Source organism: Sphaeramia orbicularis, chromosome 21 (assembly GCF_902148855.1).
Source record: "Sphaeramia orbicularis chromosome 21, fSphaOr1.1, whole genome shotgun sequence".
NCBI classification, from domain to species: Eukaryota; Metazoa; Chordata; class Actinopteri; order Kurtiformes; family Apogonidae; genus Sphaeramia; species Sphaeramia orbicularis.
Genome location: NC_043977.1, coordinates 48,553,545 through 48,613,839, shown reverse-complemented (window position 1 = coordinate 48,613,839; position 60,295 = coordinate 48,553,545). Strand labels below are relative to the sequence as shown.

The following is a 60,295-nucleotide window of genomic DNA, read 5'->3' as shown; positions in this document are numbered from 1 at the left end:
CCGAAATGGTTCGGTATGTGTACCGTTACACGCCTACTATCTATCTATCTATCTATCTATCTATCTATCTATCTATCTATCTATCTATCTATCTATCTATCTATCTATCTCTCTAAGATGGTGCTGGTGATGCGGAAGCCTATTACGTGCAGCTCTGTCTTGTTAGTGTGTTTTTTAGGTGTGTTTTTTAGATGTGCTTTTGTTTTTCTTAACTCAGTGTGTATTTACATGTTTCACCGTTTAGTGCTAGGAATGGATATTGTTCCTCTCAGTATGTCTTGTACTGAGAAGACTTCTCCACATGGACTCACTCATGAGGAGCAGAATAGCCGGCCAGCTATTGTTTACTCTCAGTGGGAGTTACTGGATCTTGCTCCTTTCTCCAAACTTGTTGGGACAAGACACGATATCTTGGCTGAATTTTTGAGGGTGAGACGCCGGGGAATACAGGCTGGGGCAAAAAGGAATAGGAGGCAGAGGGTAAGAGCACAGAAGGAGGCTTTTAAACCTGCGCTCCCCTCTGTTGTCATGGGAAATGTCTGCTCTTTGGGCAGTAAGATGGAGGAGCTGGAGACTTTTGTCAGGAGCCAGAGGGTCTACCGGGAAAGCAGCCTTATATGTTTCACAGAAACCTGGCTCAGTGACTGCATTCCTGACCGCAACACCAGCATTAGTGGCTTCCTGACGATACGAGCGGACCGGGACACCAAAGCAAGCGGCAAGAAAAGAGGAGGGGGAGTCGCCCTGCTTATTAACAACCGATGGTGTAACCCGGGACACGCCACCATCAAGGAGCGGATACGCAACAAAGACATTGAACTCCTCGCAGTGAGTGTGAGACCCTATTACCTGCCGAGGGAGTTTACAGTGGTCATCGCCATTGTTGTTTACATTCCGCCGTCGGCGCATGCTGAAACTGCGTGTGACATCATACACGCAGTTATCGTGGGACTCCAAGCCAAATACCTGGACGCATTCATTCTCCTGTCTGAAGATTTCAACCACGTTTCTCTTTCCAGCACACTCCCCATCTTCAAGCAGTTTGTGGCCTGTCATACAAGAGGAGATAAAACTCTGGATCTATTGTATGCTAATGTGAAGGGTGCATACAAATCCACTGTGCTGCCTCCTCTTGGTGACTCAGACCACAACCTGGTCCAACTCTCCTCCACCTACACCCCCATTGTTAAAAGAATCCCTGTTACCACCAGGACTGTTAAGTGCTGGTCCCAGAAAGCAGAAGAATCTCTGCAGAGCTGCTTGGAACTCACAGACTGGGATGTTTTCTGTGAGTCACATGGGGAGGACATTGATGGGCTTACAGACTGCATCTCTGATTACATCAAGTTCTGTGTTGAGACCAATGTTCCCAGCAAAGAGATCCGATGCTTCGCAAATAACAAACCCTGGATTACCAGAGACCTGAAGCACCTTTTAAATCAGAAGAAAAGGGCTTTCAGGGAGGGTGACAGTGATAAAGCAAAGGCTTTACAAAAAGAACTCAGGTGAAGATTGTGGAGGGGAAACAAGCCTACAGGGACAGACTGGAACATCAGCTGCAGCAGGACGGTGTGAGACAGGTCTGGACTGGCATGAGGAAGATCACCGGCATGGATCAGAAGGGTGGGCCACTGATCGACGGGGACGAGGACCTGGCTGACAGCCTGAATCTACTTTTTAACAGATTTGATGGTGCCACCTCATCCTGTCCACTGCCTAGGGTGCAACCCCCCCCTTCAACAAGCTCCACAAGCTCATTCTCCACCACACCCATAACTTTTCAGTCATTTTAGGTTAAGAGACAACTGGACAGACTCAAATGTGGAAAGGCAGCTGGACCTGATGGTATCAGCCCCAGGCTGCTGAAGATCTGTTCCAGTCAGCTCTGTGGAACACTCAGATGAGTCTTCAGTCTGTTAAAAGCAGTAGCCTTCCCAATTCTGTACAAGCTGCTTGTGGTATCACAACCTGTGAGGGCATGGCATGCAGGTAGACATGCACAAAATGCTGCACCAAGCTTCTTTGCAATTGCACAGACTGGGACAAACCTCTCCCTTGGACCGTGCCCAGAGTGCATGAATACCGTTGAAGATCCAAACATTCCTTGGCTGGAATAATACACAAGCAAAACCAGCATGTCTGTATCATCACATCTGATGATGACCCGAGAATGAGACTCTGCTGCATGTATTGCATGGAACACCAATCTGGTGTCAGCCTCTTCCTGGTCACTATGCAGGTCTGTCAAGTTGTCAACACCTGAGTTGCTGACCACCTTGACCTCCTCACCATTTTCGAAGCCACCTGCCAAAATGACTTTTTTCTCTGAGGATATTCTCTCTGGCCCTGTATTGACTATGTAGTTGCTTACAAAGCTGCTTAGAGCAGCCTTGTTACCACTGACCTTGAGGTATTTTCTGTAGTTAGGAACATTGGCGTTGCCTGTGATGATATGCGTTGATCTGCTTGCTTGGATGGTGCCTCTTCTTTGTCTTTCCAGGTCTTTGAGTGTGGATGATCATATCTATCAAACACTACAGCAACACAGTGGATGTTTTCCTTTTCCATTCGCATCGTGATCTTCTTCCAGACATACTCGCCCAGGTCATTGAATGTCTGAAAGACAGAGTCAGGGAGACTCTGTAGAAGAGCCATGCCATCGATAAGGTATGCAGATGGGTCAGAAATATTAGGCAACTGCTGTGTTTCCTCAACTACAGACTCAATTTGTTTTGCAAGGTCCCAGTGTGATTGGAGTATGGATGCGACAGCACTGTGCGATGAGATCATGGCAGATTGCAGTGACACGCAAATTGTCCTTGAAAGCTGGTTCCTCGTCACAGGTCTTGTAATTTCTGTGGGCATTTGAATCAACACACCAGTTCACAAAGTCATAAACATTGTTTGGTACATAGTTGCTGCAGTGGAGACGAGATAGCCGATCACTGCTGACATATGATTTACTGTCATGATCGACCTGCTCCATGCTTTTTCTCAGTATGTCCACAGCTCTATGTAGTATTTGCTTGTCAGGGAGACCTTGACTTGGCTGTTGTGTCTCACAGTCTTCTGAAGGATTTGTTGTCTCTTCTGACTTGGAGACGTGCAGCTTCTCCTCATTGCATATCCCATGGGCGCACTTTCAGAGCATACCATATCGGACTTTCCGGCTCGTTCAACAAATACCAGCCTGAGCTTATAATGCTGTATTAGCTTTTCCTTCAATTTCCAGGAACTGTATTTAGTGGGTTGGGCTGTTTCATCTTCTTCCTCAGACCTCAGTGTCTTCCATATGTCATCATAACTCTCAGTCAAGGACTTTAGTGTCATCACTTTCATATCTTTGGAAAAAACTGTTTTGTCAATAACTTCAGTGAGCTTAATAAAAACTTTGTCATCAATACTGATCTGATGGTTTTGTTCTTTTTTCCATCTGGCAGCTGCTATATTTCGTTCCAAAATGTAGTGTGCAAGGCAGCTTTTATGATATTTGGCATCATATGCAAAGAGATCCGGGTATGCAATAAGCCGATGATGTATGACTTCATCTTTTCTCTCTGACACGGCATGGAGGACCTTGTCTCTGGTACTCTTACCTGTACCAGTCATAATGGCTGTCAGATGTTCTGGTCTTGTTCTGGCCTTCCCACAAATGAAACAATCTCTTCGTAGGTCAAATAATTGGGTATCAATCCTACTCAGTCTTCTTGAGGGTCCTGGTGCAGGTATGTTCTGACTATCAAATTTGCAGCTTGTTGCTCATTGATATTGGTCTTACTGGAGTAGTTTGCCCTACACGACACATGATATGATACCCTTATTTGAAGGAAAGTATATCATCTTTATAAGGAGAAACGGTTTTATTCACATCATCATCTCTCTGTTGGGCAACATGTAGTATGCGCTGAAGACCTTCTGCTGTGGGCTTTTTGACATATGGCTCTTGTTTCTTTCCTTTTTCTAAATGTTTACCACAGATTATGCAACGATTTGGATCCAATGTTTGCACATCACTCTCCATTCTGGTACAACTGAGAAAAAAGTAAAAAAGATACACTTCAGAAGTTGGACAGTATCTATGTATTGCACATACAATGTACAGCAACCATATTGTTACCAGTGAGAGTAATTATGGATGTGTTCCATTCTGATGAAACAGAGTCAACTACTGTATTATGGCTGCTCATGCAGTGCTCTGTGGGTTGATTAGCTAGCTAGACTCATATCTACTTCAGTTAGGTCTGGTCACTTTCTAGCTAGCTACTTCAATTAAGCTAGGTCTCTCTCCCGCTAGCAAATTTGACAATTGATTTGGCAAGGTCTTTCTCACCCTTTACACATCAAAAATATTTGCAATGATTTACCTGTCAGTTTATGAAGAAATCTGTGAAGGCAAAACAATGCAGATAGAGCAGGGAGCAAAATGTTGTATGACTTGACAGTAACCAGCTCTGAATCAACTGACTTGCCATTGAGCCTCAAATGTGTGGAGCTTGGTTTTCCTCAGCCAGCAGTTCTACTGCAGGCCTGCATTTTTCTCTGGACTGTTGTTGAAGTTGCTTGTTTTATGAATAATGTCTTCTCAAGTTTAGGATGTTTCATACATTTCCACTTCTATTCAAGTGAACTTGTATATGTCTATAAGTGAAGTAAAAAACAATAATAATACAAAATAAATAAAGAGGTATGATACTTTTTTTATTTTATTACTTTTTCAGATCGGGACACCTTGTTCCAAAAGTGAATTGTCTTAGCAGTAACAGTGAATTTGTGAACACCACATAATGATTTATGGAATGAAGATTTCATGAGGAATTTATTTATTCTTTTTGGGACACCTCACATCTTTGGTGAGATAACTCCATGAGTATACAAGCTACCAATACACAATTGGTATTGCTGGATTCAGTAGAACCACGGCTTTCAAACAAGCCCTCATATGTGTTGTTATGGCATTCCATTACAGAGTCACTAAAAAATAAAGAGAATATTCTACATAGATTTCCATTCTCGCCTATTGTAGGTATGTGTTAAAATGACTATATCTCCTATTTGAATTCAGATATTTACATTTTGTTTTTTCTAGAATGTGTAGGGATATCCTGGCTTCCACTACGCCAAGTTATAGACCTCCTGGTGCTTCCATAGTGAATCTACATGGGTTTATATGCTTCAATCACCAAACGAACAGACTTCATTTTTTGTCTGTGGGTATACAACAATATAGATCAATTTTACCACTTTTGCATTAAAATATTTTTTATACATGTATGGGGGGCCTTAGAGATGAGGAAAAACTATGTTGTGTTTGGTTCTACCTCCAGGAGGGGTATCTCAAAAACTAAAGCACTTTTTAGCTGTTAGTCACAGGCCTAACTGTGGTGGCTGGTGTCCTGTTTTTTGGTGTGGTGTGTTGGAGGGAGGAAGCTCGCATTTCTGACAGAAACAGACTGAACAAACTGATTAAGAAAGTGAGCTCCATCATCGGGACGGGACTGGACACAGTTCGGCAGGTGGCTGGGGTGAGAATGCTCAGGAAACTGGACTCAATTTTGAGGAACGCATCTCACCCACTTCACCATCTTTAGGTGTTCAGGGAGAGCACCTTCAGCCATAGACTGATTCCCCATCGGTCCAGGACTGAACGCAGTAGGAGGTCCTCCTGCCGGCTGCCATTAGACTTTACAATATCGCTGTGCGATAAATTATTGTATGCTGTGCATACTATAGGTGTTTGTTTTATTGTATTATTTACATTTACTTTATTGCACATATTATATATATATATATATAATATATATATATATATATATATATATATATATATATATATATATCTTTTATTCTGTTTCTAAACACTTCTTAGTGCCATTGTTGGTTGTATGTGGGTGTCTTTTGTGATGGGTCAGTGTGTTTTTTGCTTGTACTGTTTGTACTGCTGCTGTTGTAACAAACAATTTCCTGCAAAGGATCAATAAAGTATCTATCTATCTATCTATCTATCTATCTATCTATCTATCTATCTATCTATCTATCTATCTATCTATCTATCTATCTATCTATCTATCTATCTATCTATCTATCTATCTATCTATCTATCTATCTATCTATCTTCAAGGAGAAGCAGTCCATCCAGGATCCTAGCCGCTGCACCATCCAGATTGACTTCAGTGACAATGCCAGCATTCTGTCACAAAATGAGCTCCAAAGTGGTCACTGGTGCCATGGCCAGGCAGCCCTCTGCACTGCAGTTATCTGAACCTCAGAGGGGACAGAGTCCTATGGCATCATCTCTGACTACCTAGACCATGACCAGTCTGCTCCAGCTGTGTTTGTGGATCAACTTGTGGAGTCTGCCCAGTCCCAGTCATCAGTCCCCACTGAGGAGAGTGAGATCCTCAGTGATGGAGCTACCATGCACTTTAAGCAGAAGTACATGATGTTCTACATGACTTCTCTTCTACAGAGTAGGGGCATCAAAGTCACTTGGAACTTCTTTGTGACTTCACACGGGAAAGGAGTGGCTGACGGTGTCGGTGGTACTGTGAAGCGTCTGGTGTTCAATGCCATCAAGTCCCATACGCATCACATGACAACAACTGCTGAGTATACCAAGTGTGTCATAGAAGACAACAAGAAGATCAACATCCAGTTCATCTCAGCAGAGGTCATCCAACAGAGAATTCCAGCTCTCAACATCATCTGGGGATCTGTCCTGTCCATTCCTGGAATCCAGTCTGTTCACTGTGTGAGGATGCAGTCCTTTGGTCAGGTTTCTGTATCCCGCTATTCTGAGCAACCTGGATGCACCCACAACCTTCTTCCACAGCCTGAGCCCCAGCCTGTACCTGTAGCAGCTTATAAATGGTATACAGTTGTGAAGGCTGACTCTAAGTGGTGTGTAGCACGAGCCATCAGCTTGGAGGAAGGTGCCAACATTATGCTGTGATCGGTGCTGAATATACAGAATTTACTGAGCATTAAATGTGCATTAATGTGCTTAATGAATCACTTTCTACAGCTAATATGTGTCCTTTGATATGTAGTCATAAATATGTATAAAAATGTATAAATTTGTTACCTGTCTTTTCTTTCCCGACATAACCGAAATTCCTAATTCCGTACATAACCATTCCATTCTGATATTCTTTAAAAAAAAAAAAAAAAAAAAAAAAAAAAAAAAATATATATATATATATATTATATACACACACACACACACACACATATATATATATACATATATGTATATATATATATACACACACACACACACACACACACACACACACACACACACATATATATATATATATATATATATATATATATATATATATATATATATATATATATATATATATATGGCCAGGATAGGCTCTGGCCCCCCCAACCATCACAATGACAAAGGGGTTCAAAAAATGGATGGTTGGATAAAGACAGAGGCAGATCCAGAATGGGGTGGAGTGAAGCTCTCTACAGTCAGAAAATGGAACAGATGTAAATTAGCTTGTAGCTAACTCTGGTATAGCTAGTAGCTTTGCATTGTCTCTGTCAAACAAACAAACAACAAACAAAAAAACAACAACAAAAAACTAAATCAAAATATAAATAAAGTTGAAAACTTTTTTTCTGAGTCCATGACCATTTGACTTCTCACAGGAATATTAGAGTTTGTGGTGCATTGCTGTACATTAATTATATAACATAACTCAAAGGAGCTCAACATTAAATATGTACAACAGAAAATTTAACACACATAAATGTAACAGGAAAACAATTGACTTCTCACATGTAAGCTACATCTGGATGATAATATTACTGGGTTTTACTGAAGGAAGGTTCTGAATGCTTTTGCTTATGGTGGAGTACTTTCACAGTGTGATATCCATGCTTTTGCAGAAATCAGCTATTTGAATACCTAACTCTTCCATCATAGGTTAAATAGTGGTGAAGGATCAACATAAATGATGAGTGTGAAGTGAAAATACACCTACAACCAGAGACTGTGGTTAGATTGGTATGTTTTTGCTCTGGCCATGAAAGGGTTAAGCAGAGGGGGCCCAGTGTGTTCTGCACAAATCTGCTTTTACTGCACCATGGCCACTGAGGTCGGCACTGCTCTCATTTAGTAACCAAGGCTTTTCTACACAAAGAATCAATCTCTTTAACTTTCTTTTGTGTAAATCTTCTAAGCTGTAAATGGATCAATGCACCCATGTTTGACTCTACTGATTGTAAGTGGTTGCTTAAATTAATATTTGGCTGTTAAAAAACCTTTTGGTTTGATGTCCTTCAGTTACATAGTTGGAGGAAGTGGAGGAAAGGTTAAACAGCAGCAGGAGGGTGAGTATCAGCTGACATACAGGGTTTATGACAGAACACAGGAAGAAAATAAAGGAAGAGATAAAGGAACAGCAAAGCAAGTGAAAAAAAAGAGACGGAAGACTTTGGACAAGATCTCTTGGAGCAGAAAGTGGAGAAAGCAAAGTCCAGAAAAAGACAAGAAGAGGAAAAAAGCCTCTATCATGGCATACCGACTGTTTGAGGGGAAGGATCATGCTGCTGTTTACCAGAAGTACCGCATGACACCTCCAGACCAGCTCAAGAACATTATTCTTGAATACCTCGATCAGAAGGTGAGACATTTGATGACTATAATTCACTTTAAAAGCAGAGATTTTCTGTACTGTTTATCTTCATATATTCAGAAGGGACGGCCTCATGTGTTGGCAGTAGATGTGGGATGTGGGACGGGTCAGAACTGTCGCCTGATGGCTCCACACTTTCACAATGTGGTTGGCATCGACATCAGCGAATGTCAACTGGAGGAGGCCAAAGCTGAGCCAGGACACCCCAACATTACATACAGGTAGGAGTAAGAAAATAGGAAAATATCCCAACAAACACCTACATGTCATAGTGAAGAACACAGTCCCCTCATTACAGTTAGAGCTAAAAAAAAAACACCCAAAAGAAACACCTAGAATATATTTGACAAGCGGATAAAGGCTTACAATTAAATTGATATGTTTGAAGGCTGATGATTTCAAATTAACTTGTATTAATGAAGAAGGGCTGAGTTTTACATGGAAGCTATGGCATCTGCTATAGACTACCAGTGTTGGTTAATATTATGCTACATGCTTTAGAGCTGCAGCTATCAATTATTTTGTAACCGATTAATATATTGATTATTTTCTTTGATTCAATTTAGTTGAACAATTATTTGAATGGATAAAAAAATAGCAAAAATGTGCAACAGACAGGTCTGAAAATAACAATTTATTCCGTTATTCCACAACCAGCTGAAACAACCACAAAACATACAAGTTAAAGGACATATAAAAATATCTATATAGAAATAACAATAACAACAGTATTAAGGTATACATAAAAAGATCTACAGATTAAACAAATACAAACAAGTCAAATAACATCTACAAACAATATGTGCACTGCAGTCTTCAACACATTTGTATCCAACTTACTAACTTACTAACAACTTAAGATGGAACTAACATACAACTTTGTGATGATCCTGGCGTAATGTGTGTCAATTAACTGATAAATCATTTCAGCTCAGTTTACTGAAATTGTATTAATTATTTAAACCCATCAAATATGTGATCAAACTAGTGTGTATTATATAAATAAACATATGACATAATGTTGCCTAATGGCACATTATGTCACATTCTAAATTAAATTTAAAGTTAATCATAGTTTGATTAACCCTCCTGCCAGAGGGCTGAAAATGGTGTCAGCATTATATGGAGTCTTTTGACTTAGACTGACAGGAAAGAGCTGCAGAAGGAAGGTTACATTTTCAGTATCTAATGTTCTTCCCTGTGATTTCGGTTCTGCAGCTTTGAGTTTGATTATTTTGTGACATTGTTTGAACATGTTGGCTCAGATCCAAACCAAACCAATATCCCTGTGTTCTGTGTAGTTGAGTTACAATTTTTATGAAAGCTGTCTAGTGGCTTTGAAGAAAGCAGTATATCCTGCTTAGCTTCACTTTCATTTGAATATTATAATATAAGATTGCATCCTGAAGAGGGTCAAGGACTGTGTGTGTGTAATTTTAGAATTGCGATGTAGTGTATTGAATTATATTAGTATGGCAGCAGTATTTGCACAGAGTGAAACAATCATGTTTCTAACTTAGCTCCTTTACATCTTAAAATGTATTATTTCTGAAAATACCATGTGATATGATATTTAAATTGTGCAGGTTTCTCTAAATGATTACTTGACTTGTCCTGTGCTATATGGCAGTGACATACAGAAGTAGGGGAGACCGAGGACAATTGTAACCGGGTCAGTTGTAAACACTTGCAATTACTCCAATCAGGAACAAGTTAGGACTCACCTGATTCAGTCTGCACATGGTCAGTTTAGTCCTTAGTCACATGGGAAGCTGTAGTGCCGTGAGGCAGACACATCAAAATCTGAGAGGGAAAACATTATTTTGTGGTAAGAAAGTAATTATTTTTGCTCAAATTACTTTGTGATTACTTGGCATGCTTTGTAGTTAGACTCTTAAAGGTATGTCATGTTGATTATGGTCTGTTTAGCTATCTTCATTCAGTTTATTTGTGGTAATGTTTTAGCTTCTAGCTGTAAGGCAAGCTAGCTCATCATTAATGCATTCAGGGACAGTTGTAACAAACTTGCTTGGGGTAGATTGTAACACTTTCTAAAATGTTATAACTTATGCCAAGCTAAAATTCAATTGTTTTTCCAGGAATTCATGACCATTGGAACCCTGCCACTGTTTTTTTTTTTTTTTTTTTTTAGTTTTAATGTGCCTAGGTCCCGGAAGAGAAAGACTGACAGAGGGTGCCCCTCGACATTTTGAAGAGGGCATCCACTGATGTAAAGGTCCACGGAAAGTCAGTCAGATCTGTGACAAAATTGTATGGCATATGCCATGTCACTCCATATAGATTCTGCAAAGGGAGGAAAAAGTTAGAAGATCAGGGGTCAAGTGAACTTCCAGGAGCAGGCTACAACTCTGCAACAAAGGTGTTGACTGATGAACAAGAAAAGATTTTGACAGAGTATCTGAAAGCGCTACTATGGACTATGTCCCAGAGAGATAAGCACATACGAATTGGTAAAGTATAAGTCAGGCTAAATTTATGAAAGTTATACTGGTGGCAATATATAAAATACATATTGAATAGGGAAATATTTAACATTTTTTACATGATTAAAATTACAGGTGAGAGAACTTGCATATCAGTTTGCAGAAAAATATGGCTGCAAACATCCAAAGTCATGGGATGAGACTTCACCTGCTGGTCAAGATTGGTTTTCCGGCTTTATGAAATGAAACCCAACTCTTTCCATTAGTCAGTCAGTACCTTAAGTCATTGTCATGGCCCTAATTTTATAATGTTATATTTTACCCCAAGGTATGTTACAACTGACCCGGGCTATGGGGTCAATTGTAACATTTCACTACTTGTGTTTGAGATTAAGTCATGCATTTTCTATTTGTCTTGCACAGACATTTCTAGGTCATTTACTGGCAGACACTTGAAGCTAGTTTATATACCGGTTTGAAGACACTGGGTTAAAGAGCTCAAAGTTAGAGACAGAAATGTCAAAAATGTTACAACTGTCCCCGGTCTCCCCTACAATAGAACAGCGCAGTTCCATGTGTGAGTAGTGTTCTTTCATGTGCAGGAGGGGGGCAGCTGAGGAGCTGCCATTTGCAGATGCCTCTGTTGACCTGATCACAGCTGCATCTGCAGCCCATTGGTTTGATCAGTCACGGTTCTTAGACGAGGTAAGCCGAGTGTTGAAACCCAGGGGCTGTGTGGCTCTGCTGGGCTTCTGTGATGACAAAACCACCTTCCACTTCCAAGACTGTGGACAGAGACTGAACCACATCTATGAGGAGGTGAGTGGAGGCTCATGGGAGTTATCAGCAGGTCAAACATTAAGTATACTCATACAGCAGCTGTGACATAAACACTAGCAGTAGAATGGCACGGTGAGGAAACCTACAAATAATTAGCCAGAATGGTTATCCTTGTACTGGCCACATTTTGGAATATTTGAAGGTAAAACTCAGCTGTGTGTGAAGGTCCAGTAGATTCAGGAGCATCTTATTACAAAAATGCAATCTAATACTCATAATAATGTTTTAGTGTAATGATGTCAATGAGAGTCACTTAGATCCAGTGCCTTAGAACTAGATCTACTGCCTTTTACTGATAATGTACAATACAGTGGCGATTTCTCATAGACTGCAAGGGAAGCCCAGCTTCCCCTAAAATTACGAAAATTAAATGGTTAAATATGTACGGTTGTGTTGACATTTTATTGACTACAAATGTGTTAGAGCACGTTCATCTCAAAGATTAGTTCGTTCAGATCAGCTTCATCACAAATCAACGGACACAATGTTGTTTACCTCTCATACATTCCTGTTGCGCTGTTTTCTCATTCGATCTCTGCTCAGTGCATTTGTCCGTAGACACCGGGCGTCTATGGGCTTCAATGGGACTGAGTGGAACAGTTTTTTTCATTGCCTCAAAACTGGACAGTAATTGGATAAATGCCACGATGTTGTCCCGCCCCCGGACGCCGGGCGTCTCTGGGGGTGAATGGAGCTGTGGGCGGAGCTCGGCCGGGCTGGATGCCAGAATCCCACGCACTGATTGGAGGATCAGTCGAAAGGATGAATCCCGTTTGATTGACAGCTATTTTGAGATCTACTCCTTCACTGACACAGTTCAGTTTAATACCGCTGTGCATTCTGCTGTGAAATCAAGAGAGAAACCACTACAAAATTACTCGTTCATTTCTTGCACTGTAAACAAAACACACTCATTGTACTTCCTTGGTTCAATTTAACATAATTTCAGCGTTTTCTTGTTTCAGTTACACAATTTAATCATTTCTTGTTCGCATTTAATATCGTTTTGTAGATAGTTAAATCAATCAAACTGTCGGTTAGGTCAGAGTGAAAGGAGCATCTCTTGTTTAAAAAGGCTGAAGTCTTATACTCGCAACACAATGGGCCAAGGCAATCTAAGCAGCCTAGCTCTGCTGGACATTGAGAAGACACTGATCCAGTCCCTGGAAAAGACACCTACTTGGTACGATAAGGTCACTGACCATTTTCTTTAGAAGGAACGGAGGGCTGAATGTATGTTTAAATAACTTGACAAATTTTTTTTTTTTTTTTGATGTAAACCGACAATGAGCTTCCCTGTCGGAAGACGAGCAGCCGCCACTGTATAATACCATTATGAATGAATAGGACCAGAGCTAAAATCCCTTAACTTAAAAAACACAGAACAGACACAAGAAACACTGGCTGTAACAAAGCCTACATGTTTTTGTGGCTGTTATAGATGAGGATGGTGGATATTCAGTCGGTGGCAACCTGCACTTTCTCCAATAGATGTAAATATCATATAATGACCTAAAACAAACACAGCTCAACAGGCTTTTCCTTAAAGGTTTAATATGTCAGTGCATGCTTATGTGAAGTGATATGAAGTGAGTTGGCATCTGAGTTGTATTTGTTGACATAGCTAACTTTTTTCTATGCTACAGTAGCTGTGTTGACCAGAGAGCAGAACTGAGGCCCAAGCATAAGGATTTTGACAGAATACACTCCTGATCAAAATCTTAAGACCAGTTGGAAAATTGCAAAATTTACATTTTGCACTGTTGAACCTGTGGCAGTTAGCTAGGGAATCAAATCACCGCGTTTGTCCGACAACGCCACGCAGCGGAATTTTACCCCTGGGAAAATTGTACAAGTAAATAAAAGTTAAATAGCAAGGTCACGCAGGTTTGTAATGATCCACCCGGGAGAGGTCATGTTTGGTTAAAAGAAAGTGTGCCTTAGATGGGCAATTTTTCAACTGGCCTGGTGTGTGTGTGTGTGTGTGTTGTGTGTGTGTGTGTGCGTGTGTGCGTGTGTGTGTGTTGTTTTTTTAGCCAGATAGCGTCAAGAGAGATCAAGATCTCTTTTACAAGGGCAACCTGGCCAAGAGGTCAGCAGCACACACCATGAAAGAATACAGGTTTTAAGAGACAGGCAATAACAACAGTTTTAAAGTGCAATTTTTTTTACATTTTTTAAAATGCAAATTTAGTGGAGGTACACAGCAATTTAAATAAACAGGCACTGTCCAGTTGACTCTCACTGTCTTGTCTGTAAAACAAAACAAATAGTTTGGAGTGATACGAGCTCAGGTATTTTCAGCTCCAATTGAAGGGTATTCCAGGCAGAGGGGGCTGAAAAAGCCGAAAGAAGGCTCGCTTCCCCAGTTCAGTCCTGACTATGGGTACATTCAAATAATACATTTCACAAGACTGTAAGGAATAGTGGCTAGTGGTTTTTTGGAGAAGTGAGGATAGGTATGACAGAACCATGCTGAGAAGAGCTTTGTAGATTAAACTCAATCAATGGATGACCCTTTGCGAGTTCAGAGACAGCCACTCAACTTTACCATATAGTTCACAGTGATGAGTGAGGTGATTACAGCTACTAATAAAACGTAGTGCACAATGGCAAACAGTGTTCAAGGATTGTGAACATTTGACTGAGGCACTCATGTACATAATCCAACATTGGTAGAAAAATGGCTGTTACCAAGTATTTCCTCTAAGTGAGAAACAAGCTTTATTTGGGTGGTAAAAAACTAGCTTCACCCTCAATTTACAAACCAGATTGCTGATGTAGCTTTGGATAGAAAGTTCCTGACATATCAGAAAACCAAGGTATTTATAACTGGAGACTAATTCTATGCCTTGGGCAGTTGTTATTGACCAAGTAATCACTGGTATGTCTTGTTCATGTGCAAAAACCACAAGTTTGACTTTGTCATCATATAAAAGCAATTCCAATGCCCACAGATGAGCCTGGACTATGTTAAAAGCAGTTTGTAAAAACTCTAACACTAATGGAAATGCGAAAGAGAAAGGCAGAACAACGTCTTTCAAATGAGTGACACATATCGAGAGGACCTACCTTTCACAGGAATACATAATTCTGAGGCAAGGTAACTGTGTGAGTGGGCTAACATTAAGAAAGGCTAACATTACCCTATGTTTTTCCTCATGTTGAATACATTTATATTCATGCAGCTGCTTGTGTGACCAGTAATACCTACAAACTGCTCCTGATCAAGTCATGATAATTTTATAATAGTGAGCAAATACTGACAGATTTTTGGGTAAACTAAATAGAGTAGTAGTATAGTAGTAGTAGTATATGTCACTGTTTCTAAAACAGCGGGTTTCTGAACTTAAAAAAAAAAAAAAAAAAAGCCAAAAATTTAGAGCCTACCCACTTCTCCAAGTACCACTACACCACTGGTTACCAGCCACCAACAAATAACAACAAATGCTCCCAGCATAAAACTGCCTCAAATACAAATTTCGTCTGAGCACACAAGCGCATGCATATATTACATATTCAACATTTAAATACTTATGTAGAGAAGTGCTTTTTATTCTATTTGACGACTTGTTTTTGTGAAGTAACCACTGCATGATTCTGAAAATCACTACAAAGTCAGAGATCAATAGACACTGGTGCAGAATGAATTGAGGCTCTGACATGGTTGATTTGACTTTTAGGTTCTGGTTTCACCACCTCAGAAAGGCTCAAGTGTTCTTACTTCTACTAAAGTTTAACAACAAAGAGTAATTCTGTAGCTTGTGTTGTTGTGCGTTTTCATGCATAATTTCAGTCTAACCAGCAACGAATAAAGCGATCAAACAAGTGTTTTCATGAGATGAAGTCACAGACCTCATGCATGTCCTATAGTTGTAGACAGAACCGTAAATAGCCTTCAATTTAACCTGTCAGAAAATGAAGGATAAAATTTAAGATAAAATAAGGTCTGGCACAGTCTGAATGAAGGACAGGTTCAGTGGACTCCTCTGATTAGAGACTTAATAGTGACTTTGTTTTATTATAAATTTTAGTTTGAATGTTCAGCTTTGCTTCATCATATGTTTCTTTTCAGGTGAAGCAGATATTGTTACCGTACACCAGCCGTCAGGTGGCTGTAGCGGAACATAAACTAGAGGAGCTGTATGCTGCCATCACTTTCCCTGATAAACAGAGGTAGTAACACAGGAACACCAACCAAAACTCAGGTCTATGGGAGCAATGCTAAATGCAATATTTTTGTGTAGATCAAATAAGAGTTAACCCTTAAAGTCTTACAGCTATCTTTGTGGTAATTTCTTGATTACATTTTCTCTGCATTTAAATTTCCTCAGTGATTTATCACCATGTATTATAACATTAACCTCAGAATTTAGCTTTTTTTGTTTTTGAAAAGCATATTTTACTATATTTCAATTACTGATCATGTAAATCCTCAGAAAAAAATTCAATTCTCATTATATCAAAATAGAGCAAAATGAAGAATAAGTGACTTTTTCCAGTAGAATAAATCTTCAACTGAACATGAACAAGTGTCTCCAACCATTGTCATTTATCAAACTCCATGCTTTTTTTTTTGTGAATCAACAGAGTCTCTGAATATCCAAATGGGTGATATCTGATGACCATCAAAAGATGACAAACTGCATTTTACATCAGTTATTTACATGTGTTGATTGGATTAGTGCATCAACAAGTATGAAATACTGTTTTCTAGGTCTTTGAGGGTTAACAGTTCTCTATGTAAGATTTGTTTTGCAATGAAATTTGTATTGGACCTGTTGACATCAGATGATTCCATTTATACGTGAACAGTAGCTGGTGTTATACATTGTTAAGTTTTTTCCTACTTTTTTTCATAGAAACCAGTGCACAGGCTGTTATTATCAACTGAAACTATGGGTGTATTTACACCTGGAAAGTCCTTTGTCCGCTTATTTGGTTCAGATCAAATGTGGACTTTTTTTTTTTTTTTTTCATTTGGGTAGGACTGCATTCTCATTGCACTTTTTGTCAGGGTTAGGGTGATGAACTGCACTGGCATTTAACAGAAAAGGCGGGGGGGGGGGGGGGGGGGGGGGGGGGGGGGGGGTAATCAGACACAGCAAGTGTTGATGAAAACAAACATGGAGGTCCTATGTGAAGTTATCGTTTTCGGAATACATATTCTATTTTTATTTATTTATTTTAATTTTTTTTTTTTTTTATGTTTTATGTGTCATTCTGCATCAGTGAAGGTGTACTGCTCGACGGCTTCTTGTAAGCACAAAAAGGCGTATGGTTCCTTGGTTTGTTTTGGCTCGATGCTGGTTATATTCACACCAGAAGTGAACCAGTCCAGAGTCTGTTTGGAAACGGACCAAGAAAAAAAGACCTACAAAACCTAAAAAAAAGTCTGAACTTTTCGGGGAGACAAACTCCAGTCCATTTTAAATTGACCAAATGAAGTAGGTCTGAATACACCCTTAGAGATGGAGTTAGTGAACCTCTGAACTTCAGCTCAGAGCACAACATACAAACACACATGCAAATCTAGCACAGGTCATCATTAACAATATGTCTGAACTCCAGGGTGGAGTGTGTTCAGGCAAGTCTTCGATCACTGTGAAGACTCTGGTGGGTTTTATGGAGTCCTGGTCCCATGTTCCAGGCCTACAAGAAGAAAACCCGGAGATGGCTGACGAACTGCTGAAGAACACCCAGAACAGGTACAGTCATGTACACATGACTCATGTACACACACCAGTATGACTGATATACACAACAGGCTGGTACAAACACAGCAGAGTTAATATAACATATGACTGAAAAAACACATCCATATATGATGACTATCAGAGTCACATTCAGGATTACCATTCTACAATATTTGGAGAATTTATGCATAACATTTAAAGAACAAAGCTTATTATTCAATCAGAATACTTTGAGAAAAGCATAATGGATCAAGAACTGCATTCTGAATATTACAAAAAGAAAGTTGTAATCTTTATAGGAAAAAAGTATTATAAAAACGAAACTAAAATTTCAAGAGAAAAGCATTTGTAAAGTTGTAATATTCAGAGAAACAATAAATATGTTTAACTTCTTGGTGCGAAAGGATAAAAGGACAGTCAAAATATTACCAGAATAGAGCCATTCTATTTAAAGAAAAAGCATTGTGACCATACAAGAAAAAAAGGAATAATTCAGATGTAATTTAAATTTAAAAAAATAATCATAATATTATGAGAAGAAAGTCATATTTTTTGGGAAAAAGACAGAGTATTCTGAAATAAAAAGCCATATTTATATGAACAAACAAGTTAACAAAAAATCAGGTGACTCTTTACTTTGCATGTGATAAATACACAATATGTTTTAATGAGAGTAATACATCAGATGTTCATTGTACAGTGACTCTAATATTGACACTCATACACACAAAAGCATACTGTACATTTGTTATTCAGTCATCTGTCCTATAAAACAGAAGTGATGTGTTTCTTTCTGTTACTCAGGTTTCTGGAGGTGATGGGGAGTCACATGTCCTGACACTGAAATACAAGAACATTGGAGTATTTCTGTGTCCTCGCATCCAAACCATAATAATTAACAGCAAAGTCCATGGTCACGGCCCTGTGACTCAATCACATGACATTTTCAACACGTCGTAGCGTCACAAGTTGGTCACGAAGACCACTGGGGATATTTGTATTTGAAAGTGCTGACTTGAAACACTCTCCCACTTTTTATTTGATGTTGATAGAGCAAATACAACCAGAGATATGACATTTTGAAACCGGAGCAAACAAACGTGAATAAAAGTATGAAAATGAGGTGGGGGGGACGTTAGATTTCTGACCATATCTTCGTCATTTTTTGTCCCTTTTCAAAACCGAAAAACACTGGCTGAATCTGCAGATTGTAATCCACAGACTGCGTTAGCATTACAGGTAAGGGTGAGGATGACCCCACCTGAACCGCATGCAGAAACCGGGAGCACCGGGAGTGGGGTGGTGGGGGGAGGGGGGGGGGGGGGGGGGGGGAGAAAACCAGAGAAAAGGCCAATGTAAAGACATACTTTTATGTCAAATATTTGAGTATAGTTTTAATTTATTCTAATTTTGATTTTATATACGTAGTATTTGGAACCCATATTCACTTTTAAAGTCTTTGAAAAGGTTCATTAAGCATCTTGTGTTATGCAATAAATTCTATACATTTTTCAAATCAGATTTTACATTTTTTGTGTTTTTTTGGCCTTTTGTGTTAATATAGTAGGTTAAAGTGAAAGTGAAAAAATAATAGACAGATGAGATAGATTAAGGTGTGCTGGAAAAAAAAGATACCACACAGGGGAGTATTAAATAATTTCTTTATATAGTATTTAAGCAAATCAAAAGTACTCAAAAACGGACAAAAGAGGCTCAGACCCCTAAGGGTTAAGGCGGTGTGAGTTCTCAATGTCATTTAAAGACCTCTATACCTGTAAAAACTGATGTGATTAAATAATTGGTTAATGTAAAGTTTTACACATTAAAATAATTTTTCTCAGTGGAACTGTATGTTTCTTTTTAATGCAAACTCACCACAGTTATAGTTACTGGTCAGTAATGAAAGGATTCAGACTCGACCAACATACAAAACATGCTGTTTCCAATGGGCATCAGTGTGGGACTTAACCATGGAATTCTGTTTAGATATAGATTGATAGCCGTGTGAAACCAACTGTGAAGACCATCAAGGTATGGCCTGCGGGGGTAGACTCGGTACTCCAGGACAGGTTTAAGAACACAGATTGGAGTGTGTTTGCCTCCCAGGCTACCTGTGGCTCCCAGATTGACATTGACTCTTATACTCACGCAGTAGTGGAGCACATCAACACCACCATTGACAGTGTTACCACAGAGAAACAGATCACCACATACCCCAACCAGAAGCCTTGGATGAACAGGGAAGTGCGACTCCTACTGAAAACACGTAATAACGCGTTCAGATCAGGAGATGCACTCGCCTACAGTGCATCCAGAGCAGAACTGAAAAGGGGCATCAAAAAGGCCAAGCATGAACATAAGCTCAAGGTGGAGGAACACTTTGTGAACTCCGACCCTTCGTCGCATGTGGAGGGCATCCAGGCCATCACAGATTACAAGAACAGCAACACCTCATCAGCAACCATAGATATGTCCTTTCTAAATGAACTGAATGACTTTTATGCCCGTTTCGACAAGGACAATAAAGAAAAGGTCATAAAGCTCACACCCTCTGAAGACCTTCAGCCACTCACCCTCTCACACACAGACGTCCAGATCGCACTAAGCCGTATCAACGCACGCAAGGCTGCTGGCCCTGATGGTATTCCTGGACGTGTGCTCAGGGCTTGTGCTGAGCAGCTCTCAGGAATATTCACGGACATTTTCAACCTGTCCCTGGCCCAAGCTGTAGTACCGGCATGCTTCAAAACCACATCCATTGTACCGGTGCCAAAACTCTCCTCTCCAAAGTGCCTGAATGACTACCGCCCTGTGGCACTGACTCCCATAGTGATGAAGTGCTTCGAGCGGCTGGTCCTGGCACACCTCAAAGATTGTCTGCCCCCCACACTCGACCCACACCAATATGCCTACCGCAGCAACAGGAGTACAGAGGATGCAGTCTCCACAGCGCTGCACTGTGTACTCTCACACCTGGACAAGAAAAACACTTATGCAAGAATGCTGTTTGTAGACTTCAGCTCTGCATTCAACACTGTCATCCCCGCCAAGCTAATCACAAAACTCACAGACCTTGGAATCAGCACCTCCCTCTGCAACTGGATCATGGACTTTCTGACCAACAGACCACAGCATGTTAGGTCAGACCACATCACATCCTCCACCCTCACACTCAGCACTGGTACTCCACGAGGTTGTGTGATAAGCCCCTTCATCTACTCCCTCTTCACCCACGACTGCAGACCTATGTTTGAATCCAACTCCATCATAAAGTTCGCAGATGACACCACCGTGATCGGACTAATCAGCGACAATGACGAGTCGGCATACAGAGCAGAGGTCAAACACCTTGCTGCTTGGTGTGCGAACAACAACCTACTCCTCAACACCAGCAAAACAAAAGAAATCATCGTGGACTTCAGGAAGGAGAAAGGAGGCACCCACACCCCCCTCCACATCAACGGCATGGAGGTGGAGCGTGTCTCCAGCTTCAAATTCCTGGGGACCCACATCACAGAAACCTGACCTGGTCCACCAAACACCTCCCACCTGATTAAGAAGGCCCATCAGCGTCTCTTCTTCCTGAGAACACTGAAGAGGAACCAGCGGTCTGCTGTCATCCTGGGCAACTTCTACCGCTGTGCAATAGAAAGCATCCTGACTAACTGCATAACAGTGTGGTATGGAAACTGCTCTGCTGCGGACCGCAAAGCACTCCAGAGGGTGGTGAAAACTGCCCGATGCATCATTGGTGCCCCACTTCCGGACATTGAGAGAGTCTACAAGAAGAGATGTGTGCGCCGGGCGCGTAGCATCTCAGAGACTCTTTTCACCCAGCCAACAGACTCTTTCAGCTCCTCCCCTCCAGGAAGCGATTCAGGAGTCTGCTGACCAGAACAAGTAGATACAGGAACAGCTTCTTCCCCACAGCCGTCACCCTACTGAACTCTGCCAGCAGATGACTCCACACCTCCTCCTACCTGTGTTGACTCTTGGCGCACAAATGCACTGATAACTACACATCTGGTTCCATAGCTGTACACATTCATCAATACTCCTTACTGTTAAATCTATATCACACAACCAATATTACATGTGTGTGTATATATGTATATGCTTACATCCACACTGAAGCTTTGTGTGTATGCATAGGTGTATATATGTATGTATGTATATGTGTATATTCTGTAATGAACATCCTATTTATTCAACTGTATATTCAACTGCACATTCAATATTTAATTTAACCACCTTATTTGCACTAGTTGTACATAACTGCACTCATCTGTACATATTACTTACCTGTACATATGATATTTAACTGTATTATACTGCACTTCTGCTGTTTTGCACTTCTGATTGGATGCTAACTGCATTTCGTTACCCTGTATACTGAGTAATGCAATAAAGTTGAATCTAATCTAATCTAAAAAATCTGTTTGAAATGCCGATAAATGAAACAGCATAGTCACTAGTAGTGCTTCATATGTCAAAATGCAGGCAGATTAAATTGTTACCGCTACAATAATTCACTCTGTTCTAAATCATACATTTCTCTTACATTTTTTTCAATAAACTGCTAAAAAGAATTGAAGGTTAATCTGTTACATCCTTAAAATATAACTGATATTGGCTAATTAATTGTTTAAAATCCCATTATTGTACCAATCATACCACAACATGTCTTGTTTTCCAATGCATTCATGGTACATCTGTATAATGCCATTAGAATTAAATTGTGATTTTCAGGTTGGAGAGAACTGTCAGAGATTTCCATGAAATTTGGCACAAACGTTCACTTTTTCTTATTGATTGTGATATGTACTTGGTTCAAACCCTGCACAGCCCCCCCACCCCCCCATCCAAAGAGTCCACCTGAAAAGGTCAATTAATAATTAATCTAAAAAGTCTGTATGGGCGATTGCTTGTTTGTCGGTATATGTTGGTGCTGTGATAAATCGGAAACTAGGGCTGGAATGATGCTCAATTAGTTGACAAACTAGTCACCGCAAAATTTGCCAAGTAATCCTGCCCTGATGTGCTATGGGAATATGGTAAATAGTCGTTACAAACTCAAAAATTGGACATGAACGTCCCTTCATGTCATATTTTCCACCGGAGAACTGGGAAAAAAAATTGATCCATGAGCTGCTGAGATGAAAATAACCTTTGAACTTTTCAACATGGTAAAAAGCAACAAGGGATTCATTATGAATGATAAACAATGCTTTTACTATCATTCTGCTGATGATTCAGCTGATGATTTTGCACATTTTGACTGTTTTCTGGGTGAATCTTGGGTCCATGTCGGTTCCAACAGGTCTTCTGCAGTATCTGTGGTGATTGGAATGCAGTTCAAAGGATAATTCATATATAATTATTGTTCTGCCACTTTTCCACGGTCCATCTTTTCCGCAAAATGTGTATCTTCAAAAATGCAAATTGATTTTTTTGTTATTTGATGCTGGTTGCTGAGCACTACTGTTGCCATAGAAATCACTGTGTGTGTGTGTTCTCAAAACATTGCAGGAGGTCATCTTTGTGCTCATAGACAGTATTGACAGCCCATAGGCTAACTTCTCCATTTATTAATTTAAATTCATATTTTAAAATAGTGGTGCATGCGCTATAGCATGCCCAAGTGGTGATATGTGATTATAGTCCATCTGAAAAGTGACTTGCATACTGCGCCCCACCAAAAAATAATTTCAGTAGCCACCATTGGGTTAAATTGTACTAGTCCACAGGCTCAGGCCATTACAGAAAATCTATTTTATTGCTGCAAAAAAAATAAAAAAGCCATTGTTTTCTAACTTAACCCATGTCTTAGTTCTGAGATCAGGGCGCAGGTCATGATGAGCAGTGTCTATGCACTATGAGAAGGCTAAATATTAAGGCACACCTACTAACCCTAAAGAGGATTTTGGATTACAATATGAACCAGTTCCAATATTTCTCTTTATAGTGTTGTATTTATGGTGCACTGTCACAGTGTTTCTCATTGGTTCATCACACTGACAATGAATAATGAACAGCTTAGTGGCTCATGGTTAAACATCACAAGACTATTGTTGTTGTAGTACTGCCCTCATACACATTCTGGGGGGTTGGAATCGGTTTTGACGGAGCTGCATACCATCACATGACCCAGAAACTGACCCTTCACTTACACACTGCCTTGACCTAATTCCCCCCCCCCCCCCCCCCCCCCCCCTTTTTGTGGCTGATTCCACCAACTTAAGCTTTTTCCTTGGGCTTTTCTGTTCATTTTATGCACAAAGCAGAGGTGGAAAAACATCCCTCTTTTTTCCAGCTCTAACTGGCCTTTTAAAGGTCCTACTTGTCAAACACATCACATACCAGTAGAGGTTGTGGGACCTCTCAGTTCTCTACCATTTCCCCCTCATGTGTCCGACTGCAGGCACAAAGGAATCTCAGTCCTCTTCGTCCAGAGGTTTGCTCGTCTTATCCTGGTATAAAGTTAAATAATCTGAATTTGCTTTCTGCTGTTATTATCCCGCCATGGCATACCGTCTCTTTGAAGGAAAGGAACATGCAGCATCATACTGGAAATACAGAGTGTCTCCATCAGATGGTCTCATTCAACAGGTGATGGATTTCCTGGTAAAACATGTAAGTACTGGATTTAATTTCATGCTCTATTGAGATTATGTTTGAAATATTCTTTTTTCTGTACCATAAGACCAAACCTTTAATAAAATTTCAATTGAATATGAAGCAAACTTTTGAAAAGTCACAAGAGGCAAGAACATTTAACTTATTTCATGCAAATCAAATATCAAGTGATCAGAGTGATCAGAAGGTGGCACTATAACCTATGCTATGCTGTGACAGAGTAGAAACAGTAGAGCGTTATGTTACTATTTTCTTGTTTGTGCTTGTGATCTTTTTCAAGTTAAATGTATGTGCATTTTGTAACAGTAACAGAACAGCTCCACTTCTTCTAGTTCATTTATTTCAGCTGTGTGTAAAGTAACATAACCTGTGTCTGATGTAACGTAACCTGTGTGTATAAGGAAACTGTCAAAAAGATTTGTGCGCATAAGATAGTAATGCGTGCATATTATTTTATAGTTGTGCAAAAATTAAATATTTGTAAGCCCCTGAATGAGCTCAGTCGTACATAAAATGTAATGTGTGTATTTTATCTGTCAGAATACGAATAAAACATTTCTGAGATCAAGAATTACAAGAATTACAAAAAATGCAATTATGAATTCACCAGTGTGTCTCTACTGCCAAACATTCGTCACCACTTCACAGGTATTAATTATTGAGCAGAAGATACACTGATTCCACAGATAGCACATGAGTTGAGAGACAGCAGGCGGATATTGAGGCACTGGCACTGGGTTCTGCAGCTTCATGCCATGGGTGCCGCAGGTGCTGCAGCTGTGTGCCACTGATGCCACAGGTGCCATGGCTTCATGCCACTTGTGCTGCGGCTATGTGCTGGGTTCCATGGGACCGCATGTATGGTCCAAAGTGCCAAGCCAAACAAGGTGCTTTCTTAAACGTGCTGAACACAGTTTCTGCATGATCTTGAAAAAGTCTCATTTTTATATATTCAGGTTTTGCACATACGTCACATGATCACGTGGTTTTCTGTTTACGACACCATATCGGTAGGCAGGCTTTCCTCGGATCGTACAATAGGCTCTATGCACTGCCCCACGACTTCCTGAATTTAAGGCAGCTCCTTTACTTCCTGTTTTTCATTACTGGACACACTGATTAATCCAGGTGTGTCTGACCACAGTAGTCCCAACAAGAAGCAGCTGACACACCTGGATTAATCGGTATGTCCAATAATGAAAAACAGGAAATAAAGGAGCTGCCTTAACTTCAGGAAGTAGTGGGGCTGTGCATAAAGCCCATTGCCCATTGTTGGTGATATTTATCTTTCTCCTGTGTAGATCTACAATAACATAAAGCTTTAAGCAGTGTGATCATGGTAACCACATGTGTTGCGGTTGGTTGCAATTGGCAAGAAAAAACCCCACCGGTAAATCCTTCTATAGAATTACAAAAGATCCAGAATGGAGGGGGCTGTGGATTGCAGCCATAGAACGCGAAGGCTGTCAACCATCCAGCACCAGCCGAGTATGCAGTGACCATTTTATTGAGGGTAAGTGAATGCATTAAAACTAGGGCTGGGCAAGTTAACGCGTTATTACCGCGTTAACGCATTCATTAAATAACGCTGACATTTTTTTTTTTTTTAATCTCCCGTTAAAGCAATACCTACCGATGTGGCATTTCTCATAGCACTTAGTAAAAGTCTGAACATGAACAACCCACCTCCCTCCAAAGCCCCGCCTACTTCCCTCTGCCCGAGCTCTGAGGCTCCCTCCGCTCACCTGATGCGCACAGGGGAAGCAGAGGTCCGGTCTGCTTCGGTGTGTCCGCGGACCCCTCCCTCAGTAATCAGATACATCATCCACATGCCGCGGGTCCGTTTCATCAGTAGACCCTGTATTTAAGGGTGTGGTCTGTGCAGCGCTGGGTCAGTGTCTTCACTGCACCACGGAGATGAAATGCCCAGGTGATGGGCGCGTGTACTGTGAACGCGTGGACTCCGCGAATTTTTCCGTGGACATTTGAGATTTCATAGTCCATACATTTATCATCCTACATTGTGTGACACCATGTACATGTACGTGTTTGAACCCCACGGTCATAAAAGCTGAGCTTTATGCAGACCTGTTCAGTCCAGTACATCCAACTTCCAGACTTCTATTTCCATCCTTCATTCATCAGACTCCTGTTTGTTCCCCTTGGTTGTTGTTTCTGTTCATAAATCCGTTTTTTTCCTTCCACATGTGCATTTCAGTTCTATCCATACACATCCTAGACAGTAGACTGTGGTCAGTGACAGGAGGAGCAGCGTGAGTGAAGCAGATTCACAGGTGCACATATCGGATGGGGAGACGGCAATAATGGATTAGATGCTGGACGGCCGTAATGGATGATTGACAGGAGGCTCAGCCAGGTTCGGCCAATTATTTCATTTGGACCGAATAAAATGATTGATCAGACTTTTATCAGAAATATATGAGAATTAAACATTTTTGAGTTTCAATACCTGGTGGATTTCTTTTACATTTTAGTTTGACACACGCTTATTAGGAGCATTTTAAGATGACAAAAGAAAAGTGTAAAAATGCCACATCATACGGTACAGCTTTAATGCCGTTCTGCCTTTCAAGGAAGTCTTAGTTCATTTATACATACGGACTCTTATTTTGAAACTCATGCTTTTATTTTGGCACTCCACATGCTCTAAGCACCGGTGCCGGTGTCGCTGAGAGGAGAAAAGTGAGCGAACTTTCCGAGTAATGCTGAATCAAACTTTGTTTAACTCCTGCAGAAGCAATGCCTGTATGTATCAATCATTCTGTTGTTTGCTAAATAATTTCACATGCAAACGTGCCGTTAGGAACATGTTTACGATGTTATTTTGGATGTGTTTATTACACTGTGTTATTAACATGTTTAAGCTTATTCGTTTATGCTAGCAGTCTGAGATGGGTTGCTAATTCTTTATGCAGGCTCATGTTAAGTTTATGTAAATTCATTGGTTGTGTTTAGATATAACATGCCAGCATTTGAACTAACCTTTACTTATTAGGGACCGAGCCGAAAGGTAAGACCCTCTCACACAGTGAGAGGCCTTGCCTGCAAGCAAGGCCCTATTGTTTTTCGTTCGTTTTTTTTTTTTTCCAATGTCACTTTAAACTGGAATTTGGCCCCCTAAACATGCTCAAAAACTCACCAAATTTGGCACACATGTCAGGCCTGGCGAACAATTTGATAAAATGTAAAAATTAACCCCATAGGTGCCAAAATGTGCTCTCTAGTGCCACCTATGTGAAAAAAAACCTTAACGGCCCTAGTGGCCAGACGGAATGTCATAGAGACATGGAACCAGTGCCAAAATGTTTGTTGGATGAAGTACTACAAATGATACACTGACCATTATGACCTAATTCCAACAGGAAGTTCGCAATATCCCTTTCAAAATAAAATTTTTTAAACTAACTCCTATGACACCGTATGTTGTACTGATTTCTAAATAGCACCAAAAGATAGAGTGAACCCTCCTCAAAAAAGTTATCTCTCACTTTTTCCAGAACTGTCTTAGGTTTTTTTTTTTTTTGAAGCCCGCAAAGTTGCGATGTTTGGAACTGATTTTTCACTTTGGAGTTTTTCCCCACATGTGACATATCTATCCATTCACGGGACTCACCACAACTCTCACATGCAAAAATTTTTGAGATACGATGTGCGGTCATTGATTTATAACAATTTGTTTATTTTCATACTTTTTCCACTTTAGACTGCCATTAACATGCTCCAAAACTCACCAAATTTGCCATGTATGTCATGGCTGGTGAACACTTTCATTCAATATCAAAATTAACCCCTTGGGTGCCAAAATGGACTCTGTAGCGCCACCTTTGTACTAAAAAACACACAAAATCTGCCCTAGTGGCCAGTAGAAATGTCACAGAAACATGAAACAAATGCCAAAATGTTGGTCTGATTGAGCCCAACAAATCATACACTGACACTCATGAGCTAACGCCAACAGGAAGTTGACAATCTGCTTTTCAAAGTTACTCTAAGTTTCTGCAATTACTGCTTATTAATTTCAGACTTTTGACAAAAACGTTATACCTCATTAAATTTCCACAAGTCTGCAGAATCCAAAACTGAAAGAATTTTTGAGATACGATCTACGGTTATGGAATAATCGCAATTTTTTGAAGAGTATGTTTGGTTTCACTTTTCACAACGACAAAATCCCTATATAAGGCTAAGTAGTGCAATTTTGCAAGTGTCTGAAAACAGACTAGTGGTTAGAGCTGTGGTCTATTGTCAGGAGACCCTGGGTGAGGCAAGGACTCCCCCCCCCCCCTCACATTTTAAAACAGGTTTTGCTGCATTATATTGTGGATATTGGACATTTTGCACACATTACAAAGTACATGGAGTACATTTTTTCAAAATAAAACCCCTATTAAAAATCATACATAATGTCTATTACATAACTTCTTTTCATTTTTATGACCAAACGCTCAACTGTTTGTAGAATGTTTCTACATTAAAAAGTACTCTTTCTCACAAACACACATGCTCACACAATAGGGTTTTTCCAAAGTAATAGCCTTAAATGTGATAAATCATCACTTTTATGCTCAATTATTCATACAGTTTCAATTCATTTTTCAAACTGATTCTTTCTCTCACATACAAAACAAATGCACATACACACAGTAGGGTTTCCAAAATAAAAGTCTCATTTAAAGGTGATGGTGGTTTCAGCAGAGGGTCGCTGGTGTTCTGTAGAGATGTAAGGATGACGGACACTAAAGGGTGGGAACTGGTATCGGGACGGAGAGGTGTGAGTGCAGCTGAGGTGTCGACGGTCATGGGAGGCAGATTGCGGGGGAGGCGGATCACGCAGGAGGCGGAATGCCCGGTGCGAGGTCCCGCCCAATGCTCCTTGCAGCTTTAATTTATGATGTGATTGTTGTATTAGCAGTCAATTTAAGTTTATAATAATTACATCTATGCATTCTCCATGAGTATGCATATCATTAATAGACATAACTAATTGAATTATTTTGACTTTATTTTATAGTTTCACTCTGTCAATTTGCATGATTTCAGTTATGTACATTAAAGCTGCAAACTTCAAAGAGGACATATCTTGCATCGTCAATTCAGAGTTTAGCTCGCTGTCTTGCTCAGACTAAGTACAGACGTCTTAGCGAGGACAGTACACTCCTATTCTTCTGCTCCTGCTCGTGTGCGTGTAGCGATTAGCTCGGCAGATAGACAACAGGTTTCCCAAGAAAAGCCGGACGCCCAAAACTTCTGTCCAAATCTTTTACTTGAGACTCACTGTAAAACTGCAACATACATACAAAATATGTCTGAGTTCTGTTCATTGCCTTAGTACATTTACATGGCATCATACATTTAAATGAATGGGAAAGAGATCGCTCCCTCTTGAACAGCCACCTTATCGTGGTGGGGGAGTTTGAGTGCCCGAATGATCCCAGGAGCTATGTTGTCGGGGGCTTTATGCCCCTGGTAGGGTCTCCCAAGGCAAACAGGTCCTGGGTGATGGGCCAGACTAAAAGCAGTGCAGAAGCCCCTGTGAAAAAACATCAACGAAAAAATGTGACATCGCCTGGTATGGTGCAGCCGGGGACCCACCCTGGAGCCAGGCCTGGGGTTGGGGCTCGAATGCGAGCGCCTGGTGGTCAGGCTTATGCCCACAGGGTCCGGCCGGGCCCAGCCCGAAGGAGCGACGTGGGCCCGCCCTCCGGTGGACTCACCACCCACTGAGGGAATCGTAGGGGCCGGGTGCATTGTGGATTGGGTGGCAGTCAATGGCAGGGAGCCTGACAACCCGATCCCCGGACGCAGAGTCTAGCTCTTGGGACATGGAATGTCACTTCACTGAGAGGGAAGGAGCCGGAGCTTGTGAGGGAGGTTGAGAGATTCCGTCTAGATATTGTCAGGCTCACCTCCACACACAGCTTGGGCTCTGGAACCCAACCCCTCGAAAGGGGCTAGACTCTGCACTTCTCTGGCGTTGCCCGCGGTGAGAGGCGGCGGGCTGATGTGGGCTTGCTCATAGCCCCTCAGCTCAACTGCCATGTGTTGGAGTTTACCCCGGTGAACGAGAGGGTCGCATCCCTACGCCTTCGGGTTGGGGACAGGTGCCTCACTGTTGTCTTGGCCTATGGGCCGAACAACAGTGCAGAGTACCCGGCCTTCTTGGAGTCCCTGGGAGGGGTGCTAGATGGTGCTCCGACTGGGGACTTCATTGTTCTCCTGGGCGACTTCAATGCCAACGTGGGCAACGACAGTGAGACCTGGAGGGGCGTGATGGGGAGGAATGGCCTCCCTGATCTGAACCCGAGTGGTGTTCTGTTACTGGACTTCTGTGCTAGTCACAGTTTGTCCATAACAAACACCATGTTCGAACACAGGGATGTCCATAAGTGCATGTGGCACCAGGACACCCTAGGCCGGAGGTCGATGATCGACTTCACTGTCATATCATCAGACCTCCGACTGCGTGTTTTGGACACTTGGGTGAAGAGAGGGGCAGAGCTGTCAACCGATCACCACCTGGTGGTGAGTTGGATCCGCTGGCGAAGGAGGAAACCAGACTGACTCGGCAGGCCCAAACGTGTTGTGAGGGTCTATTGGGAACGTCTGGCAGAGCCCGACGTCAGTGCGGTCTTCAACTCCCACCTCTGGGAGAGCTTCTCCCAGATCCTGGGGGAGGCTGGGGACATTGAGTCCAAGTGGACCATGTTCTCCACCTCCATTGTCAAAGCGGCTGCTCGGAGCTGTGGTCGCAAGGTTTCTGGTGCCTGTCGTGGCGGCAATCCCTGAACCCGGTGGTGGACCCCGGAAGTAAGGGATGCTGTCAAGCTGAAGAAGGAGTCTTATTGGGCCTTGTTGGCCCGTGGGACTCCCGAAGCAGCTGATGGGTACCGGCGGGCCAGGCGTACAGCAACCTGAGCAGCTGTGGAGGCAAAAACTTGGGTCTGGGTGGAGTTTGGGGAGGCCATGGAGGAGGACTATCGGTCGGCCTCGAGGAAATTCTGGCAAACCATCCGGCGCCTCAGGAGGGGAAAGCAGTGCGCCACCAACACTGTTTACAGTGGAAGTGGGGAGCTGCTGACCTCGACTGGGGATGTTGTCGGGCGGTGGAAGGAATACTTCGAGGATCTCCTTAATCCCACTGTCACGTCTTCCATGGAGGAAGCAGAGGCTGAGGTCTCAGAGGTGGACTCGTCCATCATCCAAGCTGAAGTCATTGAGGTGGCTCCTCGGTGGCAGGGCACCAGGGGTGGATGAGATTCGCCCTGAGTACCTTAAGTCTCTGGATGTGCAGGGACTGTATTGGTTGACACGTCTCTGTAACATTGCGTGGCAGTCGGGGACAGTACCTCTGGATTGGCAGACTGGGGTGGTGGTCCCCCTTTTTAAGAAGGGGGACCGGAGGATGTGCTCCAACTATAGGGGGATCACACTCCTCAGCCTCCCAGGGAAAGTCTATTCCAGAGTACTGGAGAGGAGGATCCGACCGATAGTCGAACCTTGGATCCAGGAGGAACAATGTGGTTTTCGTCCCGGTTGCGGAACGCTGGACCAGGTCTATACTCTCCATCGGGTGCTCGAGGGTTCATGGGAGTTCGCCCAACCAGTCCACATGTGTTTTGTGGATCTGGAGAAGATGTTTGACCGTGTCCCTCGTGATATCCTGTGGGGGGTGCTTCGGGAGTATGGGGTCCGGGGCCCTTTGCTAAGGGCAGTCCGGTCCTTGTATGACCAAAGCAGGAGCCTGGTTCGCATTGCCGGCAGTAAGTCAGACCTGTTCCAGGTGCATGTTGGACTCCGGCAGGGCTGCCCTTTGTCACCGGTTCTGTTCATAAATTTTATGGACAGAATTTCTAGGCGCAGCCAGGGGCTGGAGGGGGTCCAGTTTGGGGACCACAGGATTTCGTCTCTGCTTTTTGCAGATGACGTTGTCCTGTTGGCTTCATCAAACTTGGACCTCCAGCATGCCCTGGGGCGGTTTGCAGCCGAGTGTGAAGTGAGCGGGATGAGGATCAGCACCTCCAAATCCGAGGCCATGGTTCTTGACCGGAAAAAGGTGGTTTGCCCTCTCCGGGTCGGTGGGGAGTCTTTGCCCCAAGTGGAGGAGTTCAAGTATCTTGGGGTCTTGTTGACGAGTGAGGGAAGGATGGAGCGTGAGATTGACAGACGGATCGGTGCAATGTCTGCAGTGATGCAGTCGCTGTACCGGTCGGTTGTGGTGAAGAAGGAGCTGAGCCGAGAAGCGAAGCTCTCGATTTACCAGTCAATCTACGTTCCTACCCTCACCTATGGTCATGAGCTGTGGGTCATGACCGAAAGGACAAGATCCCGGATACAAGCGGTCGAAATGAGTTTCCTCTGCAGGGTGGCTGGGCGCACCCTTAGGGATAGGGTGAGGAGCTCAGTCGCCAGGGAGGAGCTCGGAGTAGAGCCGCTGCTCCTCCGCGTCGAGAGGGGCCAGCTGAGGTGGCTCGGGCATCTGTTTCGGATGCCTCCTGGATGCCTCCCTGGGGAGGTGTTCCGGGCATGTCCCACCAGGAGGAGACCTCGGGGAAGACCCAGGATGCGTTGGAGAGACTATGTCTCTCGGCTGGCCTGGGAACACCTCGGGTTCCCCCTGGAAGAGCTGGAGGAGGTGTCACCCCACCCCCACCCCCTACCGTTCTAAGTTTGGATTTATTTTTAGATATTTGTTCAGATGTTTAGACTTCCTTTATTCTTGTTCCAGGAAAAAGTGACAGTCCTATGTCCCCTGATTACGTGCCTTTGTTGTTTTCACACCTGAGATGGATTATATACCAGATAGTTGTACATATCTGGGTAGCTAACTGCTGGGTACTTCTGAGCACTGACAATAGCACAGAGTTTATCCAAGGTCAAGCTGTTGGGGCCCACAGCAACAGAGCTTATCTTTTCCACATAACGAACCTTGGAGGTGCTATCAAGGGCTCTGGCAATATCAGACAGGACAATGGTGCCTTTATCACAAGTAGACATACTCGCAAATAACAAAACACGAAAACACGAGTCCAAAGAAAAACACAATCTAAAGCAAAAGTTCTGACTTTCTGTATCCAGCTAGCGTGCCTACCAATATGGTGGTGTAAACAACAATCACATGACCAGTGATGTCAGCTGCAAGTCCTGAATATGCATGGGCGTAGTTTGCAATTTAAAATGGGATTATCAGCACCAAAATAGGTTCTTTCCAAATGCTATTTCCAGTGTCCCTGGCCAGGTCGGACAAGACTGGACTACTGTACAGCAGACTTATGTCACTATGACAACAACACACTGAGCGGCAGAGTTAACTCGTGCAAAGTAAGCTGAACAAGTGAAGAGTAACATCTGTCCTTTTTCCTAAAGAAAGGGATTTCTTGAATTTATTTTGTTGTCATGATGGACACTGGAACTGGAGGTGGACTGGCAGAAAGAAGAACGAAAAAGAAAACTAAACGGGAGAGTGATAGGGCACCGGCTAAAACACCGGTAAAATTCTGCATTGAACCAATGGATGGAACTAAGGGAGTTAAAGGAATGAAAACAGAGCTGGAGTTGGCCCTCTTCCTTCTACACAGATAGAGAATGCTTCTGTCCTTTATACATATGCATTGGAACATTGGATTTTAGTATAGTGACTGTTGTAGCTCAGTCAAACACTTAGTGAACATTTCTGTGTTAGCCACAGGGCTAGGTAATATGTTTTATTTGGTGCATTGTTTCAGTCCCAAACTAAGGGCTTTGTAAGGTGAGACTGAAATGGTTCTGTATGGAGTTTACTGTTCATTCTGGGGCCTGGATACTAAACTGCCCTTCAGGAACAAGACAATTCTAAAAGTAGAATACTGTGAATGGAGAAGGCTGAAGCAGCTAGTGCTGAAGTGCTAATGCAGAATGACGAAGATGTTGAATGACTGAAGTAATTTATGAAAATGCTTGAATACTTTGTGGAAAAGCTAGTGCAAATATATATTATTGGGACATGTCTTAAACACTGGTCTGTATGTAACACTCCGGAGTAAGAGACATAGAAGCAGGAGTCAGATTTCCAGTTTGGTTTCACTTTTGTTTTCACACTAGTTACTAAACTATGCTACAAACGGACTTTATGAAGTTTGGTTGTTGTCTCGTTTCAAACATCACTTTGCACCCTGCAAGTTGCTGTCTTGAAAAAGAAATGTAGAGTTGGAAAGAGGATCCGCTCTTCATTCATTAGCTTCTAAACGCCTTGGCCAGAGTTATGCCCTTACGACAGCAGATGCTAGTGTTCATGGGAAGCGGAGTCTTTGTCCCTTAAAAACACCACCAATTCCGGCTGAAGGTGTCGCTGCAATCCACTTTAAAATGAATTTTCTGTTCAAGACCTTTAAATAATAGTCCAATGTAATTGTTGGGAAATAGAAGCACAAACAGTGCAACACACTATGTAGCAGCATACCAGTAAGCTACGCTGGAAACAATGATATACCACAGTTCCAACAAGAACTTAACATGTAATTTACTGGCCCAGAAGCCAAAGCCAGTCATAGGCTACATGGGAATATGCCTGGTCAATTGAAATATGCTACTAATATTGTTGGCAAATAGTGAGGCACCCAGGGCACTCAGGGCAGCTGCCGCAGAATCCATGCCAGTGCCTCAAAATGCACCTGCTGTCTCTCAACTCATGTGCTACCTGTGGAATTGATGTATCTTCTGCTCAATAAATAATGACTGTGAAGTGGTGACATGTTTTTGACAGTAGGGTCACATTGGTGAATTCGTATTTGTGATGGAGAAAGTACAATCGTAAAGTTGCATTTCGTGTTTGTAATTCCTTATGTCAAAACTTTTTCATTCCTGTTCTGACAGATAAAATACACAATAATTTTTTGTACAACTGAACTTATGTAAGAGTTTACAAATATTTTTTTTGTTTTGCACAACTATAGAAGAATATGCACGCATTTCTATCTTATGCAAACATTTTTACCTTATGCACACAAATATATTTGACAGTGTCCTTACCCCATAGGCCCCTAACATCAAGCAGTTTGTGTCCAGAGGTGGAAATGTACTTCAGTTAGAGTCAAAGAAGTGGTTCAACCTGTTGAATGTAGTGAAATGTTCTCAAAGTATAAGTATATAAAAAGTTGCCCTTTACATCCTCATCCTTCATGTGGGTATTCCTCTGTGGGAATCCTCATATGTGATATGCATGGATACATTTATGAAGGGATAAACTTTTGTGTATCTTATTAAATAAAGTTAATCTCACAAATTAAACCTCTGCATTTACCCCATCATACTTCACCCGAGGAGCCATGTTCACCAGGGGACTCCAAATCTAAGCCAGTATCTTAGTCCAAGTCAGGGTCACTGACAGGAGAATTAACCTAGCATACATATCTTTGAAAGCAGCCATGGGTAGCGCATGCAAACTCTGCACAGAAAACTCCTGAACCTATTGGGAATTGAACTCAGAACCTTCTTTACTGTACATAAAATGTGGGGACTAAACAGTTAGTTGTGACCTGAATCCACAGTATAGTAAAGTATTTCTACTTGTTGTCCACCTCCGCTAGTGTCTGGCATTTTACATTTCATTAGCCATCTCTTCATACCATATTTTCATGCGAATATACTGCATAAGTCAAAGGAAACTGCAACTGTTTTTTGGATAAGAGTCATTTACTATAACAAGAGGTGGAAAGTTGTACTTTTACTAAACTTTGGTGTAGTAAACATATCCATCCATATACTTCAAACATGACTGTAAATTAGTTTTTTCCTTTCCTTTCCTTTCCTTTTTTTTTTTTTTTTGGTAAATATTTTGTCAGAGGGATGGTCCCTTTGAGCTGGCTGTGGATGTGGGATGTGGTTCTGGACAGGGAACGGTTCTGTTGGCTCCATACTTTGGTTCTGTGGTGGGGACAGACGTGAGTCCTGCCCAGCTGGACATGGCCTTAACACACAATAAACAGGCAAATGTCACATACAGGTAAGCTCTGACAAACTCAGAGGTATGATTTTCTTTTTATTGACAAACTTACCTAAATTAATCCATTCTATGAGCAGTGTCTGACTCGTATTTTTCTGTTGTCATTCCTAAACCATGAATCAAACAGAAAACAATCATAAAAGCATTTCTTTTGTTCTGCTCTACAATGAAACTTTGGTTCAAATGCGGAAAATCTGCCAATGCAGGAACAATGTGACTGTTGTATAACAGGAATCGGTACTGCAGTGAAATACAGTATAACACAACAATGTACATGACTGTCAATACATGCAAGATGATTCAACTCTCTTATCCCCACAAGTTAGAGATCAGAACTGACTGTAAAATGCATTTTGGAAGTTTATGATATCCACTTAATGGATCGAGGGGCTCTTTATAAATTAAAGGTGGAGTCTGAGATGTTTTCCTGGAGCATTTTTTACTATATTCCTTAAGATCCCCTTCACACCCCAATTACAACTAATTGATTAAATGCTCTAACACAAAAATTTTAAAAATTAGTCACCTGTGGAACGGACAAGACTGAAAAACACCATCCAATCATTTTGAGCGCCCACTCGAACTGATTGAACAGTGATATGTCTATCAAACTCAACTGCCATTCACCCCTCCCCCTTCCCCCCTCTGCATGTACCCCTCTTTGAGCATGAATCGTGCATTCCCAGAAGCTGGAAGCGCTTGTACGCGAAGCCAGAACCTGGCTATATTAGTTATATTAGGATGGAAAATTCACTGGCAAACTGTTTTGCAACTAACATAAATAACTAGGAAATGTGATGTTAGTCCGATAGGTATGAACTGGGGCTGTTCTGTAAGAGCAGGGGTGTTAGAGGAGATTGAAGGTATGCATGGATATGCGAGCTAGAGCTTCAGCTGGGGCCGTAGTTGGCGTTGGACCCTGAGGCAGGGCCGTATGGGACCGGAGCTGGGGACGGAGCCTCAGGCAGGGTTGGAGCCAGAGCTGGGGCCGTAGTTGGAGCCTCAGCTGATGTCGGAGACAGAGCTGGGGCCGGGGTGGGCCATAGAGCCGGACCATAGAGCCCAAGCCGGGGACGGAGCAGAGCCTCAGCCGGAATTGTTGCTGTGCAGTGCTTGTGAACCCTCGGGAACAAGCATTGCACGTGCCAGTACTCTGGAGGCATGGCTTCAGAGGGACATCTGAAGAAAGGGGTTTGGACTTTTGAATTGAGTATTTTCAAAATGTAGCTTGCTTGAACTGTTTTTCTAAGATCTCATACCCCACCTTTAATTATTACTGTTCATGTTTTAAATGTTAAACTATGAGAGTACATCATAATTTACAAGTTGATTTTTAGTTCATATAATTATTGTGGTGGGACTTTGTGAGATTCACCAGTTGGTGATGTCAGGAAGAAGGACTCCCCAGTTATTGATTTGGTGCAGGTGTGGCTGATTATCAGGGGAGAGGAGCAGTCAAAAGATGCTGAGGTACGGCGTGGTGTGGTAGGAGTGACTGTACTGGGGCATTGCACTCTGCTGGGAGAGTTGGATGTTGTTCGCAGTTATATAAAGCTGCCAGCGATGAAGGCAGATAGCGAAGGGAGTTAGCTGTGTGGATACAGGCTATGAGGGGAGGCAGGGTACCTCCTGTAGTTAGACCAAGGCTCATTGTAGAGAGTGCTGAGCTGCCATCGCTCCCTGTGTGACTCTGCTGCCTTTTGCTACACCGATGCTGCTGTTTGACTCTGCTGTCTGCTGCAACACAGACGCCACTGCCTGTTGCAACACTGATTCTGCTGCCAGCCAGTTCCTGGTTTCGCTGTCCAGTGAAGCCATTTCCCCAAGGAGTTGGACGGTGACACAAACTCAAACTCCGGGGGAAGGTCTTGCTGTGTAGGCGAGCTAAGTGCACTTTAATAAACACTACCTATTTATATTATATTGTGCCCCATTGTATAGCTTTTGGTTGTGTGGGGTTGGACGGTTGCTTGGGGGGAGTGAAAAGCCTGTAGGCCAGGCCTGGACTGGCCATAGGGAGGACCGGGAGTTTTCCCGAAGCACCAGTCTGGGAATGGCCTGCTGGCCTGTGTCTCTCTCTCTCCCGTTTCTTTTTTCTTTTTTTTTTTTTTTCAAGGCTGCCGCTGTCATGACTATCTTGAGCTTTCACTTTAAATCTTAGAGGCAGGCCAGGCCAGGCCAATCAGAGGCCACTCAGGCCAGTAGTGTGTGAGGAGGAAAAAACAGTTGGTTTGTTTCGATTAACACCCGCCCCATAGGCATCATCAACCACAGGCAACATGTGTGGAGAAAGGGGTGTGCGACGTGTGTCTGGTACCTGCTGCAGTGTTTGTGTGTGTGTAGCGTACAGGCGAGGAGACAAGTTAACTTCATCGAAGATGGACCCCAAACCGTACAAAAAAAAAGAGAAAAGGTGGTGCCAAAAGGGAGAGAGAGAAAAAAAAAGAAAGGCACTGCAGGATGACGTGGCCAAATGTCTAAAACTCACCAATTTATTCAGCCCTCCCCCCAGTCAAGGTGCCATTAATGCGTCTCCAAGTAAGTTAGCCATCTTAAAAAAAAATACACTGGTTGTCAGCATGAGGGTCAGGGGAAATGGTGCTGTACACTTTTATGGTCTTTGGTATTTTGAGCCCTCAACATTGTCTGCCAGGCATCTGTCAGTGGCTTAGGTTTAGGCTATGACCAGGATTTAGTTAGGTGTTACCTTGAAGTAGAGATATATAGGGTTCAAAATAACATTGAGCCACTTTTACAAAGTATAAATATGTAGCCAACTAAGCCTTGTCTGGAAATTTAAATAAGATTGAGATTTTAAAATCACTGATTGGAGCCACATTTTTATTGTTGTTTACTACGTTTGAATTTATTTAAGATATAATAAGGCTGTCCCCTCGTAGCTGATTAATTGCTACATTTGGACTGAGTTGTCTTTGTTTATTAGGTTATATTGTCGGTTACAAATAAAAGCTTCATGCCAATGAGGCAGTTGATATTCTACATGACATGACTTATTCTGTGTAGCTGTTATATTGGCACTACTTATTATGTAAAACCTTGATTCTCTTCCATTAAAGTAGTTCTATTGCAAATACAGCAATAACTGAAATATGCAATAAATTGGTTGAGGGGAGTCATAACTAAACGTATATGTGAGAAACAATCAAAATGTAGCTGTAGTGTGGGTGGAGCAAATGCAGAATTTCTTTTTGTTATGAGACAAACCAGTCCAGCGCTCAGCCCCACCTCCTGAACAGGTATGAGCATGAGCATGCTATGTAGGATGTTGACATCAGATACGCTGCACCACAGGCTCCATGACCTATTGGCCCAACAAAGAATTAGAATTTGTGATAATGCTACTTTTTGTGTGGTAATGGGTTTTGCTGAGGATTGTTGTGTTGCTGTATTTACCTTTCACTAAAAGCATGTTCTTCACCTGTCTTGTCTACAGTATTCTTTCATTTGATCATCAGTATGTTTAAAGACTGAAAGCAATATTTTGTATTGACCTGTATTTGCTATAGTGTTAATAATAGACCTTTTTACATGGTAATGACAGTGACAAAACATGTAACATTTTGTTACAAAATATTTGGTGAGTCAATACCTCCACAGATGGGTCATGCCCTGAAAATATCCATGTGGCGTTAGGGTGAGTGCTGTAGTGACTATTATGCCTTTATTGGAGTGCATATTTGTTTTGAGTCAGCTAAAAACATACTTTTGTGTGTGTTCGTGTGTGTGGATGCATGCCCATGAACATTGGTGTTGGTGTGAACGTGCGTGTGTGGGCAAGGCCAGGGTAGCCTGGTTACATGACTGACTCCTGGCCTGAAAAAGTCTCCCAGTCTGCCCCTGCTGTAGGCAGTACATTTCATGGTTCCTCCTTAGTTGCTGTTATTAGTGGTGTGCAATACTGCATATTTTGGAATCGATCCAATACCAAGTAAATACAATTCAATTCAAATCACTTTTATTTTAATTGTAGAGCCCCATATCACAACGAGGTTGCCTCACAGGGCTTTACAGAATTAGTTGGATAAGAAAACAAACAACAGTCATATAAAAAGTAGATGAAGGGAATGGATTAATGTCCTGGGCGTCCCCCGTCCCTAGACCCTCCTTCTCAGAAAGGAAAAAGTCCAAAAACCCAGTGAGGAAAGAGAAACCTCGGGGAGAACCATAGTGAAGTAGAGAGCCACTCCTATGGACAAACAGGCTATAGATAAAAGCAGGACTGATGGATGTCCATTTGCGGATGTAGTTCCAGTCTGTAAAGATGCAGTAAGGTGGGGGCACATGAGGGGGTCCATCTAGTCAGATGAAACACTCAGAAAAAGGACACTGGGTGAATAGTGATGAACAGACTGAGTAAACTATATATTGGAAATTATAAGTACAGACCAAAGTGGTACATAGTACCAGAAACAGGTGATAGGACTCAGTACTCTGTACTTCCCCCACCATTATAGCTCCTAGGGCAGCTTAGACTGAACTGTGGGGTTAAGTCTGTTTTTAACTAGCCTGACCATAAGCTTTTTCAAAGAGGAATGTTTTCAGTCTAATCTTAAATATAGAGACTGTGTCAGCCTGTTTAATATTAGCTGGAAGAGGATTCCATAAGACAGGAGCTTGGTAACTAAAGGCCCTAGCTCTGATTGTACTTTTAGAGACTCCGGGAACTACCAGTAGACCTGCATTCTGAGACTGAAGTGTTCTGTTGGGATGGCATGGCACCAGAGCATCTTTGAGATAAGAAGGGCCCATACCATTAATGGTCTTGTATGAAAGAAGGAGGATTTTAAATGTAATTCTAAACTCAGCTGGAAGCCAGTGAAAGGCTTGTAGCACAGGGGTGATGTGCTCTTTTCTATTAGTTCCTGTTAATAGTCTTGCTGCTGCGTTTTGAACCATTTGAAAACTTTTTAGAGAACTTTGAGGACACGCTTTGAGTAGGGAGTTTCAGTAATCTAATCTAGATGTGACAAACACATGAATCAATTTTTCAGCATCATTTTGAGGCAGAATATTTCTAATTTTGGCTACATTACGTAGGTAGAAGAAAGCTGATATATCTGGGTCAAATAGAATTCCTGGGTTTTTAACCGTTGTGCTAGAGCAGTGGTTCTTAACCTGGGTTCGATCGAACCCTAGGGGTTCGGTGAGTCAGTCTCAGGGGTTCGACGGAGGTCAAGACACACACTCGACTCATTAGTCGGGTGTGTGTGTCGGGCTAGGTCCGTGTATGTAAACAAACGGCTTCGGAGACTCTTTCTCTGATTGACATCCAATATACGCGATGTATTGTTGTTGCTTATAGCACTACAACACATCCGGAAGTGTTTATAATCTCTTCCACTCGTCTGACGATTAATTATTTGAGTATTTTCCACATCGTTGTTATGACTTTTGCTACTTCCTGTTAACCACGGAGGCAGCCATGTGTAGCGTTTGTTTACATTTTTCGGTCACCGCATTGGTCAGTTACAATCGTGACAACTGACGCACCGTCGCGGATGGAGAAATCGTATTACGCTAAAGCCGAGCTAGTGCCGTAATAAAACAACGATCACAAAAATACTGAAGGAGTAACTAGAACTTTTTTTTTTTATACACTACATGCAATTATCTTTTTTTATGTCAAAATTGCGTGGTTCGGAAAGTTCGGAGCGAGATGAAACGAAAACCGGGTTGACCTGATGGCCTACACATACATATACACAACAGCAGAAGTCACACTGATTTGCAGTAAATATTCATTATTATTGTAGCCTGATGGAAATTAGGTGATGGGTGTGTGTTAAAATGTTAAAAATGATAAATAGCATAAATACAGTAAGTTCATTATTGGAATACATAAGGTTAAAAATTAAAACCATTTCAGTGTGGTAGTATTAAAAAAGGTCATGTCTTTGTGAAAAGGTATGTCATTTGTTGTAAGTTCATGCACTGTATTGGTTTTGTTCTTTGAGCACAGTGATGTTAATGCACAGTTCATTTTGTGCACCAGTAAAACATATACCTGTGTCTTGAATTTGAAAAAAATCATATCGTATTTTTTAATAAAGAAGGGTTCGGTGAATGCGCATATGAAACTGGTGGGGTTCAGTACCTCCAACAAGGTTAAGAACCACTGTGCTAGAGGTTATGCTCAAATTGTCCAGAGTGACTATCTGGTCAGTTAGGGAGTCTCTCACACTTTTAGGGCCTATTAAAATGGCTTCTATTTTTTCAAGGTTAAGTGAAAGATAATTAGCACCCATCCAGGTCTTTATACAGGGCCTGTATCGCTGATATCAATACCAATGCATTTCAATAATTAAGGTGGATGCATCATCGAATTGCTAAATCTCAATTAATTTTCATGACCTTTAAGTGTTTTGGGAGGATTCCTTTTTTTATTATTATTATTAAATAGTTTAAACCCAGGACAGAATTAGGGCAAAGTTTATAAGTAAATAGAAAATACTTTATTATCAAAATAACTTTTTTCAGAAACAATAGAACAGTAATGAAACAATTTTTCCCTATAATTGTCATGTCTGGAATTTTTTCTTTTTTTTTTTTTTTTTAGTAAACAAAGAGCACAAAATGATAACCAGAAAACAAATTAAAACAAATAATTTTTTTCAGGTAGTGTTTAGAAACTGCAGTACAAAATTTAATCAAAATTATCTGTACTTTATAGCCTTTTTACAAATCATTCAGCTTGCTGTTGTCTCATTTTTGGCCTGAAAATATAACCAGATGGCGCTTCTCTTCCATGCCATTCTTCTGCTCTGTGTCTCAGTCTGTGCATGTGTTGTGCGTGTGCTGGTGGGAGGGCGCACCTGAGCCAGTGGCTTGCTTGTTTGCTTTGCGGTGTTGAGTCATGTGATGGCACAACATCGAAACACAAGAGGGGGGAGTAGAAGCAAAGTGTGCCTGCTCTGCACTGAGACAGAAGCGGTGGGTCTGGCAACCTGCCTGTCGCCTCTTTGACGAAACTGCAGCAATGCGTTCAAGAGAAAAACTGAAACCAAAGTATCAGTCTCACCATATGACTATTGATCTGATACCGATATGGAATTGGTATCAATACCATCAAGATTTGGATCGATCTGCCCACCACGAGCTGTCATATTGCAGTGCCTCTTATTAGAGGGTGTTAAGCATGCCCGAGTGTTGTTGCCTTATGCTAAAGTTTAGCCCCCATGATCGTCATCCTTACCTGTGTGTGGCTCTCCCTCATTTTTTGAATAGCTTTTAGTAGTTAATAAAGATTTCCCATTTTGTAAATCACTCTGCTCTCTGCGTTTATTCAAGGGTTCTGACATTTCCAGCATTTATTGCTAAAGGCAAAATTCACATCTATTACAATATGGATATGCAAAGTAACTAGTTACTTGTAGTCAAAGCAGTGGTGTAAATGTACATTATTTGTGTGAAGCCTTATTTACCTGGACTTGTGTAACCCTTGGACCTCTGGTGACTGCAAAAATTAACCCCTCTCCCCATCCCCTAACACTTTGACTTTTTCACCCTCTGAGAGACAGAATTAATGTCCCTCACTGTAGCTGTCATCAATGCATGTCATTCATCTCATCAGAGCATTTAAATTTGTTCATTGAGTGAATATCAATGGTATATCCTGAATTTCCACCTAAAATCAATGACACCAAATCACTTAGATGTTGCTTCACAAAGGACTACTGTTATCACAGGTCCTTTGTGTTGGCTCAACGAAGGTAGGGGGAATTTTTTTACATTGCAGGATTAAGATCACAGATAATCTCCACAATTATCTAAAATGCCAGAGGTCCACAGGTAATACAGGTAATAATCTGTGAATAGGGTTTAAGATTTAGTGAACAGGAGGATTAAAGCAGTATTCTGTCTGGATGTCTTTGTCCTTTCTGATTCTCACTTTACTCCTCTGGAACAGTTTGACCTTATAAAATGTACACAACTTTCACCAGCGGGATTTAACTCAGCAAGTAGTTCAGATCCCACCATTGGATAATTACTGCAGTGATTAATGTGTTTCTGCTCCATCAGGTTCTTTAACCCTTTAGCTGATCAGAAGCATAAAGATTTGGCTGTGTTTAATGGATTAAGGTTATGTGGTCTGATGAGTACAGATGGATCCTGCTCCAGAGGTGGATGAAGTGATTACCCATCAAGTCTAGTGCCTACAGTCCAAGCCTATGGGGTCAGTGTTCTGACCTGGAGTTGGTTCAGTTGGTCATGGAGTTGGTTCAATTGGTCAGGTGTAGGTTCAGTAATTTTTTGTGTCTAAAAATGCTGAAAATGTTGTGGCATTTCATAAGGCTATTGAAATGATACCACAGCAAATGTGACATGATTAAAACTAAAGGTTAAATAAGGCTAAGGCTAAATATGAGTGTGGGACTTTTATTAATCAGGCTGTGAACAAACCAAGGTTATAATAGTTTTGGATTTTTAATTATAGTTTAGTTTTAATTAGTTTTGACTTTTTTTTCTCTTATTCAGTTAGTTTTAATTAGTTTTTAGAGCAGGTTTGTTAGTTTTTATTAGTTATCGTTTTTTTCTGAATGCTTAGTTTTAGTTTAGTTTAGTTTAGTTTTAGTATTAGTTTTAGTTATTTCATATATTTTATCTTCCTCATCATCCTATTCAAAGAAATTAGTGAGGCGTGGATATGGGTTACCCTGGACACTTTATTTGGGGGTCGGGTTAGGGCGGATCATGGACTGAGCAGAGACACAATGTACCGTACAATGTATAAATTCCCTATAGCAGGTTGAGGGGGGTGCAATCCATACACAACGTCACTTACGTGAAACAATGCGAAGATGTGCAAAGCATGAGAGGAGATGCACAAAGCAGCCAGCAGTTAAAGCAGATAGAAACATATATAACCAGCTAACCAGCAGTTAAAGCAGATAGAAACATATATAAACCGGCTAACCAGCAGTTAAAGCAGATAGAAACATATATAACCAGCTAACCAGTAGTTAAAGCAGATAGGAACATATATAAACCAGCTAACCAGCAGTTAAAACAGATAGAAACATATATAAACCAGCAGTTAAAGCAGATAGAAACATATATAAACCACTTATAAACATATATAACCCAGTCCATCATCAGTAAACCACACCTTAGCAGATATCTCATCTCTTAATCATCTCCAGTTCCATTATTATCCAACTTTGCTTCAGTTCAGTTCAGCTAGCTGTAGCTAGTAACATCAAACGTTTTTTAACATTCTAACAGGTTCCATACCTCTGTAAATGGATTAGTTTTCATCCTCCTCTTTTCTCCTCTTCTAAACTGTGCAGTTCAGGGCTTGGAAGGCCTTTTCATGGTGATAGACTCTCCAGTTTTAACCTGGATGCTAGTCCTGTCTGACTCTGTCCTTTAGCTCTGCTCTGTCTCTGTCACTCACGCGCACACACACAGTACGCCAAAAAAAAAAACAAAAAACAAAAAAAAAAACCCCGACCCATGTATCACTACAGTAAACCCCAGACAGGACGGTGCTGCTGTGTCCCAGCTTTAGTCTGTATGTTCCAGGTAGAGTGGGGACCAGAAGACAACTGGAAACCACCAGTGACCAGACATGACAGACTGTGTAGTGTCGTATGGTGTCACCAGCTAAAACTGCTGGAGCCAAATAAATTAATTTCATATCAATCCGACATTGACAGAGACGAAAACGAAGGGAATTGTATCCATAATTTTTATACGTTTTAGTTAGCTTTGTAAGCTCACGATACAGTTTCAGTTAGTTATCGTTTTTTTCTTTTAATTAGAGTTTTTATTAATTTCAGTTAACGAAAATGTTTTTTCAGTTTTAGTTTTCGTCATTTCGTTCGTTTTCGTTAACGATAATAACCTTGGAACAAACAGACAAAACCTTCCGTTACAGGGTAGAACAGCCAAGGTGTCATATCAGTACTTGGACTCTTGTATGTTTTGTCTGTCTTGTGTGTCATTTCCTGTTTTATTTTGTTAATCCTCCTCTTGTGTCATGTCTGGTGTCTTTGCTTCCTCTCCCTGATTGTTTCACCTGTGTTGATTACCTGTCTCCGCCCTGATTTGTTCCACCTGTGTCTCATTGTCTTCCCTCCCTTCTGTGTATATAAGCCCTGTGTTTTCCCCTGTCCTGTGCCAGTTCGTATTCCTTCCTTGTGTTGTGTATACTTACCAGCGATTCTCTGAACCTGTTCGTCTGCCTGTCTGTTCGTTCCTGACCCGGTTTGTTCCCCGACTTCTGAGCCTGCCTGATCCCTGCCTGTACCTCTGCCTGATTCTGCCTCACTGGTTTTCGACTTTTGCCTGGACTCACGGTTAGTGCTTTGCTTTATCTCCATGTACCGTTGCCTGTTTTCTGGATCCTCTGTGTATGACCTGGTCTGTCCCCTGACTCTCCTCTGTTTCCTCCTAGTCGGGTTACCCTCGTGTGTTCCCGACCTGGGCAGAGAGTTTCCCTTGCTGGTCTCGGGCGCCGTGACGAATTCACACAGTCTGACCTGCGAAGACTCCTTAACGAAACCTTTTTGTGAACTGTTAATTTTGTCCGTGTTTAATAAACACTCCTTAACTTTATTCCTGTCTGTTGGTTGTGCATTTGGGTCCAAGACTTGTGTCACTGGTTCTAACACAAGGAGCAGATTCTCATTTCAAAACCATCAAACACTTGAACTTTTGTGCTTTTTTTTTTTTTTTCTTTAAACCTTTTTTTGTGCTTTCTGCCTAAAATAGACTTAGGATTGTGAAATATAATTCCTTCATTTGTATTCACATTAGTACTTTTTGTAGTTTTATACTTATCTCAATATACTTCAAGTGGCGTCCAATTTTATGCAGTGGTCTAACATTCCCCATTCTCCCCTAGTTGGACTAACCACAGTACTAAGATTGGACGGGAGAAGACATCATTTTTTAGTCAAATGTTTGCTCACTACTACTGTCAGTTGCAAATATTGAACTATGACTGGACAATTTTAATTTCCTTCATGGGGTTAAAAACTTTTTTTCTTTGTCATTATCATTAATTTTGCAGTGTCTGTAATTTTCATGGTATGTGCTTGTGCTGAAACATGCTCAGGGCTGGATCTGTCATGTCATCTTGTTTGAAGTGGTTCTCTCCGTGTCTCAGACACAGCTTGGCAGAGGATCTGCCGTTTGCCGATGCCTCGGTGGATCTGATCAGCGCCATGTCTGCATTCCACTGGTTTGACAGGCCACGCTTCCTTCAGGAGGCCCACAGAGTCCTGAAGCCACGCGGATGCTTGGCTCTACTCAACTACACCATCGATATGGAGCTCAACTACCCTGACTGCTGCTCACAGACACTGAACCAAGTCTGCAAAGAGGTGATGAACTCACCTGAGAAAGATTGTGGATAGAGGTTCAGCTGCATCTGGAGTCACAGAAAGGCTGGACTGACTTTAGACCACAGTTAGAGGTAGTCATAAGATGTTTCACTAACAAAACATAGGATCAGCAATAGGATTTACAATAAACTATACCTTAAAGCATCTGTAAAATGAAAGACACCAAAGTATCTCCACTTTGTATTTGAGGGTCTTATGTACAGTTCTTTCTTAAACCTTTAATAGTGACATAAATTTTTCTATTTAATTTTTTCTTACATTTTTCTGAGGTATATTGTGCAACAGTTATTGACACTTTGTAAGTATCAAATAGTTTTTCAGCAAATAAATCACATTCATGCAAAGAATCAGTTTGTGTCACTATTAAAACTTGGCCATGCCTGTTCATAACAGCAAATGTCAAAAAGTATTGGAATGAGTTCCCCCTCTAATGTCAGCCTTACTATACAAATGGTGTAAGGTGTTTTACCTCATGGACGCCTTCACAGGAAAAAAAGTCCTTATCTTACAAGTGCTATAAAAATATTACATTTGAAAAAACTATATGATACTAACAAGAAAAAAGAAAAAGGCAAGCATGAGATAAAGGCTCTGATGGAACATAACAAAAACTATAAATTTAATTCAATATGGCTTTCAGCTATGAGGACCTAAGTGTTTATTACAGGTTTAATAAAGGGCCTGAGGTTGATGTTGTGTATTCTATCTTTACATTGTATGTGATCATTCAAAAATCTAAGATAAAGAGGCCTGGGATCCTTATTGAGGAACAAAGGTTTATTCAGAGTATGATAGTACCATAGAGCATAGTATTGTCAGCATCTATATTATAAGTGGGCACTGTGTTTGTGTGTGTGTTTGTCGGGCATCACACAAAATCCGGAGAGAGCTAACTGCTGCAGTTTGGCATACTTATGTAGTTTTGGTCAAGGAAGAGACTAGCAAAAGCGGCAAGTTGGTAGGACCACTATTTTGGGAGATATTATTAATTTGGAACACAATGGCCTTTTAATGGCCAATCACATTGCTTTGCCCAGAATCATAGAATCACCACTGAAGTGGGTTACCTAGCAACAGATAAACTATAGGGCCACGTTGCCATGGTGTTAAATTTCATGTGCAGAAACAGACATGCCAGCTGAGAAGTTATTCAACTGAAAATACCAGTGGAATTTACCAAGAATGTAAAGGAAGGAACTGTATCAGAGGATGTAGAACCTGTGGTTCCCCACAGGTCAACACGCTAGTATATATGTATTTACACACAGTAACAGAGGAAACAGGATCACTTATATGAATAATTAACAACAAGGCTCATCCTGCTCATCAGCCTCACTTTGTGTTTCTTGGTTTCAGTTTTATGCTGCCTTACAGCCTTATCGCAGCCCTCACCTTGGTCCTGCCTCAATCGAGTTGTATCGGGAGGCGTACAATTCCATTTCTTACCCTGACAAAGAGTGGTGAGTGTCAGCAGTTCTCTTTGTTCCACATCCACCGGTGGCATTTTCACACTTACTGTACCTGTTTTTTTCCAGAAGTCCAGATAGATAGACACATGTTCAACATTCACAATACTTATAACACATTTCCATTTCCTTGTCTTCCCATGTTTGTAAAGGAGTAGTAGAAGTATAAACGTATATGTTCCCTTTACACACAACTCAAATGATTTTATTCATCTAAAGAACAGAACTGAACAAAACGATATATATCGATTTCTTTCTTTAAACACTTTCATTACAATCCTGGTTTAAACTGCTTTTTTGTATGGTCTCTATATCTTGCCTCATTCATCAGTCTAATGGCCTTTTTTTGCATGTATATAATATAATAATAATGTATATAATATATTGGTTTTATATGCATTTCCCCACACTTCAACACAGTAACTCAATTATGGTAAGAACAATGTGCAGTATAACATATATAGTGCTTTCTGATTAAGGATAAGCTTTGTTTTTCCCAGGACGCTAATGCTTCAGACTGTGAACCAAATCAAAACAAGACCGTGGTGCACACCAGCCCTAAAACGTTACAGATTCCATTAGGTAGGAGTGTTGTTTCTCAGGTGTTTAACCTTGTGTGTGTGTGTGTGTGTGTGTGTTGTCATGTGTTCAGGCAGGAGTGTGTGTATGTGTGGACGTCCATGCCTCTGTCCAGTTACATGGGGCTGGTGGAGTCTTTCTCCAGTTACCAGACTTTGTTGAGGATCAACCCACAGAAGGCTGGCACACTCTCACATGACATCTGTCAAAGGTAACACAGGGATACGATTGAAGATCAGAACAAGACCAAACTGTATTAGCATGTCTGTTAAAGGGTGTAGTGACGTGAACATCTGCTCCAACTCAACTGGTTAAAGACTGGATGTTTGGATCAGTATTTGTTAGACACAATTTACATTTTAGACTGAAATTTGGGTGCACCTCCAAAACCAATTCATAATAAAAATATATACATACATATAACACACAAAACGCAGTTGATTTGGTCAGTTAAAAAACAAATCTAAAAGAAAGTTGCATATCTAAGTTAATTATTGTACATTGTCATAGTTTCATTGTTTCAGTGCAGAGTTCAGTGTGGTTTTAGTTCTGGGAAACAAATTAGTTAACATTTAAACTGACCTGGGAAGAAGTGATGCAATCTGGATTTTTTCTGTCCTGAAATGATAGTGAAACATATTGTTGAAGTGGCCTTGGCTGTGTTTGACCTTTAAACCTGACCCTGACCCTGACCGAGTTCACATTCTGCTGGTGTTTTCCCTCCTTTTACAGGCTGTTGTCTGAGATGAAGGTGACCTCTGCTGATGTTGAGGTGGAGGTCGGGGTCAAATACTTCTACCTACTTGCCTCCAAAGCACCACAACCCTCCACAGTGCTCAGTGAGACATGAGGAGATGAGAAACTCAGTACTTCTGTCATGTGATGGATTCATCAAATGAGATTTGAGGGATCTTTACAAAAACTCATTTTTAACATTTTATGTGATTAGATACTCTTTTTAAATAATCTGCTCTGTGTAATCAGTAATGTCCACATTTCTGTCTAACTTGTAATAATCATTAACTAAAGTTAGAATAAGTGTCAGTAGAAAGCAGTTTGTAGTTTTACAATACACCACTAGAGAGAGATATTTGATCAGATGTCTCAGGGACTGTGACACCATTGGATAAATGTTCAGAGTTTAATCTGGCGTTTGAGTAGTTTTAGTTTAAGTTCATTTAAAAGAATTGACTTACCATTTAAAGGTGGGGTGCGAGATGTTTTCCTTGAGGATTTTTTTACTATATTGCTTAAAATCCCCTTCACACCCCAGTTACAACCAATTAATTAAATGCTCTAACACAAAAATAAAAAAATTTAGTCACCTGTGGAATGGACAGGACTGAAAAAACACCATCCAATCATTTTGAGCACCCGATCAAAATGATTGAACGGTGATATGTCTATCAAACTTAACTGCCATTTGTCCTTCCCCCTCTGCGTGTACCCCTCTTCGTGCACAAATTGTGCATTCTCAGAGGTTTGGAGCATGCCAGGCCACCAGAGCCGGGGCTGCCGGAGTCGGAGCTGGAGCTGCCAGAGCTGTCGGAGACAGGGGTGAATTGTCGCTGTGCAGCACTTGTGAACCCTCGACAACAAGCATTGCACATGCCATTACTCTGGAGGCGTGGCTTCAGGGGATGTCTGAAGAAAGGGGTTTGGACTTTTGAATTGAGTATTTTCAAAACGTAGCTTTCTCAAACCATTTTTCTAAGATCTTATACCCCATCTTTAATTGATTAAATGCTCTAACACAAAAATAAAAAAATGTAGTCACCTGTGGAATGGACAGGGCTGAAAAAACATCATCCAATCCTTTTAAACGCCCAACCGAAATGATTGAACAGGGATATGTCGATCAAACTCAACTGCCATTTGTCCCTCCCCTTCTCTGTGCTTACCTCTCTTTGTGCATGAATCATGCGTTCTCAGAGGCTTGGAGCACTTGTACAGGAAATGAAGCCAGAGCCAGAGCTTAGCTAGCTAGCTATATTAGCTATATTAGAATGGAAAGTTCACCAGCAAACTGTTTTGTCACTAACATCATTCACTAGGAAATGCAACATCAGCCAGATAGGTATGAACTGGGGCTGTTCTGTAAGAGCGGAGGTGTTGGAGGAGACTGAATGAGGTATGCATGGATCGGGGCCAGAGCCAGAGCTGGGGTCGGGGCCGTAGCCAGGCAAATTGTTGCTGTGCAGCGCTCATGAACCCTTGGGAACAAGCATTGCACGTGCCAGTACTCTGGAGGTGTGGCTTTTGGGGGAAGTCTGAAGAAAGGGGTTTGGACTTTTGAATTAAGTATTTTCAAAATGTAGCTTGCTCGAACCATTTTTCTAATATCTCATACCCAACCTTTAATTTTCATTTCAGTTTGTTAAAACTATTTTTACTTTAATTCCCTTTAATGAAGAACTCTTTTCACTGCTATTGAAAGTGTTGTTCTCTATTGTATGAGAATATCTCTCCACTACATATAGAATATATGTTAAGGAATTTACTGACATCCCTGCAGCTGACGTGAAAACTTCTTTAAGACACACCACGCCTACTGTGGCTTCCCCTGTGCAGACCCAGCTGCACAGGGAACAGCTGATTCTCTGATTTTCACTGCAGATCAGACAACGTGAGAGCGAGAAAGAGAAAGAGGGAGACGTATGGTGACTTTTTGTGCGATCCACATACACTATATTGCCAAAAGTATTTGCTCACCTGCCTTGACTCACATATGAATTTAAGTGACATCCCATTCCTAGTCTATGGGGTTCAATATAATGTCGGTCCACCCTTTGCAGCTATAACAGCTTCAACTCTTCTGGGAAGGCTGTCCACAAGGTTTAGGAGTGTGTTCATGGGAATTTTTGACCATTCTTCCAGAAGCACATTTGTGAGGTCACACACTGATGTTGGATGAGAAGGCCTGGCTCTCAGTCTCGGCTCTAATTCATCCCAAAGGTGTTCTATCGGGTTGAGGTCAGGACTCTGTGCAGGCCAGTCAAGTTCATCCACACCAGACTCTGTCATCCATGTCTTTATGGACCTTGCTTTGTGCACTGGTGCACAGTCATGTTGGAAGAGGAAGGGGCCAGCTCTAAACTGCTCCCACAAAGGGGCCTCATGCAGCATGGGAGTCCCTGGGGGTGGACCCCTGGGTTGTTTGAACAATGGCTCAGGGATATCGTCTTCAGTCTTTGAGCGCCCCCCCGTGACTTCAGTACCTGCTTTTACCATCGTGGCAGATCACCAACACAGAGAGATCTTGCCCTCAGAGGTGTCCAGTCTCCTGGCCAAAAGGACCATCAGAGAAGTGGGGCACCAAGACAGGCGGGCGGGATTCTATTCGCGTTATTTTCTGATCCCAAAACCAATGGGACACTCCGGCCCAATTTGGACCTCAGGGGCCTGAACAAGTTTCTACAGCCCCTGAAGTGCAAGATGTTGTCCATGCCATGGGTGAAGCAAGCGGCCCTTGTGGGAGACTGGTTCACAACAGTTGACCTCAAGGACGCATATTTCCAAATTCCAATATGTGAGGGCCACAGACGATTCCTCAGATTTGCCTTCAACGGCAAAATCTTCGAATTCTGTGTCTTCCCCTTTGGGATATCGCTGGCTCTCCGCACATTTACCAGATGCATGGATGTGACCCAAGGGCCTCTGTGGCAGCAGGGTCTCAGGATAATGAATTACCTGGACGATTGGCTTATATGCGCTCAGACAGGGGAGCAGTGTCGTTGCCATGTCCAGATGTTGTTGATGCACATCCAGTATCTGGGTCTGTGCATCAACGAAAAGAAGTGCAATCTGCAGCCATCTTGGGCCACCCAGTTCCTCGGTACGTGGCTGGATACCAGGACTGGGTTGGTGACATTGACTCCGGCCAGACAGGATTCCCTCAGGGAACATCTGGAGCAGTTTCACCTGGGAAGCTGTGTCTTCGCCTGTCAGGTCTCATGGCCACTGCTGTGCAGGTGGTGCCACTAGCTCTCCTGCACATGCGGTCAGTACAGAGGTGCTGGCTGCATGTGCAGGAGAGCTGCATGTACATGCAGGGAGGCACAGGCTCTCTGCACCTGAGCAGGATAGCGTAAAGACTGTGGATGTGGGCATACAAGCAGTTCCTGTCACTCAGGGAAATGCATGTACCTGGTGTGGTGAATGTGGCGGTGGACCTCCTTTCCGGGAGGGAACCGCATCCAGGGAACTGGAGGCTCCCTCCGGCAGTGGTGGAGGAGATCTGGCACCGCTTTGGAAGAGCGGTGGCCGACCTGTTTGCCTCGAAGGAGAATGCTCACTGCCCACTGTATTACATGGCTGTGATGCCATGGCGCACCAGTGGCCTCAGGGGCTGCTCTGTGCTTCTCCCCCATTCAGCCTCGTGCCCAACCTGCTGCAGAGGATCAGTCAGGAGGAAGTTCATGTGATTCTGGTGGCACCGGATTGGCCACACATGACATGGTTCTCATGGGTGACACCGCTGTTGCACGGGACACCATGGAAGCTCCCAGTTTGCCGGGACTTGCTGAGCCAGGCGCAAGGGACCCTGTTCCACCCCTTTCCACAGGGCCTGGCCACTGAGAGGTCCAGCTTATTAGAGATGGGGCTATCTGGTTCGGTGGTTCATATCCTGCAGAATGCTTGAGCTCCATCAACAAGGGTGGCATACTCCTATCGGTGGGAGCTGTTTGTGTCATGGTGCAAAGCCAACCAGTTTTGACACAATGTCATTCTCGGCTCCGGAGGTACTGAAATACCTGCAAGGTCTCCTTGAGTCATGTAAATCCAGCTCCACCCTGAGGGGTGTAGTAGTAGCCATAAAAGCCTCTCGTGTTGGTGAGGCTAAGCTAACAGCACAGGATGCTAGCCTCATAGCCCAATTCCTCAAGGGGGCACAGAGGCAGGTGACATGCCATAGGCCGACCATCCCTACATGGGACCTGGGCAGGGTCCTGTCAGCTTTGGGACAGATGCTTTCGAGCCCCTGGGAACTGTGAGCCTTCAGTGGCTATCACTCAAGCTGGCTTTCCTCCTTGCAATCACATCTGCTAAGAGGATAGGGGAACTGCATGCTCTCTCTGTGCAGGAGAGTTGCTGCTGCTTCCTTCCAGAGGATGTGGGGGTTATCCTCTGTCCGAACCCAGCATTCTTACCTAAGGTGCTCACTGATTTTCACATAAATCAACCAGTGGAGCTGCAAGCCCTTAGGCCTTCCCAGGGGGCAGGCAGGGGTCCACACTGGTCAGCGCTGTGCCCGATTAGGGCACTTAAGATTTATGGTCAGTGGACAACCGCATTCAGGAAAACTGATCAGCTGTTCATCTGTTTCCAGCCTCAGCGTCGGGGAGAGCAGGTGTCTAAGGCTAGGCTTTCTCACTGGGTGGTGGAGGCTATCCACCAAGCGTACAGTGAGTCAGGTGAGCTGGCACCGGAGGGAGTGAAAGCACACTCTACACGAGGTGTTTCCACCTCCTGGGCCTTGTGGCGGGGAGCTGCCCTCTCAGACGTGTGTGCAGCAGCCACATGGGCTATACCAAATGCTTTTGCCAGATTTTATAGTTTGAATGTGGCCACCAGTACCTCCTTTGGGGAGCGTGTGCTGGGGACCATGTCAACCTAAACATTGATTCACTGTGCCCCTGGCAGTCGGCCACAGTGATGTCCAGATCCTAGTCAGTGGCCTTGGCAGAGCGCGGGCCATCTGAGTGACCTCTTCCTTGCACCAAGCCCTTGCATCTGGCAGGGTTGGGTATGCAAGGATCACGTACAGCTGGTGGTGGGCACATAGCGTCTTGCGGTATCGCCACCTCATATGCGTACGTTTTGTACATACTGTGGTGATTTTGTACACACTGTAAATATTGTGTACTCGGGGTGGTGACGTCTCATTCGATACCACCTCATGGGGTTACTATTGGAGTGGTGTCTGCTCTGTCTCCTTGGGACCCTCACGGTGTGACTTACAAAGCCCATAACATATATTCTATATGTAGTGGAGAGATATTCTCATACGATAGAGAACATGGGGTTACAGTGTAACCCTGGTTCTCTGAGAATAGAGAATATCTCTTCACATTGAGGCCGCTTGGGACCCGTTCAAATCAGAGTGAATCAGCTGTTCCCTGCACAGCTGGGTCTATTTATAGGGCGCAGGGGAAGCCACGGTAGGCGTGGTGTGTCTTAAATAAGTTTTCATGTCAGTGTAACCAGGGTTACACTGTAACCCCACGTTACTGTCCCTGTCTGATTATAGTGTTAAAGATTCCCTCCACATATGAAATGCCTAGTTCAGTAAAGGTTCAACAGCCCTGTTGAAAATAATGTAACTTCCATCTTCTACTCCTTCACACTGAAACATCCACTGCACCAGAAGCTGAACATCATCCAAACTCATATTCACAGCAGTGGTTACGTTACACTGTGTGGTTTGAAGCGTCTGCTTCTGGATTGAATCCTTGTATTTTATTATTAATCTATGTAGGGACATATATATATATATATATATATATATATATATATATATATATATATATATATATATATATACACACACACACACACACACGAAAATAAGGTTAATATTTTTGTAGATCTGACCTCACTGCATGTCACTATGCAGAAGTGTATTGACCTACATGGAGCATAGTATGTTGAAAAATAAACATAACTTAAACTGTTTTTTCCTAATATCCTTTTTCCACAAACTTTTTGAAGCCCCCTCGTATGCAGTAAAACCTGTGTACAGCTTAAGGGTATAACAACACTGAAATACAATGACATCTTAATCACTACACTTCATTTATAATTCACTGATTTTGTTTGATGCTTCATTATTATTTCAAACAAATCAGTCAGACTTGGACTGATCAGATAATATGTTTTACAATGAAGATAATTGCAGAACAGATTTGTGGAATGTAGTTCATTGAAGACAGCAACAATATTTCAAAATTCCAAAATTAAACTTGAAATATAATGAATCATTGTTGCAGAAACGTCCACTTCTTGATGACAAGATTAGTCTTTTTTTTTTTTTTTTTTTTACGGTTTAATAGTAATAATAATAATACAAAACGTATTTCATTACAGATCACCTTAATACAAAACAGCAGGGCCTCAATGAATACACAGAAATGTATACTATATATGTATATATATATATATATATATATATATATATATATATATATATATATATATATATATATGAATGATAAGGATATACGATAAGGATATATATAGAATATGGATCGTGGATACTTCCATATAGTTTGAGTCACATCTGTAAGGACAAAGCATGTAGACATGGGCATTGTTAGGACTTGAACGCATCTGGGGCTTAAAAAGACATGGGCATTCATTCAATGGGTGGGGGGTTCTCCGTAAGTATCGCTTAAAAATTCTCTCTCTCTCTCTCTCTCTCTCTAATTTCACTCATTACATACAAGGTAACAACTGCAGGTGCCAATGATGAAGGGGACATGTATTTACTCATATGCTTATTTAAAAAAACAAACAAACAAAAAAAAAACTTGGTGTACTCAGAGATCCGCGGCTACTGCTAAAACATCCAGGGCTTAAGCTCCAAATGCCCAGGTCTAACGACGCCCATGCATGTAAATCAGTAACATCTATAAAAAATTATTACAAAGATACATTCAGAATATGAAAAAATGTTATTAGTGCAGACAAGCAGATGAGCATTTTATATGACCACGGTCAATTTAAGCACAAAAGAAAAGAAAAATATTCACATATAAAACCTATCACGTTTCAGCTGAATGTGAACAGCATAGTGATGTATTTTGTCATTACTTCTTCAGTCTTGCCCCTATGGGCTCTTATTGTGCACACTCCTCTTCATATAAAAAAAATTCAAAAGTTGTGTGCGGATTTTAGTAAGCTTTAGTCCATAAATAAGTGGATTGACAACAGGAGGAATAAGTAAAAATTCAATTGCCATAAAATTAAACAGGTCTTGTGATAAAGTGACTGATCCAAGTCTCATGTAGAGTAAATCTAAAAGTACACTGAAGGAGTAGATGATCAAACAGATTAAATGTGGCAAACACGTCTGCATGAACTTCTGAAAGTTTTCTTTGGACAACATGCATGTTTTTATCAGATACATGTAAGACCAAAAAACAAACAAAAAATGTCCAAAGTAAAACAGCATGTTAAAATATCCTACTGCAACATGTGCTTTAGATGGTGAACAAGCAAGAGATGCTACATTCCAGTTGATACAGTAGATCCGCTGGATGTGTGAGCCGCAAAGCTTTTTGCCCAGTAACGTTGCTGTGTTCATGAACATACAAAACAGAGGCACAAACCATGAGAAAAACACAAAGATGTAGACTCTGTGTTTGGTCATAACTGAATGGTAGGTCAGAGGTCGACAGATAGCCACATATCTGTCATATGCCATCAGAGTTAAAATGGAAAAGTCCCCACATGTTGATGAGTGGATTACAAATCCCTGTAGCATACATCCAGTGTAAGAAATAACATGTGAGAACACTAGGTCCAAAAGGAATTTAGGATAAAAGCCAACTGTTCCATACAGAGCGTTAATGCACAGATTACACAAGAAAATGTACATTGGCTCATGAAGGGATTTGTTCCTGACAATGACAAAAATAATAGTAAAATTTCCAAATAGAATCAATAAGTACCACAGCAATGTCAGCACGAACAGAGTGATTCTCTGTTCTATAGTGAAATTCAAGCCTGAAAGAGTAAAAAGTGTGATAACTGAAACATTTTCCATCATCTCTAAATGTACCAGGTTGTGTTCAATAAGTTAAGTTGAACCAAACAAAACATCTATGGACAAAAGCAGTGGTGAGCAACAGCACATCATCTGTTGTGTAGTTGCTCACTCTGACTGGAGCCAGAGTTCAATTTAAATGTCCTCTTGTCAAAACATGAGTGGGGCCTTGAGACTGAAAATGTCTTGGATTGGTGGGACAAAGCGCTAAACAAACATGTTGGCATGGACACAGTTAGCATGGAAACAGCTGTACATGGAAGTGAACCTCTGATGCCTCTAGGAACTGTCACAGGCATTGGGATTAAATACATTTCACCCTAGTGAAACTGACTCATGAAGGGATTTGTTCTTATAATGACAATAATGGAAGCAAAATTTGGACTTGTGTGGTGTTAATGTGGATTAAACCCACCAGTACACAACAACAAATAGATGGACTCATTTTATTTCAATGTACATCATCCTTTGTAGGCCTAATTCTTCTCTCTCCCATGAGGAAGAACAGGTGTGACATAAAGTCAGAAATTCTGAATTTAACACCATTTGACTTATATATATGATGTATATTCTGGACTGCTGAGGGAAGTGCAATTTGCACAATGACAATACATTCTATTCTATTCTATTCTGTCTGTCTTCTAACAGGTCAAACTGTTGAAGTTTTTGTTCATCATGTAAATCTGTAAAAAGTCTGTGTGTTTGAGTCACTTGGTGCATGTTTGTTTCTCAGAACAAGTGTATACTTGCATGTACTTGATACATATATTTCATATGTGATTAGTATGATTTCATTTAATCCCAAATATAGTTTATAAGCAAAGAGTTGAAGTTGTCACATATTTTCCATTGAACCTTCTGTGAAACATTCAGATATCATCTAGATTACACTATACTATAGGGAAAGTTGTCAGTTATGTTACATATGACCAAAACTCCATCATATCTTAGACTTAACAGTGTTTTTTCCTGTCTATTTTTTTGGCAAACTGCTTACAGAAAGATAATGAAAAATAATCATCTTTTCTATTTCCTAAATGACGCTGTGTTGCCGAGTGTTTTGTGTGGCTTTTTCAGTCTGTTAGATATACGTACCAAAATGACCAAAATGTTAACTAGACCTACAGGTCCAGGTCTGAGAGTTTTGCAGAATTTCTTGTCCTGCTGTGTTGTTTTCAGTGTAAAACAGGTCAAGAATAATTAATTAATCACTGTTTTCAGTTGTAATTTTGATTTAACTGACCTTGTGTTTTTGGCTTGGATAAAACAAAATTCATCTTTTTTGTGATATTTAGTCACATCACATACTGGAAGCTGTAGTTTACTTGATTTTCATTTTGCTTTCTTAAATCTCAGTTCATAATAGTTGGTCATAGAACAATTTGCAAAACTCACTTCAGCTTCAGCATTTCATTACCTTGGGGGAATTCACATCCTTTTCAGTCAAACTGTCTAAGAGAGGTGTGTAACTGCTATCCTTCAACTGGTTTTCAGCTTCTTATGTTTTTAGCCATTTTATACTGTCTTACTTGTATGTAAGTTTTATATTCTGTTAGTTCATTTATGTTGTACTGACGTGCCTCTTGGTCAGGTCTCCTTCGAAAAAGAGATTTTATCCAAAGGGACTTCCTGGTTAAATAATAAAAAAGAAAAAAAAATAGATTTTTTTTTTTTCATATTAGTGGTTTATTTCACACAATAGCAGAAAAGAATTAGATCACAACAAGAAAAGGTGTAGACTCCACAGTTCAGCAGGGATTCATGACAGTCCATAATCATGATGAATAACTTCAGTCAGGTTTTGAACAGGATAGCATTCTCCAGATGAGTTTCCTAATTTCAGGTAACT

The 60,295-nt window shown here is 41.6% G+C and overlaps 2 protein-coding genes and 2 pseudogenes across 2 annotated transcripts; 2 read left to right on the top strand and 2 right to left on the bottom strand.

Annotated features, from left to right (window-relative positions):
- The first annotated feature begins 8,115 nt into the window (after positions 1–8,115).
- On the top strand, positions 8,116–18,542 carry LOC115412117 (putative methyltransferase DDB_G0268948; annotated as a pseudogene).
- Positions 18,543–23,843: 5,301 nt separating this feature from the next.
- Positions 23,844–50,855, top strand: LOC115412118 (putative methyltransferase DDB_G0268948). The gene is made up of 6 exons (XM_030124425.1): positions 23,844–24,264; positions 36,105–36,265; positions 47,397–47,613; positions 48,991–49,094; positions 49,753–49,890; positions 50,412–50,855. The coding sequence occupies exons 1-6, from the start codon at positions 24,154–24,156 to the stop codon at positions 50,527–50,529; spliced, it is 849 nt and encodes a 282-aa protein (XP_029980285.1). The 5' UTR covers positions 23,844–24,153; the 3' UTR covers positions 50,530–50,855.
- Positions 50,856–57,507: 6,652 nt separating this feature from the next.
- Positions 57,508–58,473, bottom strand: LOC115412063 (olfactory receptor 49-like). The gene has a single exon (XM_030124360.1). The coding sequence runs from the start codon at positions 58,447–58,449 to the stop codon at positions 57,508–57,510; it is 942 nt and encodes a 313-aa protein (XP_029980220.1). The 5' UTR covers positions 58,450–58,473.
- Positions 58,474–60,236: 1,763 nt separating this feature from the next.
- The window catches only part of LOC115412062 (olfactory receptor 10J4-like), a 2,165-nt pseudogene continuing 2,106 nt past the window's right edge, over positions 60,237–60,295 (bottom strand).

What these genes read in the sequence shown, in the direction of transcription:
- LOC115412063 (XM_030124360.1), bottom strand. Translation starts at nt 58,449, where the DNA reads ATGATGGAAAATGTTTCAGTTATCACACTTTTTACTCTTTCAGGCTTG.
- LOC115412118 (XM_030124425.1), top strand. Translation starts at nt 24,154, where the DNA reads ATGGCATACCGTCTCTTTGAAGGAAAGGAACATGCAGCATCATACTGG. An exon ending in TGGATTTCCTGGTAAAACAT is followed by an intron (nt 24,265 to 36,104) that starts GTAAGTACTGGA and finishes ATATTTTGTCAG; the next exon opens with AGGGATGGTCCCTTTGAGCT. An exon ending in TCACATGACATCTGTCAAAG is followed by an intron (nt 49,891 to 50,411) that starts GTAACACAGGGA and finishes CTCCTTTTACAG; the next exon opens with GCTGTTGTCTGAGATGAAGG.